Source organism: Chlamydotis macqueenii, chromosome 6 (genome assembly GCF_036417535.1).
Source record: "Chlamydotis macqueenii isolate bChlMac1 chromosome 6, bChlMac1.mat, whole genome shotgun sequence".
NCBI lineage: Eukaryota > Metazoa > Chordata > Aves > Otidiformes > Otididae > Chlamydotis > Chlamydotis macqueenii.
Genome location: NC_141561.1, coordinates 29,685,029 through 29,756,328, shown reverse-complemented (window position 1 = coordinate 29,756,328; position 71,300 = coordinate 29,685,029). Strand labels below are relative to the sequence as shown.

General features: G+C 40.9%; 2 protein-coding genes and 4 non-coding genes across 8 annotated transcripts; 5 read left to right on the top strand and 1 right to left on the bottom strand.

Moving 5' to 3' along the window:
- Nucleotides 1-30,569: 30,569 nt before the first annotated feature.
- On the bottom strand, nt 30,570-44,799 carry SUMO1 (small ubiquitin like modifier 1). 3 transcript variants are annotated; one of them, XM_086750549.1, is made up of 5 exons: nt 44,362-44,799; nt 35,810-35,884; nt 34,414-34,491; nt 32,425-32,496; nt 30,570-31,447 (listed from the first exon to the last, which is right to left on the bottom strand). In XM_086750549.1, the coding sequence occupies exons 1-5, from the start codon at nt 44,365-44,367 to the stop codon at nt 31,379-31,381; spliced, it is 300 nt and encodes a 99-aa protein (XP_086606675.1). In that variant the 5' UTR covers nt 44,368-44,799; the 3' UTR covers nt 30,570-31,378. The 3 variants fall into 3 exon arrangements, with proteins under 3 accessions (XP_086606675.1, XP_086606674.1, XP_010117101.1); XM_086750548.1 differs by lacking the exon at nt 44,362-44,799 and adding an exon at nt 41,086-41,242; XM_010118799.2 differs by lacking the exon at nt 44,362-44,799 and having other exon boundaries at nt 35,810-35,929.
- A 282-nt stretch (nt 44,800-45,081) lies between these two features.
- Nucleotides 45,082-70,281, top strand: NOP58 (NOP58 ribonucleoprotein). The gene is made up of 15 exons (XM_086750547.1): nt 45,082-45,218; nt 48,638-48,714; nt 50,465-50,517; nt 52,279-52,403; nt 53,441-53,577; nt 54,760-54,824; nt 56,122-56,256; nt 57,153-57,298; nt 58,255-58,381; nt 59,046-59,209; nt 59,945-60,079; nt 61,344-61,405; nt 63,956-64,089; nt 69,133-69,254; nt 70,018-70,281. The coding sequence occupies exons 1-15, from the start codon at nt 45,174-45,176 to the stop codon at nt 70,072-70,074; spliced, it is 1,584 nt and encodes a 527-aa protein (XP_086606673.1). The 5' UTR covers nt 45,082-45,173; the 3' UTR covers nt 70,075-70,281.
- On the top strand, nt 50,785-50,872 carry LOC147600231 (small nucleolar RNA SNORD70). The gene has a single exon (XR_015259001.1). It is a non-coding gene; the product is annotated as a small nucleolar RNA SNORD70 (small nucleolar RNA).
- LOC147600230 (small nucleolar RNA SNORD70) lies at nt 55,415-55,502 on the top strand. The gene has a single exon (XR_015259002.1). It is a non-coding gene; the product is annotated as a small nucleolar RNA SNORD70 (small nucleolar RNA).
- LOC147600229 (small nucleolar RNA SNORD11B) lies at nt 57,404-57,487 on the top strand. Its single transcript, XR_015259004.1, has one exon. It is a non-coding gene; the product is annotated as a small nucleolar RNA SNORD11B (small nucleolar RNA).
- Nucleotides 58,550-58,635, top strand: LOC147600228 (small nucleolar RNA SNORD11). The gene has a single exon (XR_015259005.1). It is a non-coding gene; the product is annotated as a small nucleolar RNA SNORD11 (small nucleolar RNA).
- Nucleotides 70,282-71,300: the final 1,019 nt, after the last annotated feature.

Sequence of the window (71,300 nt, the reverse complement as noted above, 5' to 3'; positions counted from 1 at the left end):
CTGAAGTGATTAGGAGCACTTCATTTGCCAAACAGAAAGAATTCCACAGGTATTTGTTTGAAGTGTGATACAAAATTACTTTGGCCACATTTCCACCTTTCCTTAATGTTTGCAGGAAAAAAAAAAAAGCTGTTTGAGTGCATGTGTATTACTGACCAAAGCAAATTTCAGATGCATATTCACAGGTATTTGCACCAGAAGTTTACGTATGCAGCTACCACCACACGCATCCGTTATCTGACCAAATCATAATGAAGCAACAACTCAAATTCCTGTGTTTCACACACAAATTTACTAATTCCTAAGGACATGCGAGATTTTTGTTAATTTTTATACATACGAAGAAATTGTTGCCCCTTTTGCGACTGAAAGGTGAGCCACATTCAGTGCCAGGTAAATCACTTGGTTTGAGCAGTGAGCAAGGGCTGCAAGAGCGAAACGCAGTAAATTAAGCAGACATCTTGCTAAATCAACAGGATTGAACCCTTAGTGCTATTCACTACAAATTGATCTATTGGATTATAGGTCACTAGTTCAACCACTTCTAACAAGTACAACCAAAATAGGAATGTTATTAAACATTTATCTTCAGGGGAAGATTTACAGGAGAAGATAAGGAGATTGTAGAGACTCTCCATTAGCACTGCCTATTTCAGAGTACATTCCTGTCATAAGCACCTTTCATTCATAAAAATCTCAGGAACCCGAAGCATCCTACAGATGTCTGCCTTTAGATGTGGTGACTACACCCTGGCACCCTCCAGCCGCTGGCCGACTGGTTATTTCCAATACACATTACCTGATAACCTCTTGCTGCTCTCCTACTCCATGCAGTCAGGACAAGAGGGGCAAACTTAAAAAAAAAAAAAAAAACACAAACAAACGAAAAGCTGAATTTCACAATATTCCATCAGTCTTAAGGACACCAAGACATTGAGCTTGCTGCTAGCAGCCGGCCACCCTGCATTTTTTTGAAAACCTGAACAATTATCTAGAAATTTAATTTCTGTCTCCTAAGGGTTTAACTCTTACCTCGGGCCTTCACGTCTGACCCCTCCACCTCGAGCAGGAAGGCGCAGGGCAAGGACAGGGCCCGCCTGTAAGCCCCAGGGGTGACTTAGAGAAAACCTAGACAAAGAAATTCCCCCAGATCTTTTGCAGGTCTTAATCGCACGTCTTGAACAGGCTCCCCAAACAATCTGTAACACAATGGCACCAACAAAAGCGGCAGAAAGATCTCCCTTAACAAGGATGGCTTGCCAGGTCAAGGCCAGAGAATGAACAGCAGAAGAGAAACAGGAACAGCTTACCGCGTTGGCTGTAGGGGGGAACGGATCTTCCTACCTGCAGCTGAAATTGTCACTGATTTACTAAGAAAGAGGGTAATTAGACACACAAAAGCAGCCTCTCTCCTTTCCAAATGAGGTCAGGTTGGGTTCTTAGAAATTTGTACCTTGGCCCACGTGCCATACAAAAGCAAGGAATTAATTAAGCAGGAGAGTGCAGTTTTCACCACCCTGGTCTATTCTTTCAGCCTCTGCAGACACTAATACTTGTCACTGCTACAAGCTTACACTCCTCCATATTTGTGGTTTCCCCACAAGAAATCAAAACTATTTAAATTTTCATTTAAAGGTCAAATTCCAGAAGAAAATAAGCACACAAGGAAGGATGGGTTGGGAGGCTTTTTGTTGCAGGTTCCAAGCAAGAAGGTTGCAGCCAAAGGCAGAGTGTATTTAGCTACCTTTGCCTTACCCTTATTCGGGTGATTTCCTCATGGCCTTGAAAGAAGGCTTTATCCTGAGTTTAAAAGCTCTCTTAGTCCTTCTAGTTTGAAGCTATGAAAGAAAGAAGTTTACCATAATATTCTTAAATTATTTGCATTATTGATAATCAAGAACTGGAAAGTTTGGCAATAAATAGAAACTGAGCCTCTTTTAGTTAAGACTAAAACAACAAATCTCATTATACCACAACTGATACATGAATTACAACATCAATAATTACTTTTGTTACAAAACAGTTGTGACAACCAGGTCAAGCTGAGCACCCATGACTACGTATCTAGGCTCTAGAGAGCCAAACTTAGTCCGGATTTTCTGAAGACAGGACCAAGAGCCCAAAGTAGTCTTGTCTTCCAAGAGTGGGTCTTAGGTCTTTTCTTATCCCTTTAAATTGGTCAAGACTCAAGCAAGCTAGATTGTTACTGTGTTCCAAAAGTCTTGGACTTGTTTTCAAACAGTACAGAAATACACAAACTGCACCTTAGCCAGCCTTATGATATGAGGGATAGATAGCTGAGAAAGAACAAACCAAAACAAAATACAATCCCCCAGAACCAAGTCCTGAAACTCCCCAAAAGGCAACATATTTCACTGCTGAAAAGTACATTTTTATGGAAGGTGTTGGCTCTGTTATCAACTGCTATGCCCTTACTAGCTCTTAAAAGCAAAACAAATGTTAGGAAGGGTTTTTATGACTGGATGGGGAAAGGCAGGAGATAGACTATTTAAAAAGGTATGACAAGGAGTTAGCACAGAGCCAAAACAATCTTGCAGCTGCATTACATTATCCCAGTGGGAAGGTGCCAGGCTGGCAGCAAAGTTAAGCTCTATGTTCATGAAAGCAAAGCACTGATACCACCAGCTACAACTTGCATTAAATGAGCTTCCCACACCTCAGTGCCAATCCAGCTTAGTCCTGATCTGAAACAATTTTTCTGTTCCAGCCCTGGGCCTGTTTTACGCAAAGACTGCCAGTCAGTCTGAACAAACTGTACATCCAAACTGTGTAGTCATTTACAATTAAGCTTCTTTCAAACCATCATGATAAATAGTGAGGATTGCTATATGTAAGCAACAGCTAGCACGTTAGGTACTTCTCTGCAGTGTGCAAGCTGCTACCCATCCCATTGCAATCTGATCATAACACTTAAAGTTTGTAACCCAAATGAGCTCCTATGTTATTCATACTAATTGTTTTATAGTACCACAAATGTACACAGTACTTTTAAAAATACAAACCAGAGACATTATCTTTTAAAGCTGGGAGAGTTTACATTAACCCAAGATAACAACTTTGGAAAGGGAATTTATAGAAATAACTGTGGTAAGAAAAAATATCTTGGAAAAGTTTCGTAAGGTAAAGCAGAATCAATAAGCAGTACAATGGATAAATATCAAAAGGACAGGCTATGCATAGGGTAATATATGGCAGAACGCCTGAAATTTTTTTCATGTCCTTTTCAGCATGATAGAGGCTTAGCCCACCAGCTGCATGCTTTCTTTCACCTGCAATTGTGTCACCCACATGGTGACACCCATCCATGGTCACCCACTAGACCCTTCAACATCGTCCAAAACCTACTGCTTCCAGAGACTGACAGAACTTGTAGAGGCCTTCCTTGCTGATGTGAAAGTGGAGCTATAACGCTAACAGTAGTGTGGAAGAGAAACACAACAAACCTACTTTAATTCTTTACTGTTTCATACGAATGTTGGCTATGTTTTTGGTTGACAGTTGTACAGCTCCTCCAGGTTACACAAGCTCTCAGGGAGGAATAGATGTCACAATAATACAAATTTCTTTGCCATTTGATTCAAAGCACTTTATAAACATTAACAAAACCAAACCCTGACCTATAAAAACAAATTATAGATGAGATCACAGCACTAGTGAAATGCTGCTGCCTTTGCTGTGCAAAATTGCAGTTAATGGCTCAGTGACACTGCACAGTCATCCAAAGCCAGGAAAAGGACCGCTCTTAAGCCACATTCAGGAGTTAACTCTTAATATTTGCAGTTATGAAAACTATTTCTGAAAATATTTCAGATATTCAATATCATTCATTGTATGTCATGGCTCTAAAATTCTTCTGGTCATCTTTACAGAAAATGTTACAGTATTTGGAGGCAGCTGGCCAGAAGAAAGGAGAGCCTCAGAACTTTACAGAGATGTATGTCTGATTTTTTGCATGTACCATTTATGTGAGTGCGTTGTCTAGCATGCTGTCATATACCTTTATGACAAACTGAACTTGCCAACTCAAGAAAAGGGAAGCCTTCAGTTGTAAAAAACAAAAAACCCCAAATCAACACAGACTATGGCATTTTTCAGTAACTAGTGGGCTGGATACTACATTTCCAAATAGCAGAGCAACTAGCATAAAACAGCTCTTATAATATAAGAGATTATATTTAAGAAACCAGGCAAATCTTCCATTCACTGCCCATGTCCTGACCAGACAGCGGTGTTTGCAGCCAGGCGGAAATCAGTTCCTTCACAGCCAGCTGTTTTTTATCAACTTTATCCAAATGCTCAAATAAAGATGTAGAATGATGATAAACAAACATATTAAAGTTGGGAAGATGTAATACCCCAGTACCTAATTTCCAAACTAAAGTTTTGCTAGCTTGAGGAATATTAAAAAGCCCAGATTATACTTTACCTTTTTGTTTGTTTGTTTAATATCAATAGTCTACCCTATGCTGAGAGGAACATAACTAAATACCTTATGCAAGGTCTGCATCTGCCACCAGAACAATAATATTTAGCCCTTTCTGAATTCAAAGAGCAATGCAAAACCAAATTTATGTAGTCTAAACACATGGTTAATATTCCTACGGGGAAACAGAGTCCAAATAAATGAATACACCTTCTAAATTCCTTGCATTGACCCACAGGCCCCAGTTCCGTGCTGTTCTTGGTGTTTCTGATCTTTGAACAGTCTAGTAAATAGGCTAGAGTTAACACATCAGTGTCGGTGAGTTAATCAGTTCTTTGGTTATAGTTTCACACTGTCTCCAACTGAAGTATGCATTGCATCACCCTGGCTTACACAAAGTTTTTTTTCCATAGCTCTTAAAAGAATAAAAACAGGACTTTGTTTTGATTAGATTATTCCAGAGCAGAGTTTCATGTGAGTGTATTCATTTTGTAAATATAGAAGACATGGAGTGCCATACACTTTGCTGTAGTTTTCTATAATATATTGAATCTACTGCCCTTTAAGGTGCAAATGCAAATACATTTCTTTCTTAAATATACTGACTATGGTGCTCTAGATTACACCTTCCTGACTTGAACAGTTACAGCTCTATCCTCTCTCCACAGAAAAATCCCACAAAGATGCAGAATTACATAAGCAAATGATTTAAAGAATGTTCTTAAGAATCACTAGGGAACAGTTACTTGCAGACAAAGAAGGTTCCCAGTTGTTTCGCTTATATTTTTGTCTTTACCTGGAAAACTTTAACTTTTTTAATAGACACTAGTCTCTTTTCTTTTGCTAGGTTCCATATGGACACATAGATTCCTTCTGAAAAGTATCCAGCCATAATACAGCAGTGCTGGGGGGAGAACTTGTTGGAAAAATGCCATTTGTATTTGCAGAGCTCTATAAACAAAGATATCACCAATCTGATACACTATAGGTCAACTCTTCCTTTCTTTAGTGTTCACTTTTCAGCAACTGAAATCACAAGGCATGAAGTCAATAGATATTTAAGCTATTTAAATAGCACCGAGGATAAAGGTCATGCCTCTGATGTGATTTATCTTCACAGGAACTCACCCAAATCTTGGAAACCACTACCTTGGAGATAGGAGATTCTGGGGGTTGTATAGATAAGAGGCTGGTATATTCAAACTAGAGATAGCTTTTTCCAGAGTGTATTTAAAGAGCTTAGAGCAACACCTTAGGTAAAAAACCAGAACAAAACAAAACTAAAAAACCCAAACCCCAAAAAAACCCTCACCAATGTGATACACTCAGGAAAATGCCCATCAATTTGGGGAGAGTTGCGTTCTCCTGCACTGGCCGAGAAGGTGGTGTTTTCCCAAGCCTGTCATAGTAAGGGAAATTAGCAGCCAGGTCTTTTAGTCTCTGCTGCTTCATGGCCCAGCACAGTTTTCAGTCATGCTCCTTGCTTTACTTCTAAAGAAAGAATAATTCTTCTGTGCCCTAGTAGTTTGTCTCCAGCCTAAAAAAGAGGGAGACAGCTTAGCCCTTTGCAAGCCTCAAGTGTAGTTCAGTGAGCCAGGCTAAACAGCTAACCATGTCAAAATAAGTAAGTATCCCACGCTACCGTCTTCCCCCAACCTACCACACACCTTCTCTGCTTCCTTTATGCCACACCTGGCATTCACCTAACCTCTCCTTGAATCTACCAGCTTGCTCACCCAGCTGCAAACTAGCCTAGGGGAAAAAAAGAAAAAGAAAAAAAAAAAGAAAAAAAAAATAATCTGACAAAGTAGCAAATGGAATCATTTCCTCAAAGGCCAGTCAAACGTGAGAATTTATGCCAGTGAGAAAAGGGAGAAGAGAAAGCCTATGGCTCCCCCTGAATGTCTCAGGAAACTAATTCCTAAAGAGGTAGCAAAAATAGGCAAATCCCGCACCAGCACTGCACAGCCACACGCAAACATGTCATAACTTGGTAAATAATAAAGTAGTGAAATCGGACAAACCTAGAGAGGAGGGGCAATATCTCCCTACTTCCTGTGCCCATTACTACACACGTCAAAAACAACTGTTCACGTGACTTTAAAAAGTTTTGACGAGTCCTGTGAATTCTGCTACAAAAAGTCTCATTTTTTTTGTCTCAAAATTACTTTATGAAGCATAACTCCAGCTTGTTTAACAGAGACAGCAATAGCACAATTAAATTCCACCTGAGGCCAGCTTTGCTTAGCAACCAGAGGAGAGGAAGAGAGCTAATTAAAACCATGTTCCCTAAAATCAGAAGTGGTTAGTTGCACATACCAGATAGAATATAGCAACTGTCACAGGCAACTGACCTCAAAAAAGAGGAGGGAGCAGGGGAGGTGAATGTAGTTACAACAAAACACACAGTCTGAAGGAAAAGGTGATTTAAGAGCTACTAGAATCACTGGTATTTGTGCTCAGGTGAAAAAAAAAAAAAAACAGCAGACGTGGAGCTAACGTAAGATACCCAGAGCATGTTCATGCAATCCTGGCACAGATATACCTGACGATATAATTGGGAGTTTTGCTTATTTTCTTTGAGATCAGTGTCTCAGTACTTTATTAAGTTTTTAGTCAGTCCAGATAGAAAGGATTTCAGATTAATTAACTACATGTTAAAACCTGCAAAGGGGCATTTTGCATCTCAGAGACCACTTCATATCATGCAAGAGGGAGCTGGAGGCATCTTCTGAGAACAAACATGGAAACCATTACTGTTCAATTTCAAAATTTTTCTCGTATTGCCCAAATCTCTGTAAACTGCAGCAACTATCATTTTTGCTTCTACGTCAGTCAGTAAGCTCTGGAATCACTGACATGGGAATATCAGCATTGCTATTACTCCCAGACGTTTCTTTCTTCACTTTCCAATGTTTTCTCTATGGTATCTGTCATTACCTTGTTTTCTCATTTTCCTTTTCATTAAAGATGATTATTCAAGGGAGGAAATGTAGCACAGTCTGAGAATTCATTCAGGATGAATGGAGAGAGACATACGGTCTAGTGACTTAAGCAGAGGTCCAGGAGCCAGGCTGCTTGTAAGACCCAGCCTGACAGTCTCCCACTTGATCTTTGTGCAAGTCATTTAAGGTCAAATACTTTTCCCTTCCCACAGCCAAAAGTTCAGTAGGGGGTCAATTCCTTTGGACAGAATAAAGGGTTACCCCACTAACATTGATGCTCCAACTTGTATTGTAGCTACACTGTCCTTGTGTGAAGGGCAGACACTTCCTTTAGGTTTATCCTCACCGCAGTTACAACACAGGAGATCATGAGCTTCAGTATTTCGTGATCACATCAGTGCATAGCATGGCTTTACAAACACCACAGGCAGGGACAAGCTGCGTACACTACATCAGTTGGTCAAGGCAAAATTTGGATGAGAGCCTCCTCCCAGCATGACTGAAATAAAGAACATGGTTGTTTTCTGATCTACTCTAGCTGCAAACTTGTGGGTTTGCAAACATCACACAAAACAGTTCCCAGCAATAACTAGTGCTAACTTTTTTACCACGGTCATCCCATGAAGACAATTCACTGAGGCTGATATCCAGTCACCTTTTGTCTCCTTCAGTCTCATGGCATTGGGATTAAGGAGGAATTCCCACAGAATGGGGCTCTACAACGGACAGTGTGTACAGACTTCAAGTGCAGTCCCTCATGAGCATCCCAGCCTTGCCATCAGGTTGCTAAGTCTTCTCTGTACACACATGCAAGAGACAGAGCAGCAATGCTTCTTTCAGCCTGTTTAGTTCTCCAACTGGACAGAATAATTCTCACTTGCTTAACAATAGTGTTAAGAAAATTCTAAGTGAATTAATGCTAATTCACTTTAGCATTAATGGGTCTGTGTTTCTTTTTCTTTTTACCACACAGAAGAACAGAACCAGATGAAGTAGATCCATCTCAGGAAATGACCTAGTTAAAAGTAAGTTATGTAAAATTTAGTCTAATTCCTGAGGCACCATTTGTTGGGTGCATGGACCTATAGCTATTTTCTCCCTCCTTTTTCCTCTAGGAAACAGGAGCACTGTTGCTGAATTCAGAGAGCCACAAAGTCAGGATTGTCTCTGTGGAAGCTTCAGATTAATGCAAGATAAACAGACTCAGTTGGATTTAGGTTCTCTGCTGCATTCCTGTGACATACCATAGATACCTGAAGCAGAACAGCAAGGTAACGTCAATTTGTGAAGGGTGCAAGATTCACAATCAGTTCCTATCTTTTATATGCAAGCTAGTACATTTTTAGAGCAACAAGGGTGAAGGAATTTCCTTAGTAAGGTGAACAGATCAAGTATGGATTAGACCGAATTAGCAAGACTTGTTCCCTGTTCCCTTCCCCACCCCCCCTCCCCCCAACAGATATTAGCTTGAGAGTCATTGCTGCACTTTTCTTTCTAGGTTAAGAGAAAAAAACAACCAACCACCCATCTTTCAAAGTTTCTCTAATAGTCAGGCTTCTTTGCCCATATTTTCATTACAAGAATTCTGAGCAAACTGAGAGTTGTCCAGGTACCTTACACTTTCAGTTCACAGTTTCAAAACATGGCAAACATCAGTACTGCCACAAAAAAACCCCAACCAAACAAAACCACTGAGCCATATCTACATGCCCTCCCTCCCTTATTCCTTCTCCATGTTCTCACTCTGATGCCACACCGTCTCTTCCATATATGCCAGGAAAAGCATTTGTTTGAATGGACTTGAGCTTAAAACTAACCAAGTAAAAAAAAAAAAAACAAAAAAAACCAAAACAAAAACAAAACAAAACACCACCAAAAAAACCCATAGTTAGTAAACCTCAATTCAATTCACTAAAAAGCCATACAAACCTTTTGGTCAGGCTCAAGAACCTGGTATTTTAGTGTCAACTGTAAAATATTAATGAAAGTAACTCTCAAAGCGGAGTTATACTGGAACTCCCTGATCTAAACCCCTACATACCCAAAGCTGTATTGAGAACCGAAATACATGGACTTTTGAAAACATACTATTTTCCTCCCCTCTAAAAAAGTAAGCAGAATCATATTTGGCATCTTCATGGACAAAGGTAGAATCCTACTAAACATGACTAGTTGAAAGGAGGAAGTTCGGGTACAAGTTTAAAGGGCACTGGCTATTTGGCATTCACTCACCACACTTGCAATGAGCAGAATGTGATATACTTTACTTTCAAAGCTGAATGAGCTGCCACAGAGAAAGGTACCATTACGTGTGCTAAAAATATCCAAACACAGGGGGAGCACAGAGGAGTTGGTGCACTGTAAATTCATATTCCAACATATTGCATACTAACTTTCCTGTATAGACAAGTCCTTAGACCAATAGACACCTGGGAGTCCTCAAGTCTGAGTGCCCAATAAATAAAAAGGCTATTTTTTTTTTTTATTGGTGCTCTGGTACCAAGCTCTGATGTCCCTACTTGGACAATGCTTCCATTGAAATCAATTATTAAATACCATTCCTTTTACAGCTGCAAGCTTTCCAGGTTAGAGGATAGGGATTTCATATCAAGCCAAATCACTAATCTCAGTCCAAAGGGGATTGCGTAGGCATTTCTTTTTATTTTATATAGGTACCTAGATACTGCTTGATTCAATAGACTTGCACTGATGCTAACAAATAACACCCCTCATGTCTACCAATTCCCAGCCCAGATAAACTCAAAACAAAACAAACAACTCCAAAACTCAAATTTAATCTCATTTTAAAAACTGTTCCAGATTCAGATTTGTTTGGGACGAAGTTTAAGAGCACTAAAGTTTGAAAATCATTAACACAATTTTCAGTTCTAGTTTCCCAAGCTTTAAAAGCTTCATGGACCCTCAGGGGATAAAATGGTGTATGTTTAAAAGCTCCACTGCACTGAGTTCACATAGCTCTGATCCTCATGTTATCTTGAGCTGCTCCCCCCACCCACCGCAGTGATCTCCCATACAGACTGAGTGGAGTTCACCAAACCCAGTGAAATGCCACTAGAGATGAAGTTAACTCACTGCCAAGAGTTCACAACCCAATTTATCAATACCCCAGTATTAGTGAGCAGTCCTGTTTTGGGTAACCTGGCTACTCATAACCAGGCAGTACTAGCAATTATTTGCAATTCTGTGGAGCTGCGAGGAAGCGACTACAGAGGTGAGCCCTAGACTGAAAGGGCAGCCCTGCCCAGCATTTAGTTGTTAGCTCCATCTGCAAGAAGATGCTCAGATTCTGACACAAGAGACCATTTCCCCCATTTAGGTACCCATCCAGCACATTAAGGAAACAATCAGTTAGATCCATGCTATTTTAACTTCCTTCCTGCTACACTTCCTGCATTTTTAGAATGATGGGTCAATGACAAACATTTTCCTTGTAGGCAGTTCACTTACTTATAGTGGTGTTCATGGAAAGTTTGACAGCTTTATCTTCCTTCTGAGCTACTTACAGCTGTGAGTCCATTACTTTGAAGTCCACTTGGTTTTTGCTGGAATGAAGTGCAGACATCAGTGACTGGGGATTAGTGTGTCACCTGCATTTGTTATCTTGCAGTAGACAATTTAATCAATTATACGTTTTTTGTCTAGGCACAAGAAGACGACAAAAATGCTGATCAGCATTTCACAGGGTTGTTCTTAGCTGCTAGCAGGCCATTTAACATCTGATAGACCATATAAAAAGGTCTTCCCAGGGGCTTAGAGTGTTTGGGTTGTTCTTTTTATAGTGCAGAAGGTCATTAATGAGCAAGCGAAAGCAGCGTGGAAAAAGCTAGACAAGTCTTGTTGAGTTAATAAGAAACTGTCATTCTGCTTCAGTACTTTCTCATTAAGCCTGGCAATGTTCACATCTAAGGGGACTGATGGCACAAATCTATTTTAATGCTCAATTTAGTTCCCCAAGACTTGAGTTGGAGAAAGTTTATCCCTCCTTTTTTTCCCCCATGACTTTTTCAGTTCAGCAATTTCTAAGAAAAACGCTACATAATTTTTTTTAGAGATGCAGCTCTAAAGCTGAAAATCAGATTTTTTTTTTTTTTTAAAGAGCAAGAGGTACCTTGACTTTTCTGAGCAGAAGACAAGTCATTCCAAATAAAATTTTATCTTCCTGTTCTTATGAAACAGTCTACAAAGCTAGTCAACATATTATTATATTTTGCATGTTTTCCTGGACTAGAGTCTTAAACTCAACAACAAAGCTATTGTAAGTGTCACACAGAAATTAATTCTCCATTGCTTAAATAAGAGCAAGGCACAGGTACCACATTTAACTGAGTCTTAAGTATCAAGGGTCTGTCATGCAACATTAACAATGAATCCAGAAAGCCACTTCTTGCTGAGAACTACATTATAAGAAAAGCTTTATTAACTCTTTAGCTGCTCTCCCATGCCTCACTTAATTGTGGTGCTTCTGACAACAATCTTTAACCGAGTTCACCTGCCTTTGTTCTTACCAGCCATCCTTTCACAGAGGATCAGTTACCTGTTTTTCAGAACTTTTATTGCCAGATCCAAGCACTCTCTCTTAAGCAGCTTTTACTGTTGTGCTTACTATTCCAAGCAACTGACTTAGAAGCTCAGCATCACATGGATCACAAGGAAATGCAGCTCAGGTGCTAAAACTTATGCAACCATGACCTTCGTGTCACACTGAGGTTCCCATCAGCTTTGTCACACAATTCATTTAAGTGAAGTTGTGGGGTAAAACATAACATCCTTGCTGGCCAGTTGCTAACGCTCAGCCACTGCAAGTCTCTGTACCATCACCCCAAATCATGCAGAGAAAGCAATGGTGGCACTGATGCGGCATTTGGTAACTTAAGCCTAGCTTCAGGCACGTGGAAGTCCAAGAGAAGAGGAAGGGAACAGATTAGAGTGAAGTTCAACAAAGGAAAATGATGGAAAAAAGCCAAGTGTTCCCTTTTGTACTTCACATGTACAAAACCTTCATGTGTGTATCAGGCCAGAACTGGTAATACTGAGCAATATCAGTTCTCTCCTGCTGTTTTTAACACTAAAGAAAACAGTGCAGTGCATTAGTGAGGGAGTTTCATTCTCTTATCTGTTATTCTCCAGCATTTGTTAGCTAAACCTCTTAACTCTCCCGGCTACCCATTGCTCACACCAGGGAAGTTCCTAAAGCACACCTTTTCACACAGCATGGGTTTCATCTCATAGTTGATTTCTCTTTTCTGAACTCCACACATACAGAATTTCTTGTTAGTAAGCCCATAACGACTGTACATCCCAGCTCTGAAAACTCCCTCTAGAGCTGTTTCCACATAACTCATTTTTATTTTAGTTTCTTTTCCTTTTCTTCTCCTTACAACAACCTTCCAAAAAGTCCCTAGGTCTTTCAAGGCAAAGTACTACTTCCTGCAGCACAGACACTGTAGTAAGGGGCTTAAGTTGCTGAAGGTTTGCAATCTCAAATCATTAACAAAGGTGAAAAACACTTAAAGGACTGAAAAAGAGGTGAGAAAGACAAGGTACATCCCAACACACCAAAAATATTACAGGATTCCAGTAATGTAAATAAATTGCTTTCATTATAGGCCATACTGGTTTTGTGGGATGCTTCAGAAACCCACTGATCTGGGATAACTTGAGAGAGTGCTTCCCACTGTCATTTACTGTTCCAGAAACATTGCAAGGCAACTATAGTCTTTTCCCCTTCCAACTACACTTTTGCCAGCTGAGCACTGGTAACTTTCTCAGTACTAGCACTCTGGACAATAGTGCACCTTCCTGGGAGGAGAGAAATCAAGACTTTAGTTAAATCTATAGTATAGGCCCCCCACTACCTTAAAGCAAATTTAGGGCTAGTGTTGGAATCACGCCTAGCATTACTACAATCTGCTCTACACATGTGAAGACACAGTGGACCACAGCATGAGACCACAGAAGCAGCAGCATAGGCTGGTGGAACGGACAGTACACCACACTAGTAAGCGATTGCTTACAGTAAAAAAAAAAAACAAAACCAAAAAAAAAAAACCAAAAACTTTTTTAAACCACATTTTTCTGATGAGGGAGAAGGGGGCAGTGAGGCAGCAGAAATAACATAGCCACTAAGACCAGTAAGAGGTAAACAGCCAAAGCTGCAAGGATGCATGATTTGGTGGCGTTTCTGGTTCCTTCTGTAGCTGGTCAGCTCTGTGACATCAAGTTATTTAAACTTACTACAATAAGGAATAATAAGAAATAAGCCTGCAAAAATAGCAGTGAGAATTCAAGCAAGGCTTAAGAGCTTCTGAAGGATCAAAGAGAAATGGAAAAAAAAAATAAATCAAAGAAATATAGTCTTAGGAAGTTTCCTCTTTTTTTTTGTGTTGTGGTTGTCACTGGAAAAAAAAAAAAAGATTGCTATTTAAAGACTTCTGTCCATTTTGATATTTTTATTACATAGCCTGCATCATATATTGGCTTTTCCTAGCATATACTGCTGATTCTGGATACCTGAAGTAGGTCTCCTGAAATCACTATTTCCTTTTTAAAGAAATAACTCTGTTTGGCAAAAGGTAATTTCATTGCTTTTCCACCTGCACTTCACAACTTCTAGTGACAACTGCAAGATAGGTCAGCAAATCTCTATTGTTCCTGCTGCCATCACTGCTTCCTTCTTGCTGTCTCATCAGGGCTGGCCTTAGGTTGTACAAGGCTCTACATGCCAGTACCACATACAAGCTGTTATCTGACTCCTTCCTCAATTATGATTAAGAGAATATAATCAGCCAGCATGGGGGAACTATGCAGGCGTTGCCTCCTTTCTCGAGACAGAAAGATACCAGAGTTTTTCTCCCCCAGGCAAGAAAAGAGAAGTGTGAGATGTGATTTGTGATGAAATTCAGAACCACACAAAACTTGCCTGGTTTCAGATTTCATTACCCCCACACTAGGAAGGTTTGGCAAGGTAAGAAATCCTCTGCCAATTAAGGTCACATAACATCAAGAATTCAGTAAGTTTCCAGCATGCAGCAAGGTGAGAAATTGCAGCTTCAGTCAAGTCTTCTGTTGTGATTTGTTTAAGCTCTGAAGTCCTACAAGGTTTTGCTCATGGGCTAAGAAGCTGCCAAGCAACTACACATGCCCCAACAAAAGTAAATAGACCCATTTCAGCTTTGCAAATGGTCATGGCTAACAGAACAGCTGGGAATTCTGTGTTTCTTCTTGGGCTTGCAATATCAGCCTTACAGCCAAGTTAAGACTGGTGCAGCTGCTCACATGGAAGCTCAGAAAAGGACAATAGCATCTCCCCCACACTAAGGATGCACCATTGTGCTGACAACGTTGTAAGTCTCAACAGCAGCTGATGACTTCAGGAAGAACGGTTCATGCTGTTACGTTGAATTTGATCCCCAACACATTTGATCTAAGTTACAAGATTCATAACTACATATTTATCTGGAATTCACAGCTCCCTCAGCCCTTTCCTGACCAACATCCCAGGGCACATGAGATTGCCCCCACTCTATAAGCTCTTTTGAGACAAGCTCTGCACATATCCCAGGTAAATCATTAAAGGCTATACATTGCAGGAAGCATTTTAAAAAAGCAGAAGCATGGATTAAAGCCTTTAACTGTTAGGTGACCCTTGTGCAACTTTGTCCAGGTACTTGGGGATGGGGGGAGGGCTTTAGGAGGGGAAGATCCTTCTCTACAAGAGTTCTTTTATCTGCTTAAAAATTTATGTGAGCTTTTACAGCAACACACTTCAGTGTTGTGCCCTGACAGCAAATTGTACCATCTATATGGCTTTTCACACATCCTTGAAACAATGGCTCTCTCTACTGGTGCCTTACCATCCTATACCACAGGCCAGCTCTGCAGAGAAAAGCACTGAAAACGCACAGCACAAAGGCTTACTTTTTTTTTTTTCCAGTGAAAATCCTGCTCCTTCCTCTCCAGGCCTGAGGTTCATTCTTTTAGTAGGTGTTTCCCAAGTACTGTTCTTAAATATACCTTGGAAAGACAGCCTTCTACTGCTAAATAATTGCTTACTTCTACAGTTTAATCTCTTGCACTTTCAGCTGATGCTAGCAAGAAAACTGTCCACTGGGGCTTTGTCAGGAACAAGAGAGGTCGCTATTTACAGATCCTCTTGCCTTTTTTTATTATTAATTTTCCAAACAGTTGAGACTGATCATTGTTAGCACCACGGTGTTAATCTAGCAGCTTCAGTCTGGCTCAGAGGTCACCTGCAAACTTTTATTTTAATTTAAAAAACAATCCCTTTACTACTGCTCCCTGATACAAGGTTTCAGGAGACATTTGCCTATCTTACCATTTGAAGGCTCAATACCGGCTCAAAGATTTGGAAGTACACCTGAACCTCAAACCTTCAATTCTAAAATACTACCTAAAAGCACTCAAAAAGGGGGGAAATCCCCTCCCCCTCCAAAGTTGTACCATTGTTACTTTTGTCTTTAGAAAGTCTTTAACCTTACACCTAAGTTTGGAGAGTTATTTTAGGTTTTTGCTTTTTGTCCCTCAATTCTTAATTAATTTGAGCATGTAACTACTAGTTGTTCTTATTTAATCCTTATTAAGACTTATTAAATCCTTCTTTTTACCACTCTATACCTTGAGAAATAATATATTTGATAGGACTATCAGAAATCCGTAATTCAATCCAGAATAGACTGCAACACGAAATTCCAAATGTTTCTCAGGGTGAGGGAGTTAAACATCATCACTATTTTTTTTTTCCCCAATGTCAAATTTAGAAGTAAAGCTATTATCTCATCCTATGGTTCGGCTACTTATTTACTGAGACCAATGGCACTGAACCACAGCTGCAGCACAGATGTTCAGTGAGGAAAACCATTGTGCACAAATCTGCATTTGGCCTAATCTGACCAACAGCTCATCTTCACTTTTACAGATCCAGACAAGCAAATGGACAGAAAACCTGAACGCAGTATTACACAAAAGGGAAACCTGCTTTTACCATATAACAAACTTTAGTGAAGAGATGCAAGTTTACACAGAAATGGTAGGTTTTTAAATTTTAACTTTCATTTCTGAAAACAAGACTCAGACCAGCTTTCCACTTCCTTTGTTTCTATTTTAGTCAGGCATCTTAATTACATTATTGTCTATCACATTGTCTAACATAGTGAAGCATCAGAGTGGAATTTCTCAGAAATCATACCCCAACAATAGATGCATCTAAGGCCCATATTCCTAGCACAAAAGGACAGTCATTGCCTCCTGTTTATACAGTCAGAGACTGATCCCCTGTTAGAGTCCCCAGATTAAACGGCTACAGCATCTTAAGCTCTTTTATGGCACTTTGATGAGACGTCTTAAAACAAGGACTGAGGGGAAAAGAAAAAGGCTACATGAAGTTTACTGCTCAGTTGTAAATCAATTAATTCAAGTTAAACACATAACCATACACTCCAGTCTAGATGGACTCTAGAGGAAAACTAACGAGTTATAGAGAAAATATATACAAGCTGCATGGTGACACCACAGAAAACTTAATCAGATAGTGATAGTTAAGTTCCAGAGGCTTTGTGCTACTTGGATGATACAAGACAACTACAAATTAGTCTTAAACAGACAGTTCAGCCATGTTTATGATTCTTCTCCGTGATGCTAAGTACCAGGGACTCTGGAAGTACGGGGAGAAGACACATACTTAACACAGGTTCTCTACAAGTCTCTTTCTAGGCCTGGACAAGTCTCTTGGCATCTGTTTACAGTAGGTGCCCAAGCAGAACATCTTCAGTGGGATTTATACCAAATCACCTCAAAGCAGAATCAGTTTTTAAACAAAATGAAAATAAAAATAAAATATCCAACTAGGATTAAGAAAGATTTTTTTTTTGCCTTCTCTCTCACCCTAGTAAGATGTTTTATACAGAACTTGTCTTAAGCCAAATGTAATAGTTATTACATTTCATGCTCAGAATGAACATTTGTTTTTAACTACTCTGATATTCTGGTAAGAAGAGCAATGCACCGTAATAGTGCTAACTCTTTTATATAAAAAGTCCTTACACTCAGGTCACATCTTTCAGAATCAACTGCCTGCTCTAGACCTATTTACCCTAATACAAGAAGCAAAATAAAGCTTCTCATTTTTCTTTTAACTGTGGTATTGATTTACAAATCCACCTCTTACAACCATATTCAGGAAATAATTCCAAACAGGATGTCACAGAATATTCATACAAAACTTATTAATTAAAATGTGAAATGTCATTATTTGTAGCTTGATCTTCAGAGAAACTGAGCACTTACTGCTGCTGCTAAAGTCACTGGAAGGTATGGATTCACATCATTCCTAAAATAAAAATAAGAATCAGACCATGAGTTTCTAAAATACTTCAAGATCTTTGGATGCTAAGTGTTACAGAAATGAAACTGTAATTATTAAAATATTCACTATTATTAAATATGCAAGGCACCTGCAAATGAGTCTTTGGATCTTCATTGCAGCATATGAGAGAATCGAACTCGCTTTCCTCAGTAATGAGGAGACAAGTGATCTCCAAGGAGAGTAGCAGCTACCTGCTAGGGCCATTACAATTACATGAGTTGTTCATTATATCATACTGACAAATTATTCTGAAGAGTTTCAGGGCTTACAGATGTGCATAACACGGTGAGAGGTTAAGGCAGGAGTGAAACCAAACCTCAAGATTTTTCTACACATTTGCAAGATTTTTTTTTTTAAACTGGAATCAAGTCTAAATTTTGATGGTTAATTTTATTGTTCCTCTCTCCCATTTCTCAATTTTTTAAAGACAGGATATAGAGCCTGAATCTAGGTCAAGAGTTTTGCAATCTCCCAGTCATCATCCTCCCTGCAGAAGGAGACATGGGGAGTAACTCTGAAAAGTAACCAAGTAACTCTGAAAAGCAGTATGCAAGAGAAGAGTCTTCCCAATGAACAGACAGCAGGAAAAAAAAGCAGTTGGCAGCAGCTTTGATATTGTAAGTCCTATGGCAGCAAAACTTCCTGTCCCTTCTCCTGGAATGACTTTGACTATGTATGTTATAGACTGGTTTCAATCATGGTTCACACACCAAATGCAATGCAGTAAATGCTGTCTTGCTTGTGGTACAGATTCTGTTTTGTACCATCAGTATGAAGTTACGGTGGCAAAACAATCATTCATTTGCAGATGAAATTCTATATAGCCAACTGCTAAGTGACATCTATGTACACAGAAGTAAAGACACTACTGATTAATGGTGGAACACCATTCTTCCTTGTAACCCATCCACAGGCCAGCAGCACTGAAAAAAATACCGCTAGGGTAGGAGAGGAGAAGTTCTGGCTCAAACTACGTTCTGAGATCCCATCGATTTTCCCTCACCAGTCCAACAACTGGTCTTAGGGTAAAGTGAAACAGGAGGGTCCCAGTGCATAGTTAACAGCCAATGCGGTACTAGAAGGAACTGTAGCAGCAGTTACATCAACAGCAGATAATAGACAAAACCAAAACCCAACAACTCACACAGAGTAATAGCAATTCTTTAAACAATCAATAGACATTGGTTTAGCTTTTAGCATAAATCCTAAACTGCAATTTATAAAGGAAAATTTTCCTTTATCTTTTCTTTTATGTTTTCCTCAGCTATTCACCACTGAGCACCACTGTACATAGAGCAACCTGAAGTTGTCTTCATGTCTCAGGTTTTCATGCAGAATTTTTAGACCCGGTAGCAGAGGAATACATTTCATTTGGGGTGCTCATACAACGGTGGACTGCAACAGGTGGTGAACTCTTAGTGTGCAAATCCTGGAGAGATACACATATTCTCTTATCAGCAACTCTTGTGAGGTAACTAACAAATTGGCACAACAATTTCAGCATTTGCCGTTTGCCAAGAGATGAATCAATACCCGTTATCACCATACATAATCAGCACATACACTGTGACACTTTTTTTTTTCTAGTATGTGGGAGCTGCAGACTAGTCATGAAGATCATCAGACAGAAGTTGACAAAGGTGGATCCAGCATCCAAAATGCAGAAAAAGAACAGTTATAAAGATTGGCAACGTGACAAGGCAGAATTTGTAGTAGATAAGCTTAATGAACAAAAAGCAGATCTGTTAGTATCTTGCTGAACAACATTGTATGCACCTTTCCAGTTATTTCAATGGGAGATACAGCAAGGATATATAAAGGATTACAATGTTAGAGTTGATTTCTTCAAAACAGAACGAAAGAGAGCGTCCAGCCAACTTGATTTTTGTGCTTTTTGCTTAGTAGTTGCTTGCAAAACCAAAGACCAGGGAAAATTATTGTATTTAGTGATTATTTTGTAGTTTTTGTAAGCAGTAATAATCAACCGTTATTAAAACTAATTTCATTATTATTAAGCTTCAAACAAGATATATCAAGCATCACTAACAGTCAGAAATATTTAAACGACACTTAGAGTAAGTTTAAGTGTAAGGGTTTTTTTCATTTTGTATCAAAAGCCAAGGATTACAAATTGTATTAACAAGCAGACAGGGTAGCTAGATTTTTCTCTCTAGCTCATGCCTGTAAAGCCAAAAATCCTCAAGTATGTCTACTAGAGCCTGCACTTACAGTAAACATGGCTTGAGGTTATTTAGGCATGCCTGCTTACATCAGGGTGGTACTTCAAAACACAAAGTTGGATTTTGTTGGGCCTTACACTGTAGTCAGCAGACTTTCAGAGATGGAAAAAACCTGTATAAAGTTAATCAGTAGGCCAGAGGCAGCACGAAGCTCACAACTCACCTGTCCCATATTGCAGCTTCCCTCTGCTAGATATCATGGCCTTCTACCACTTGTTCACAGAACAGACTAAGTTAAGTGTGAGCATTTAATCTAGACAGACAGTCAAGAGCCTCAGTCTTTAGGAGAGTAGTCAGAGCTGCAAGTACTGTTGATTAGGACAAGGTGATTTATTATAGGTTAACAGGTATCTGCATCAAAGTCTTAACATTTTCCCGAGTTTTTCTGAAGTTCACTACAGTCCTGATGATGCATTTGTTGTACCTTTTTGACCATAACAATGAAGACTCAAAATAAGATTCTTTGTGTATTTGATTAACTCAGGTGGAACAGGAAACAGAATAGAGGCAGAAAGACCAAAAATGGAAGTTTTCATTTTAAGAGTCACCAAGTTATATCACAGAGGATATTCTCTTTCCTAGAATGAGATTTAGACGAAAACACACCACTTTCATGCTTTTTATTATTTGTTCTGACATTTTCCCCACCACAAAAATATTACATAGATCCAAAAATAAATAAACAGAAAAACAGATTTACCTCTGGACTGAAACATTTGTACACTGAATGAACAATCACCACAGTACCCACAGCATCCAAAAGCATATCACTGAGGTCAACAATGTACTACTTTGACAGTGATTTGGACACAGTAGGTTTGGAAAGCTTCGTGTTTTTCCAGGAAAACCAAAAGAGAAGAGAGTCAAAGAGAAGAAAAGGATCTGTGCAGATCTCTCTGATGGAGAGCGAGGAGCCGGCGAGGCAGAGGGCAGTGGCCAGCCCTCTCCTCCCAGGGAGGACAAAGCCTTCTCTGACAACCAGCCCCACACAGACAGCTGTGGCCTTCCCCCTGACCAGGGCCACTTGCCTCCAGCAATTACCCCAGCCAGGGGCACCCGCGGGAGCAGCAGGGCTGTGGAGATGAGAAAAAGTGCATGTGGATGCAGGCAGGACCGCACACTGAAGCAATTCCCATGCAACAGGGATTAAAAAAAAAAAAAAAAAACAAGAACAAAGACTTACCCGTCGTGTCCTTACCTGCTACTGCTGCAGGGCTGCTCTGCTGCCAGCCTGCGCCACCACAAGATGGCGCCTCCTCCTGGTGTCCGTGCCCCAGCACCGAGGGAGAGCCGGGCCCCCTCTCCTCATAAGCGCTTTTCCAGCCCCATAACCTGTCACCACCCCGGCCAGAGGCGTTCCCTCAGGGGCTACCACCTCACCGGTCCCACAGCCTCACAGGGCAGCACCTCCCCACGCAAGGCTCGGCCCCTTGGGCTGCCCCGTGCCAGAAAGAGCTCCCCAGCAGCTCCAGCTCGTTTTTCACCACAAGCTCAGGTCACTCCCACACTCATTTACCCTCATTAGCAACAGGCTTCGTTTTGGTTTGTTTTTTATTTGCCTGAGCATCATCCACATAGGCAGGTTTGAGATGAAGCCATCACTCTTAGAGGCTTTTTGGCAGGTTAACTGGACAAGAGAAAGCAAAGGAGCAGCTCCTGCCTGCCATGTTGCAGCAGGCCACAGCAGCGAGTAGCCCATGACAGCCTGGCTAAGGGTGACAGGAGAGCGGGTGAGTCCAAACAGGCCCCCCGCTCCAACGCACCACCACCCCACCTCCTCAGATCCTCCCAAAGGGCAGGTAAGATATGCTGCTTCCTCACCTAACCCAGCCAACCTCCTCCTCCAGCCAGGCACAAAGCCATCCTTCCTGCCGTTAACTGGAACTTCCTCTCAGGAAGGCCTAGCAGACATGGAGCCCTCTGCCGAGGCAGGCTGCCCTTCACACCCTCTCTACTTCACCCTTTACAGTCCTTTGGTCAGGAGGCCTTTGTTCACACAGTGTATCTGTGGTTTTTTGCTCCCTCGCCAACCCAACGAGGCAGCAGCACACAGAAGGGCCAGTGCAGAGGCACAGGAAGGAGGGTGCTGAGGGGAGGCAGGGGCAGTGGGGAGTGAGCAACCCCCAGCCCACTCATCCGCTTCCCACTGCGGCAGGGCTGGCATAAACCACGATTCACAGACAGTAAATCTCTAAGACCAGTCTTGGATAAAACCTGGAGCACAGAACTGCTCCCCAATGCCTTCTTTTAAAGGGAACAGCACAGACCAAGGCAAAAAGGCTGGTCGGATACGCGCCAGAGCTGCATCTTAAACCCCTGCAGCTCCTGGCAGAGGACAACTGGAGAAATACGGACTGTTTGCAGCCTTCCTATCTCACCATAGTGATCCTCTAGCTGACAGATCAGGTACCAGACATTTAGGCCTTTTTAGACTTTACTTGTTTCCTCAAAGTGTCTTATTTTTGGGGGCTCGATAAAACCTCTGTGCCTGCCCCCTCATGTATTACAACTTACTTCAAAGCATTTAGAAAAAATGCAGGGGAAAATATGAAGCTGGCAGAGGTTCAGATAACATAGCTTAAGTAGTAACATACTGGGACACTAAATATTAGGAAATTAAGATGAGTCATCAGATATCACAAATGTGAGTACCTACTGGAAGAAAAAAAAAATAGTAAAACATTTACCATATAGAGAAAATCAGCACTGTTGCCCACACTCACAGGAGAAGTCCCACATAAGTAAAGTCTATTTTAATAAGTACATAAAGCATATCTCTCAAGAATTTTAAATCTCAATTAACAACAGATAAATCATCATTCACATGACATCAACTTTAAGTGCATTATTAATTATATTCCTGTTCAGATTCCTCCTGGAAAACAGCAAGAAGAGAAATCTGCACAAGAAAAGTAAGAGCAGAAAAGGCAGAAAGGCAGTGGCTAAAGTTGAGAAGAAAAGGGAGAAACAAGAACTGAAATGGAAAAAGAAAGAACAGCAGGAACAAATGGAAAAAGTGAAGGCAGATCTGGAAAAGGAGAACAGAGGAGCATGGAGGAGATGCAGTTAGCGAGGATAAGGTTCTCATTTGAGAAGGGAACATTTGAACGGAACGATGACACAGAACTACTACAGCCTGTGCTTTGCTTTTTGTCAGCCAGGCGTATGCATCCAAACACAGAAATGTTCCAGCATGAAGAAACATATATAAAACAAAGCGTCTTCTAATATAATAGAAGACTAACAACACACAAGAGTGTAAAGGAGCCAGCAAACTGATCCAGTACCCCCAGGCAAATTCCAAACTAGAGGATAACATCACAGATCTTTTCATCTGAATCATACGCATACATAAAGTTCCCTCTTTTAGTAGCATATTAGATTTTTGTAAGTTTAGTATTGTGTAAATTGTCTACTAATTTAATTCATTTTTAATACTTCCATCCATTTAGCACTACTCTGAATTCTTAGTCTGTCCTAAAATTACAATTTTCCAAGTCATTAATGGAAAATCAATATCAACAGTGAATCAAAGTAATTACACAAATTCAATTAATCAACCAACTGTACCTAGGTTACAGTGAGTTCATGAAGATGATATTCCACACTTTCCATACATCACCAAAACCACCTTGGAGCATTTTCCTTGACAAAAACCTCAGCGTGGTTATAAAGACATCTCATAGCAATGTAGGTTATTCCTTAACGATACAAGAATTTTATACTACAAAAAAATAAGGCAGTGAGAGCACTTTTGCTCTTTACCTCTGCTGACAAAGCTTTAGGGGGGAAAAAAACCCCCAAACAAATACTTGAGGCAAACCTCTGGGAAACCCACCAGTATCAGAAACAAGCTCTAGTGTAATATAATTATCACATTTTTATTCACCTTTTTAAATGTTCTGCTTACACAAACCAACACATTCTGACATCATCTCATTGCTTTGCTTCTGTTGTACTTTTTCATTAAGAATGGTATTTACTGAGGGAACAGCGACCTCCTTGGGTGATTTTTAAGAGCTGCAACCTACCTAGAAACAAATGAACACTTTGGAGGGTACGCCTTTGTCACAGGCATTTATAAAAAACAGATTTGTAGAAGTAGCATCTTTTAATCAGCTGGTTGAAAAGAAAAGATAAATCTGACTCATAAAGCGTTTTTTGAGATTAGATTTTCTCAGCCAAGGCTTTCCACTGCCTCCTTGCTTGTTGCATAGCCTGGGTTCTTGTTCTACAAAGCTGCATTCTAATTTTTTTTCTTCCAGCTCTTGTTCTCTGAACTTTCCTAGATGTCCCTGTGCTCTCTCCCATCCCTTGTCTCCACATTTTTGTTTGATGGAAACCATGTGCCTGTATCCCGTAAGTCCTCATGTCCTCCTCAAAAGCGCACATTTAAAAATTATAATTCAGGTTTGCACCCCCTTACACACAAGTGTGAAGGAAAGTAGACAGCATTTTTTTTTTCTTGGTAATACTAATTTGCAGAACCAACCAGACCTACACTAAGTATCACTAACCAGCACCTGTTCTCTCTTTTCTCTCCCCTTTGCTTTGGCAATCTGTTTAGATCTTTGGGCTAGAACCTGCTCTTCTTTCTGGCAAGAATGTTCAGCAAACCCAAGGTTGCTATAGCAATTAATAACCATGTACATTGTCATTTACAGAAACTAGAAGAGTGGAGGCACGAGGAGGAGGAGGCTGCAAAGTAGTCACAATTAGAGAAAGCAGTACAAGAATGTGTTTGGCAGCAGCTGGAGGATTATCACAGAAAGCTTCTGCAGTTCCAGAACAGACAGTTAGAAGAACAAGGAGCAAGTGGTCTGTAGGAAGGCTAATGCTTACTTCAGTTGCACATAATTCATCTGAATGGCTGATTTTTGGTAAAGATGCAGATTTAGCCTGTGTGTCTGCCATGGAATTCCTGTGACACTAACAATAGTCCTCTCTTCCACAGTCCCTGCAGCCTGAAGAAAAATTCCACAACCTAGCTGCAATGCAACTGTGCAAGATGCTAGCAATAACAATATTTGTGCTACATTTGTTAATTTCTAGATGTTTTCATTATATATCTTCTCTGAAAGCCTGAGTTCCAGTAGCTACACAGTTGGGAAAAAAAAGAGATGCTACTTCTAACAAAGAGTTGCAGAGGAAGGCTTGAAAACCTAAATGCCAAGCAGATTTAAAAAAAATCCAATTACAATTTAAGACAAACACATATGTTTGAGACAATATTAGATAGTTGTAATGTCATACAGCAATTTCTTTCTATTTGTAATTTATTAAAAAAATGTTTCCTAAATAGGAAGTATGTGAGCAACCAATAGTTGTTGTTGATCCGTTTCTAAGAGGCAGAAAAAACGCAGGCAGAAAGGAGCAGTGTGGTTAGACAAAGAACACCAGCAGCTGGTGGAGATGGCAGAAGAATGCCTGGAATATGAAACAAGAAACTGGGAAAAGACAAGATATGAGGCTGAGGAGCAAATGAACAAAGGGGAAGATGCTAGAATAGCTCTAGAGGAAGCCAAAACACAAGTACAGTTTTTAATTTGGTATGATTCTACTAATCAAAGCGTTATTTTTTCCTCAGTAATAATACTTTATACTTAGTGCCAGCCTATACAAAAATACTGTAGTCAGGAGTTCTATAAGTGTAGTTAAGATTGAAGAGCAGTATCCGTTTGTTAAGCTGCCTTCAATTCAAACTCCAAGACACAATGCGGTTTTTTCTCTATTTAACCAGTCTTCCAATGTTTCCCCAAATTCCATCAGCAATTCACATACATCTTATCTTTATTCTTTAACTGTTTTAGAGCTTATAACATCCATTTACACTACAGAAAGAAGCCCAACTAGATTTCCCCACACATCTGAAACTATTATTACCTTTAGGCAATCCATTGGAGCAGACTCCAGCATAGCGTGCTTCCAGAATTCATTCCTACCAGCACCTCAGGACACAGGAATCTGCATACCACATAATAAAACCCTGCAAATAGCCTAACAGGCCTTCTTAAGGGAAGCCTAGATCAACTTGTAAGCCACAAAGCACTACCAGGGATAAGAGGATACATGGTAACTATAGCTGAGCAGTAATAACTGTCACCTGCTTGCTCTGTTCATACTGTTGTCATAGAACCTACTGACCCACAAGAAGGTATGAGCATAAGCCAACATTTTCTTCCACAGCCCTTCCCAAACCTCGCTCAAAGTCAACTCCTAGGGGAAGTTCAGCCTCCTGTCCAGGCTCAGTGCCACAGAAAGCACTGTATACACTGTGGCAAAGTCAAAGAAACTGCGAGTGAACCAGCAATGAGCTCACTGCGGAGGTAGGGTTCAAGTCAAATGACCAGCTTTCTAACCCAAGGAGGAATTCTATCCTGTATCTGCAATCCACTTTATTAACAGTTTGCAGGCAAAGAGCAGATCTCAAACAACCTCTGAAGTTCCAACGAGCACTGCTAATAGAAGCTACCAGACCACAACACACTTAAAAAAATCACCCCTGGAGAAGAACATCTTATTTTCAGCTGCTTGAAAAGCCAGGCCTGAAAACTATTAAAAAAAAAAAAACAAAACCAAAAACAAACCACAACCAAAAAACCACCACCACCACCACCAAAAAAAAACCCACACCAAAAACTTGGTGCCAGGAATGGGTCATTGTAGTGAGTTCTTTCAGTTCCATTTAATTCAAGGTTCCAACCTCATTCAAAAGAGGAACAATGTTCCTTTTTGTGCTACTCTCTGTTTTCCAAGACTGCAACAGTAACCTGTGTATACATCCTACCAATAGCAAGTAAAACCATTCATATTTTATCAGCCAGTAGAAATGAATCTAGACAGACCTCTTGAAGTGCAGGAATACACTTAATTCATCCTTTGCTGCTTCATCTCAGATTCTTTCGTCCATTTTGCATCAAGAGAAAACAACGGAACTGTCAGTTTACAAAAGCTGACTTTTGGAAGAATTCTCCAAATAAATAAATTGCAATAAACATGCTACTGTTGAAGAAAAGGCTAGATTTCTGTAACAGCAATAAGACAACAGAGAAACCATAGCAAGGTGTTTTGACTGGGATGGAGCTAATTTTCCTCTCGAGTAGCCACTGTGTTTTGGATTTAGTATGGGATTTGGAATGTGAAGAATGTCGATAAATACACTGATGTTACGGGTTTTTGCTGGAGAGACCAAGGACACCATCCAGCTTCCCAGGTTTCATGACCGTGCAGGTGCAGGAAGCGAGGAGGGATATAGCCAGAACAGTTGATCCAAACCAGCCAAAGAGAGTATTTCACGCCATAGACGTCATACTCTGTATATAAGGAGGGGTCATCTCTCTCTCTCTCCTTTGCTTGCTGCTGGGTTTCAATTCTGTGATCACTGCTCGGGACAGGCTGTACCGGTCACTGGGACATCAGGTGGTGAGAAACTGCATCATTCATTTTGTACATTTTAGTATCCCTATATTGTGTTATTATTGTCATTTTCCTTTGATATTCTAGTAAACTGTCTTCATCTCAACCCATGAGTTTTCCTTTCTTCCAAATTCTCTCTCCCATCCCACTAATGAGGAGGAGGGAGAGTAAGCAACTCTAAGGTGACTAGGGCCAAGTCACAACAGTCTTTTTGGTGCCCACTGTGGGGCACAAAGGGGCCTGGCTAGATCAGTCAGGAGATCATCAGACTTGAATCTGAGGGTTCAAAGTTCGAGCCCCTGGACAGGCCTGAAGGGTTGAGATAAGGACAGGTTTGAACATAAGTTGAAAACAGATTGGATACAAGCATTTTCTTCCTTGTAAATCAGGCTGATCTTATTTTCTGCTTCTCTATTATGATCTAACATAAGGAAATGTAACATTTGTAGATTCAATTTGTATCACAGTTCCTGCAAAGAAGAGTAATCAATTTTTGCAGTCTCTAAATTGATGCTGAACTTCATAAAAGTAAATATGTATTAAGTACCGTTTCTAAAAGCAAAACAAAACCAGTTTACACTACTTCCAACTTGCATAACTTCTACAGTTCTCTGTATGGTGCCTCAGAAGCTGATTATTCTCATTTAGGATAATTTACCTGAACAGTAATAATTTAAAAGTGCATGCAGAAGATGCACAGGTCAACACAAGACATTTTAGTATTGTATTCTTAAAAACAATTTCTATTTGAAGTAGAAAAAGCTAAAAACTAACATACAGCTGTAGTGCTTCTAAAACAATACATGGTTAGTCAAAATTTGTGGCAGACTTCAAGTTTTAGTATTATCTGACATCCTAAATTAAGTCAAAATCCTGCCAACATTTACACATTTCACTTAAAGAAAACCTCATTCTATCAAGCTGGTAGTCATGTAGATATATTTACACTTACGACAAAATACAAATCCTTTAAACATACCAGATTTAAGAAAAGCTGTCAGGACTGATAATTTTGAAAACCACTTATCAATATGGATTTTGTACACCACCATAGTGAATATTAAATAATATATTAATTTCATAATTAGAAATAAAGTAAGTATTAGCTTCTACTGCATAACTCAGTGACGATTACTTCATTCTTCCACCACAACTTTTTTGTTTTTAAACACTTAACAAAACCAGCCATGAACAGCTGAACTCAGTTGTTCTAATATACAAGTACACATGTAAACAAAGGGAAAAAGATTATTTTCGCTGTTTTTCTCCAACATATGAAGGCTAATCTGACTTCCTGTAATGTGCTTCAAAGATATAAGTGGTCTAGAAATTCTATTCCAGAGGATCTTTTCAGAAAGAAATTGTCTGAAGAGTATTAGTTCTTCCAGAGAAATTAAGAAAAAAATCAAGTCTGTCTACTCCTTGTCTTGAAAATTCAGGTTTTATTTCAATGTACAACTTCCAAGAGTGAACTTCCTCTAAAAGGGTACTAGTGCACCTGTGTAGCATATGTATCTTCTCATATTACATGAAGCTCTCAATACTCAGAGTAGTTTTCCTGTTATTACTCTTCCGTCAAGTTGTAACACTACAAACATTGCTTTAGTCTAGCAGCTCCGTTGAAACACTAGCTCTTTGAGGTTTCACAACAAGTCTGAGAAACAGGTCAAATCAGAGTGTCACAGGTACCATACCCACTCTATAAAGGGATGTATTTTAGGACAAGGTTACAGAATAGAAATAAATCCTCACCTTGAGCTTCATCCTACTGAAGCTGCATTCTGCAGGAAACCCTCCTCCATCGTCTCAAGAGAACTAAATGCAGTACTTCAGCTAGAAAGCTGATATAAATGAGCATATAAAACAGATTTGGAAGATGAGAGTGAATAGGAAAGAAGCAAAGAAAGTTTGTGCAGCAACTAGAGTATTAGCATCAAACCCAGGTCATCTGGATTCTGTTCTCAGCTCCACTTTCAGCTTCCAGAGGACCAGAGTAAATTATTGTCCCCTACACCTCAGTTCCTAATTTGCAGAAGAGAGAATGGGAATTTGTCTACTAACAAGAGTATTAGATAAATTTATATTAGAAGATGATCTGATAATAATCACAAGGCTGTTTTAGTTCTGGTATTCTGAAGCAGATATATTTAGTATTCTAAAAAAGGCAATTGGAAGTAAGTGCAAAGAAGCCATGTTGTTCTACATCACAGTAGCAATCACTCTTGCCCCTAATAATTGAATTATATAGAATACTTCAATAAAACCTCATATTCTGACATTTTGTAAGCAAAAAATTTAATTTTAATCTTTAAAAAATTGCTTTGTGCAATACAAAAGTATTACTAAATCAGAAACAGGACACAAACCACAAGCATGAAAGAAAATGCATTTCTAGCTTTACAGCAAGTGCCATAAAAACTAATCATTCAAAATCTGCAATTTCTTCCAAGTATGCCAGCAATAAAATGTGTCTTTAAATGAAGCTGGCATTCATAGTGAACTTCATTTACCAAACTAAATCAGAAAACAAGTTCTATTTACCTGCAGAAAGGCTGAAGCAGGGACAGCGCAGAAACCTTCTCCCCACACTACCTTGCCCATAACCTCCCATCTGAGCTTTCACATCCAGTAACACATTCTCAAACTGACCATTTAGAACCTCCAACTAGCTAGAATGTGAAGTGGATGCTCACAATGATGCCTGATGAACTGTCATAACACCTCCATGTCATCCAGAAAGATTATTTAATGGTACCATGATCATATGAAATGTAGACATTAGAAAACATTTCTATTTCCTTCCAAGTTGCATTTCCAGTTTACCTTCTCTGCAGGAAGTAAAGCTGTATGGAACTGAATGCAAGTAGTCTCTAACAAGAAAAGAAACAGCTAGGAGTCTCAAAGAGTCACCTGCAAACCAAGCAGATCAAGTATTTTACTAGGGTAAGCAGAAAAGTTGCGGGTTTTTTTGTTTGGGTTTTTTTTTTTTTTTTTTTAAATGAGGTATATTTACTGAGGACTTTTTTTTTCTGGCTTCAACATATAGTTACTGGAAAAGGATGCCTTAATTATAACTTTTTATAGTTCTGCTCATTTCCAAACATTTGAAAAGAAAATGCAAGTTGTTTATAAAATTGTTTTTCTTGTTTATTTTAAATGAAGCTGGTACAGACAATGTCCATTCAAAACCCACGTCCCAGGCCAAAAGGTACAAACAAGAGTGTCAAAGTAACACCAGTTGTCTGCTGTGAACATTCTTGCGTGAATATCTGCATGTACTAATTGCTATATGAAGTTAAAATGCTTCTGGGCTCTTCTGGCAAGATATAAGAATCATTAGGGTTTTCAATTTTATGTCTTCAGCAAAGCCATCTCTGGAGCAAGGTACAGATGACAACAGTTCTAGCTTTTCCATTTCCAACTTGGTAATCTTCTTTGTTGGGTCATCAGCACAATTTAAGCAAAATAGCTCTGAGTTATGGATACACAATTTCTCCACAGTTTAGTTCTCTGAAAAACTTCATCTCGCACTGAAAGTTATAGTCCAGGAGTGAAACAGTCACACATCAAAACTTCAGGGCAGATATGGAAGTCATTAAGAACACTTGCCCACCTGGCAGATCTTACAGCCTTCGTGCCTGAAATGCACGAACCTAGTGAACATACAAATGCATGTGTGTACGTGTATTTCTAAAGGAGAGGGCAGAAGGGAAAAGGGGAGCAAGGCTGCAGCTGGATCACAAAAGTTCAGCACAATGAAAACAGAAACAATAGTGTATAATGAGCACGAGAATTCAAAATACCAGACGCTTGAAAATAAACTCCCAGAGACAGGGTGCCAGTTTCAATTCAGTGTTGAACACCACATTACAAAAGAACTATTATTTAAAAATAAAAAAGGATTAAGGGGGAAGAAAACAAACAGAAGGATCTAAACTGTTGAGTGACCCCCCGTCTGTTCCTGATAAACTTCAATCACATCTTCCTCCTCCATCCCCAGCTGTGAGAACAGAGAAAAACAGCATATAATTATAATTATAAATCTGGTGTACTGAATTCAGAGCAGGTCCTAGACAAGTTATATAATGGTTTGTTCCTCTGTCCCATCCTAATTCATTAAAGGGGTGAAAAAAAAAATTGTAGTCATCATCTCACTAGCCAACACTTGTGATTTTTAGTCCTTTTCCTTCAGTCTTACAATATCAGTCAAAGCAAAAGTGTTATCAGTGAAGTCTAAATCAGCTTGTGGAGTGGTACACATCAGCCTGGATGTTGTTAGCTTTACCTTTCTCTAAATCCATTCTTGGGCAACAGATGCACAGGAACACAACCAACACCATAGTGAATGCACTAGTTGAACAGTCACATGAATTTTATATAGCACACTACTAGCTCATAATACAGCTAAGGCCTACAGCTTGCAACTCAAAGCCTGCTTACAACTGTTCTCTCAAAGAGGGTAACTTGTTCAATTTCACAGTACACAAGTTTGATTTTTCAGAAGGTCATTACTTAACAGTGTTCCTTCCTGTTTTGTCATAACAACTGGTGAAGTCACTGGACTGCAGAAGTAACCTGTTTTCTGGTTTTTTTCACACTTTCATCTAATAAGTGTGAACTAAATATGTATTTATTCCAAAGTCACACTGAAGTTCTAGCTCAAGAATTGGGAGGTTCCTTAGTTGCTTTTTTTTTTTTACCCCCCTTTCTCTGGTAAGCAGTGACTACACCCTCCCTTCTGACACAACATTACACATGAAGGTCCAATCAGTCTCTTCCTAAACTGCATATGGGCCTTATTAAAGATTCTAGTTAGACAAATATACTCAGACTATATTTGACTAAATATAGTCCAAAAAGTTGGCTATATTTGAAGAAACACCTTCATTCTGGTTGTCTAGCAGAACAGAGAAACCAAACATTTTGGTACTCAGTTTCTCCAGTGAGCTATGTAACACTTTCCAGAAACTCACTCACCTCCTTGGGGGTATGATTATCAGTAATTCTCTGACCCTCGAAGAGGAACCTGAGTGAATTCATTGGAACACCCTAAAAAAGAAACAGATGTACAAGAAAAAAAAAACATATTGAAACTTGTATGGATTTACAAAAAACACCCACATTTTAAATAAAAACAACACATGTGAAAGTCAGAAAATAAAGTGTTAGTTTCTGTTACACAGGGAGCTCAGCTATTCTGTTGCAACCATGGAGACTACAAAAAAGTGACTCAAGGAGTATGATAGTGCTGAAATGTGTTTTTATTCCAAAGTCTTACTGGACTTCTAGCTCAACAACTTGGAAGTTTCCTTAGCTTTATTTTTTCTTGTCTTTTTCATTTATAAAGTACTGACTACATCCTCCATTCTGAGATAACATTGCACAGGAAGGTCCTGTCTTCTTCTGAACTGCGTATCAGCCTTATTAAAGATCCTAAGACAACAGGAGGAACATGACATTTATCCTTCATGAACTCCTACCCTTGCTTTCATGATCTTGTATCACCATAGGAAGGAATAGCAATCTTTACCATTTTCAGTTCTGCAAAAGCTCTACACTGGGGACAAGAAAGACCAGAGGGGAAGAAAAAGGAACACCATTCAAATGGGGAGAAAGGAACATCCCAATGGCAAAGTTGTAGTATGTCCATTGCACAGTGTGCCTCTGTTACGGCAGAATATCATACTTCAGCTCAACAGATAAGGCAAACACCTCATCTTATTCTCTTTCAAGTTATGAGCAAAACAAACAAGTGAAATATGACCTGTTCTGTGCATCAATTAGATCTCAGAAATACTGCTTCCAAATAACTAGGCAGAAAAATTCACAGGAAAGAACAGGTCTTCACACTGTTCCAACAACCCTTCTGGTCAACTTGAAAGAAATGTTCACAGTCCCTTCACCAGAAAAAGGCTACTTGACACTAAAAAATCGTATTAACTGCTGATGAAGGATATCACTCTCTGTAGAATTCAGCCCAGGAGTTTGATATAGCTGTGTTCATTCAAACAATTATTTCTTTCTAAAAAAAAATAAATTCCACATACATGCATTTTCATCAGTCAACAAGACTGCGGCATGAATTATTTCCAAGATCTTATTTTAAAAGTTCAAGTTTTTCAAACTAATCACAGTTTTAATAATTTGGATTTGGCTACAAATGTATTTGGTGTTCGATCTTTTCTGTCCTCTAACTCTAGAAGGATAGCAAAAAGAACATATTCTACTAAAGAACCCTTCAATTGACAAGTTCAACTTGTCTCAAGGTACTAAGAAAAAACCCAAAGTATTATTTCTTATGATTATACCTCCTGAAGTGAACTCCAACACAGTCACTCAAGGAAAGGCCACACAAGGCATCTATCCCCAAAGCTGGGGTAAACTAGGCCAGGGCTTCTGGAAATAGCAGCAGTGGATCCACAGTATCTCCCACAGAAACTGGAAGTGAAGATGTATTTTTGTTCTTTAACTGTAGCTACTATTTACCTACATCCACAATTAATGTTGCAGATTTCTTTAACTTAGGGCATAATAGCTAGTGTTAATTGATTACCATATTAATGGCTGTAACAATGCCTAAGGCTGCTCTCATCCTAAGCTACAGTATTCTACAGCTTTAAGGGAATTCCACTTGGAGATGGGGGATTTTACAGTAACTATAAATGCATTCTAGGGCATTTTAAAAGGTGATTTCTATGTCTACTGAGTAGTCATTATATATTTTAAAACAGTAATTTTAACCTACTACAAAATTTCAAACTGTCTTAAATAGAAATACCTTTACTTGTCAAAAGAAATTAGGAGATCCTTTATACTGTACCATCAGATACCTGTCCTGCTGGTAACTAGATAGAAGCTTGACTGTCTCAATAAATATCTTTATTTGAAAGAATAGTGAGAAAAGTAAAGCTAAAGTGTTTTGGTTTTTAATTTTCTTTTTAAAGAGAGAGTCATTGTTTCACAAACCTGTCTTTGACAGTATGATTCTTTGAGTTTCTTGAGGTGTGTTGTCATTTTCACCTTGAAGTGAATTTCACTGCTGTCCTAAGAACAGAAAAGAAAAGAAGTTACTCTCTTTGTAGTAACTGCTTACTTTATCTATGCTAATTTTAATGCTTTAATTAAGAAAAACTTCCATAAACCTAACATCAAATGCAGTTTAACCATCACACATACCTTAGTGCGTCATAATGTGAAGCTCCAGGATGATTTATCAGCTGCTAAAATCATCATGCACTTCCATAGGAAGCTTTATTTTAAAACAGATGGCATAGTATAGTCTTAGGCTCACTATGGAGTTTTTTTGATTAAAAAGTACTAAAAACCATACATGGTTCAGTCTGTGCTTCCATCTTTACCCAGCTGACATATTTATTAAATACAAACATACAGGGGACTTCTGCTCTAAGATTCCAAGAGAGACAAGTTAAAGCTTGCACTTCAAAATATATACAAAACTTAATTCAATTAGAGTAATTATCTATAAGTTAGGATACAGGCAGGCTTTGCAACACAACACTAACCTGAAGAGAAATCTTAGGTGTCATTACTCTATAGTCCTTCCTACCAGTCATAAGATACAAGTAACTACAACTGTCAAAATAACGACAGATAAACCAGACTGAAAAAGGTTCTGTGCAAAAACCATGTGGGTCACACAGCTTTTTAATGTGTTCTCATAATTGTCAACTAAATCAGCAGGAGGTAAGCTAGTTTGTGTTAGCCCTACTTTAAGTCACCTGTCTCCAGTCAACAGCATAGCAATTGCGCTAGTACTCCAACAAACAATACTGAGTTATGTCATCCGAGCTAGGGGTTCTTCACACAGAACTTCTGTTCAGGGAGGATCTCGACATTCACGTTCTAACACAACTTGAATTCAGACTTATAATTCACCATTCACATCTACCAGCATGCCAGCCAACAGAATCCTCTTCCTAGGCCTGTCCAAGAAAGTTGACCCTATGCATAATGTACTATACGAACTCTAAAGATCTGAATTTATCGGTTTTGCCACATATTTCATTCATATCCTTGGATAAATTAATCCCTCAATACATCAGGTTCCCTAGGTGTAAGACGAGGATCACACTGACCAAATCCTGAGTCATAAGGATAAGTTACTCAAGCTGAAAAAAACCCCAACCAAACGACCAAAAAAACAAACCCAAAAACAAAAACAAAAAACCACCCACACAGGAGTATACTAACACACATTACCAGCAACTGTTAAGTAGTTTATTTATGGCAGAGGAGGATCCACAGTGAAGAACTGAAAGTATCAACTTTCATTTCTTCATTTCTACAATGCAAAAGCTCACACCTCCACCAAATGTCAACAAGTAATTACGTAAGAACTCACCTGCCCAATGACTTTGAGTTTTATGTATTCCCCTTCTTTCTTATCTCCTAAGTCCTCAGCTGAAGGTTTTGCTTCCTGCAACAAAAACATTTTAAAAAATCTGATCAGTTCAACACTTATTTTCACTGGACAGTATCACAGCTGTCATCCTCCTCATTACATGAAATCAGACTACCCAAGTCTGAAAATAATAGCAATATAACAATAATATAGCAATATAGTATTGCCTGTCTGCCTGTGAAAAGTTTAATTAATGTGGAAGAGAAACACTGTGAAGAACATAAGAGATGAGAGAATAATCATTTGGAAATAGATGACAGATGCAAAAATGAGAAGCATTGTTTTATACCACTAACTCCTAGTCAACAAACAGACTGCAAAAAAAGAAATACAGGAAGTGTACTAAGAGTCTCAGTTATTTGACAGAAAAAAAAGAATGTCATGACAAGAGTAAACAGAAAGCACTTGTGGCATCCTATCACCGTAAAGAAAGTGAACCATGCAAACATTTTTCAGTCTATTGCATCAACAGTAATCACTACTTTCAAAAGAATGGTCAGCCACCTTCTTTACTATGACAGCAAAACAACATCAAGTAACAGCTTCCTTCTAGCATGTTTGCTTTAAGACCACAATTCTTAAAAGTTCTTAAAAATTGCAGTTCTCAAGACTATAGTGTTTTGATATCTTTCCAGGATAAGAATTAACTGTACAGACAAGTTTGATTCAACAACTTGAGCACTAAAGCTCAAAAGGGTTTAAGTATTATGCTCTGTAAGACACGAATTAAGGACATCAAAGTTTTCATGTTAACTGCTGATAGATAAGACAAGTGAGAGATCAGGTACCATTAACCCCATCCCTTGCTTGTCACTACATATTCTGGATCAGGCCTTTAGTTACGTTCCACTGCAGCACAAGGGGATTTCACAGACACTGCCTCAAGTCCAGACAGTGCTCGATGAAGAAATCTTCCCAAGTAGTCAGAAACAAGGATACTCTGCTGATCATGTTTCAAATCTTCCTTTCATATTTTAGTGCTTAACACAGCAGACAAAATAAGCAAAATATGTACAGGTGCCTACTACATATGTTTTCCTAGACCTAAAGTGACTTTTTGCTGAGTATACAGAAATATCCTTTGTACGGTTGGACGTGAACTTTAGGATCAAGTGCCAAAAACATATATTAAACTTCTGCATTAAGTCCATCCAGGTAGGCCTTTACTATCTCCCGATTAAAATGGCAAACAAGCCTTCTTCAAGCATTTTTTAACCTAAACAGGTTAAACATGTGCAGCTTATTTCAATGTTAAAGTTCAGGGAAGGGCAGGAGGGTTTAAAAAAAAAATCTGCAAACACCTTCCCTATTTGTACCAGCCTCAGTCTGGAGAAAAGAGACAGGAGGTGCTCTTTGTATCAGTTTGACTCATTGTCTCGAGCCAGATCCATTCAGTTTCTGTGACAACAACAACAACAAAAAAGTATGAGCTAGAGACTCCACTCGAGTTGAATACCTTTTTAAAAATCATTTTTTTATTTAATACCCACCTGGGCACAACCTAGACTGCTGGTACTGATTCACCACCCTTCAAGCTCAAACCCAAAAACTGACCCTAAGCCTTCAAGAAACTGGACAATTACCCTCAGGTCTCCAAGCAAGTAACTTTTGAAGTGTGAAAGGAGTCTTCACTAGTAACACAGTCACAGCAACTGTGCTCCACACCAAAGTTTTCCCTTTCTAACCCATCTGAACTCTAACCTCATGGGACTATTTGCAGGCATAAAAATACCCTGGTGTCCACTCCTGATTAAAAAGAGAAAGAAAAACAAGGCCCTGCAACATGTTCTGATAACTTGCACAAACAGTATTTTTACTGTCCGTACGCATGATCACTAACCTCTAGGAATCAAAGATTCAAATATCTACAGATCTGAAGTCTGGAACTTCAAAACTATCTCCTGTTTTGCTGTCACCAAATGAATCTGTAAGAACATCCTGTCCCTTTACACGATGTTTCAGGTTAGTTACTGTCTGCATTTACTTTGCATGGCAGCACATTATCCCAGCAGTAGAGGCATTTGTAGCAATTTAGACAGTTCTGTCCATTGTAACAGATCTACCCACTTAGCTTTCCAAAACAAATCACCCTGTACAAGGTATGACAAATCATCATTGCTACTATGACAGTGCCTCTGGCCAACATGAGTAGAAAGCAATGACTCATAAGATGTTTGATTCCTACCCTCAAGGAATAGTACTAAAAATTAATAAGGGAAGCAGCAAACAGTAGAAAAAGCAGAGGGAACTGGAGTCCTGAAATATCCTATCGTAAAAAAAATGCTCATTTAAAGACCCAGAAACCTCTCATCCACAAAAAAAAAGAGCAGAACTGTAATTTCAGGAAAAGAGAAATAAAGATCAAATCAAGGTTGACAAAGCCAATAATTGAAGCTAAAGGAAAAAAAAAAAAAAAAAAAAAGAGAGAGAGCAAAATATTTGAAACCAGAATACAAGACCCAGCAAGTCTGAAACAGCTCCCTGCAGTCTGTCAGTGAACTATACTGCCATTCAATGACAAATGGTAAAGCCAACACAAAAACACTTAAGAACAAAGAAAGCAAGGAAATTGCAAAGTTACTGAACTAGAAGCATTCACTAACAAAATCCTGGATCAGCAATCTGCAAGCAAGCTTCCAGACTTTCACCCTAAACACCAGTTCTTTTCACAGTGCAAGTATGTAATGAAACAGTATGTACACACACACACAAAAAAAGACTACCATACAAACATAACAGGAATATCACAACACTCCAAGTTCTAACTTTTCATTAGATACATAAAGTTTTACAGGCTTCATTCTGCAGTTTTCCTAAATAGCACAAAATGAGGATCCCAATACTGTCTCACATTTATTTATCAACACCAAATTCATGACCATAAAAAGCACCCAAGGTTTCTTGGATGAAACACACTGGCATTGCTATTGCAACTAACGAAACCACAAATAAAACATTGTAAGGCAAGGCAGTATATTGCAAGTTCTCCTCCAATTTTCTGAAGTGCTCAAATTTCAATGTCCAAGTCTAACTCCTCCCCCATACTCAACACATTTCAGATAATCTTGAAAAAAAAAATTAACAAAACGAAAATTAATAGAGGAACAGGACTACAACATACTTCCTAAAACAGCAAATAAACTCTTACATTTGTTACCAGAAAATGCAGATAAACTATAGCATTCTTTACTACTAGTACATGAACAGATAAAAATGCCAGCATCTAGATTCAATTAAAGCAAAAACAGCCTGAGATCCTTGAAGGGAGGGGAATAACAATTATTTTTATTTCTGCTTAGATCTCACCAAACAGCCATGTGTTTTTTGAAGTCTGCCCTTCTTGCAAGTGCTTTAACTTATCATAAAAAGTTAATTTCCTACTGGAAATACAGTAACTAAAAAAAGTATGCTTCTTTATTTATACTAAAAAGACAAGCCCTAATTACCATAACTGGTGATAAAATACGTTCTCTTAACTTAATTCCAGGGCCAAAAAGAAAGAACCTGTAAGCAATCCACAATTTTGGGAAATCCCATTATTCCTGTATGATAAACAGAGGAGTGAGATTTATAGTGCTGTATTACTGTATGTTATATGGTTACTTAAGCATCTATTCAGCTCTTGTTGCAGTCCCCCCAGAAGTGAGTGACACAACATAACAATGTTTAGTTTATTTATTATATTATTAAAAAAAATTAAAAATCAAGGTTCTTATTCAGAGACCTTTAAGACACATATTCAAAAAAGGTTATCATATACAATGAATTTTACACACTCCAAGCAGCCCCAAAGAACAAATATGTATGTGTTTTAGCAGAACTTGCCTGGAGAAGGAATTACCTAATGAAAACTGCTATGTGTTAAAACATGCCTTGGTTCACAAATGCAGAGAGCAGGTCACGTGAAGATCAGTCTACAAAATCTAGTTCAGAATTTGCCTTTTCTTTATGCAGCCACTGGAAATGTGTCCTCGTGGGTGCCAGCAATAGGTGTGCTCCCAGTTGCACTCTCCCAGGCAGAGATAGGCAGCAGCACCATCCTCACCAGCAGAGCTGCACTGTGGTTGAAAATCAGGAGCAGGGTGGAAGACCACCAGCACATACAGCAATGGTTTCTATTCACGGGTCATAATGTATCAATGTAGACATAGTGTATGCTATGCTTAGCCTTGCCTCTGTCTACTTTTAATTTCCTGGCTGGCACTAGTACTATTCTTGACTTCACAGCACTGCAGGAAACATTTGTAGATACTGACATTGATTTTTCCGAAGTTGAATCGTCATGACAAAGTTAGAAAACACTGCCATACGAAGGCGATATAAAAAATGAAGCAAAGCAAAACACATTAAAACCGGAATGCTGTTTTAACTTTCCACTAGCAGGTCACATAGCCTGAAGCAATAGTTGTAAGCAAAGGGCTGTACAGATGCCACACCAAGCAAGCCAGGAACTTGCAGTACAAGTAACTATTTAAGTCCCCAGTCGAGAAATCAGAATTGACAGGAACATAACGATGTGCAAGGAATGAAGGCAGGACAGAGGCTTGGTGAAGGACGGGGTGTTTAATATAGGCAAGCAACGCTCAACTAGGAAAGTCTGTTTTATCCCCCCTCCCTCTTTTGCATTCCTAGGACAAACAGAAGACCTGGCAGGTCTAGCCTAACCCCTACAAAGCCTGCTCCGGGGGAAGAGCATCCTACCACACACCCGAGAAATGGAAACCGAAAGGAAACAATTGTTGTGCAACACGGTTCGCCCCTCGCTGCACTCCCGGGTTTCCAGGGCCGGGGCTGGCCCGGTGGCGATCCCGGCCCGGGGCGCCGCGGAGCCACCCCTGCTCCGGCCGGACGCTGGCCCCCGGCCATCCCCCGCCTGCAGCTCGCCCCCGTGCTCCTGGCGAAATACCCTGAAGGAAGGGGAAAGGGGGATTAAAAGACAAAGCGGGGGGCAGAGCTCGGCCGGGGTCGGAGATGGGCATCCCCACACACGCTCCCCGAGGGGGAACATCCCCACAGCGCCTCCCGGGCGGCCGCGGCTCCGCTCGCCCCGGGCCGCCCCTCACAGAGCGCGGGGCCGGGCCTGGCCGAGGGGGTGGGGGGGGCCGCAGGCAGCTCCTCCCGCCCCCCCGGGGCCTGCCGCCGCCGCCCGCCGCGCCGTCCCCCCAAGTCCGGCGGCAGCTCCCTCCCGGGGCGGGCGGGGCCAGCGGCGCCCGTACCTGGTCAGACATGGCTCGGCCCCGTTGCGTGCGGCAGGCTTGGCTGGGCCGCTGCAGGCGCTCCGCTCCTTTCTCTGCCCGCAGCGCAAACACAGGCCGCGGCGCGGGCGGGATTTCCTGTGCGCCTGAGCTCACTTCCCGCCCGGCCCGGCGCAGCGCGGCCCGGCGGCTCCTCCCCGCCCGCACCGGCACCCGCGGCAGGCACCGCCTTCGGGCCCCGGGGGGCCCCGCGCCGTAAACCCGGACGTACCGCTTCCCCGGGCTCGCCCACACCGGCCCGACCCCGGGCAGAGGCAGGGAAAGGCGGCCAGGCCGCGGCAGGGACGGCGGCTCTCGCCAGGCCCGGCATCTGCGAGCTCAGGCCCGGCTACAGAAAGGCACCTAATGGCCTGCCCCAGATACGAAAAATAGGTGTTTTCGTAAACTCTACTAGTTACAGGCAGTTTAACGACTGAAAATACGGGTCTGCACAGCCGTTTTGTCCTGCCCTAGAGGAGCTACGCCAAGCCATGTAACTCTTCCAACAAAAGCAGACTTAACAGCAAAAGTCACTCTCGTTACACCTACCTGTAATGACTTGCTAAGGTTTTTACTAAAAGCTATATTTAACAACAAAGCTCACTTTTCCACTTATGCAGTTTGCATTTCTTAAATCATTGTAACTATGCAAAGTAATAGGACCCGCATGTATTAAGTGAATTTGCACTGAGGCAGTTGCTCTTGCACAAACTTTTAGCAATACACCGTACTAGCAGAGAACGGATGTTCTGCTTTACATCCCCGCAGCGCAGCTATTTAGAGGTTTGCACAAGAAGCAACACCTACACCTTAAAAATAATACATTTAGACTCCAAGCCGTTTGGACTGCAGCACGCAACACTAACATCCCTCTAGGACAACTAAGGCAACTCCTGCGTGGCACTACTGCTAGAGTAAGTGCCTGCTTGGCGTTTAGCAGCCAGTAATAAAATAACAATGTTACTGTAAACTAAATGGAACAACAGAAGTCAGCCCACTGAAACAAGGAGATTCTTATCTGGATGCTAGTAGATAGGTTTTTAACTTTACCAGCTACCTTTGGGGAAGGGCGAGAAGCCTCTTTGGGCAGAGCACATCCATCGACACAGAGTCTCCAGCGCCCTGCATGCCACCTTCCTTTGTAACACCACCAAAGCAGCCGCACTCTGTGTCCGCACTGCTGCATTTCACTGGCTGAACGGCGTGTTACAACATCGCTGCACCAAGAGATGCACTTTCACTAGGTAGTGAAACTACACAGTATCTAGACTCATGTGAATAAATTTTAATCACAACCGTTAAAACAACTGAGAAGTAACAAGGAAGAAAAAAACCAAACAAACAACTAAAGAGAACCAAAACAGATGCTATGCAGAGCTATAGAATTAAGATGATCTTTCTCAGGCAAGGCCTAGTAGTAGGAAAGCCAGATACGTTCATACTGTGCCACAGTTACAGTAAGAGCTCGTTATGAGCTTAATAACACTACACAATGCATCAAAATAACCATTCAAGGGCTTCACAGAAACACAAGATACTAACAAAACAGAAAATGACAAATACATACTCTGTCCTAAACATCACTGCTATTACAAATGAAAGCGGTTCTAAGAGCAGAGAGAGCAGCCTTGTAACAATAAAGCTAGTGTCTCAGACTCTGGCACAAAATCTGAGTGTAATTCTTCGTTTTCCCAATTTTTCTACACCATCCTTTAATAAAAGCTAACGCTCACGTGAGTCAGAATACAGTTACCTATCCCTGTACATTGCAATAAAGGCATAACGTTGAAGCACACATTTGCAGATGCACTGAGTGACAGTAACACCACCTCTCTTTACTCTCTTCTTACTCGGATGTTTGGCCTCTTCAAGACACAAGCTTGCACAGCATCCGCAAAGCTATTCTCCATTCAGCCCACAAGAACTACAGAAGTACATCAGCAAAACTCACACTTTTATTCTCTGACAGCCCAAATTCAACACAAGAAAAAAAAAAAGAAAATGCTGTTTTAAAAAGACTAAATATACCTAAACAAACTTCTTCCCACAAAGCCCAAAGTCATCCTTGCTGCTGCAGCCACTATCGAGGCTACCTGCCCTAATAACCTCACTTAATTCTCAGATGCTTTTCAACTTCCCTGATTCCCCCATCTGCAACTAATCTCAATCACCTGAAGTCCATAAAGTTCACCTCTGTTCCTTCAAATTGCTGCTAACTAGCTTCTCCAAAGCTGTCTATATGTTTTAGGAGTGAAGAACTGTTACTGGTTTTCTCAAAAGTACTGGCCCACATAGTCTGTGCAAAGCCTTTTCAGTCCATCAAAACCAAATTTCTCATAAAACTGAACTTTAACCTAAGAACAATGTGTCATCTCATAGTGACAACATTATTTGTTTGAAAGTGGTTAGTGCTGGCAAACAGGATGAATAGTGTTCTAAGGATGAACAGTGTTTAAATCGGACAACTAAGTAACATTTACTCTTAAATTTGCTCTTCACAACAGTAGTATTCCCCTTGAGCCAGCAGCACCAGAATCAGTCCTTTAAAACTAGGAGGAATCTGGAAATTCTCTTTCTACTTGAATATATTACCAGTTGTGGGACTTCAAAAAATTGTTTACCTAAAGCACCAAAGTCTCTCCTTTAAAAAAAAATTCTTAAGAATGATGTGAATTCACAGATCTCTCTATTGGCTTTCCAGCATATTCCTTACAGGAGAAGCAGGAGAGGAAATGAAGGCGTGCTGACTCATACCGATGGTTGCATAAAATGGAGCAACAAATGTTTGATATTAATCAAGCCCAAGAGTTGCTTGGAGCCTCTGTTCCTGAGGGCAGGAAAAACTCTTCCTCTATTTTCAGTTCAGGTAACCTCCAATGTGAAATCAGTGGGAATTTATCAGAGCAAGGACTGGCGCTTTTTGCCTGTACTCCACTAGCACGCAGCTTTTCAATTATTCAGCAGACCCAGGCACAGAAGTAGGTCAGGCGCGGCAGCCTGCACAAAGACTCTCTTTGCTAAGACAGAAACCAGTATGTGGCACAAATGGGTGGCTTTAGCCGCCTTTGGCCTCTGCCTTCCCCCAAACAGAAACGCCCACATCCTGAGGACACTGCAGCAGTGTGGGGAAATAAGCAGCTCTTAAAATGTATGTTTTAAATGCACATATGTTGGTGCTTCTCTGTCCAAAAAGCAAACCATTTAAATATATGCAACTACACTTAGTTGCAACAGATTATTTACAAAAAGAAGCTGTACCTGCATGAAGATCTGCAGACAAGGCCTTGGGAACAAGCCCAAGGAACCAGAGTGGAGCGGGCAGAAGGGGATCCACCTCGGTGTGTGGAGAGGGCCGGGAGGACCGGCCAAACCCTGCACTGCAGGCAGGCACGGTGCAGTGCCCCAGCACAGCCTGGGGTCACCAGAGGGGCCACCAGCTCAAACCTGCATCCGGATTCACTCGGGAAACAGAAACTGCCAACACGGGCACCACAGAGCCCTCGAGCACAGACCCGACCCGGTCACCGCCAACCACCGCACCTGCAGGGCCCAAGAGGTGCCGGGCGCTGCTCCCGGGGAAGCAGCAGTTGGTGAACGGCTGCTGCGGGCGCAGGGCCCAGCGGCCGGGCGGGCACAGGACACGGGCAGGCTGGCACAGAGCGCACCGGGCAGCCGCCCGACCGCTTACACGGCGGCTTTTTACGCCAAGAGGCTTGAAGCTTCACGAACACGACGCCGCAGGAAGGGAGGTGGGGGGGGCGAGGCCAAGCCGCGGGCAGGGCCGCCTGGGGGCGAGGCCCGACGGTAACGGCAGTTACCGGCCGTCACACAGGCTCCGCCCCCGCCCGCCGCGCGCGGCCGCGCGGAACCGCCGCCCGCCACGTGGCTCGCGAGAGCGCGCAAAGGAAAGCGCGCCCCCCCCCAAGTTTCCTCTTCCGCTGCTCTCATTTCCGCTGTCGCCATTTCCCCTTCCGGCGCGCGGGCGTGCGCTTGAGTGGGGGGTCTCGTTTGCTGGCGCACGTGGCCGCGCCCCTCCCGGGCCCGCCGCCGGCCTTGCTGCCGCAGCCGCCATGTTGGTGCTGTTCGAGACCGCCGCTGGCTACGCCATCTTCAAGGTGAGGCGCGGAGGGACCGGCCGGGTGCGGAGCCTCTCGCCCGCCGCGGCCTGTCCCCGCCCGGCTGGGGTCTCGGCTGCCGTCCAGCGGTTGAAGTGGAAGTGAGGCGGCGGGGGGAGCGCTCCGGGCGTGCGTTGAGCTTACGGGGGAACCACGGACGGCGAGCGAGTCCCCCCGCGCCGCGCGGCTCTCTGCGGTGCCTTTGGGGAGGAGCCGGGGAGGGGGGAGCGGAGAGGCCGCGTTGTGAGGAAGGCTTCGGGCCGGAGGCGCGGGGAAGGGGCTGCAGCTGGAGTCTGAGGGTGCTCGGAGGGACGGAAAGGAGGGAGCTTCCTCGGTGGTCGTGCCAGGCATCACCCGTGGCGCTCGATTGTTCCCACTCGTAGCGGTGGATTCGGCAGGAGGGCGTGCACCTGTGGCCGTGCCCCCGTTTGGAGTCTCTGGAGGCAGCCGGGCTGGGGCATCCTGCTCGCTTTCTCTTCCCAGCTGAGCCCTCGTGGCTGATGCTCCAGGAAAACCTTGTGGGTGCAGGGAAGGGGCGCGTGGGAGACAGGCAGCCCGTTCCCAAACGGGTGGGCAGGGTGCCTGGGCCTGAGCGTATTTCCGAAAGCGGGGCTCGTCCGCTGGCCGAGCACACGGGCAGGGCGAGCGTGCCCGCAGGTGGAGCGTCTGCTCTGACTTCCCTCGCTCGGCTGGGGACGGGCCGCTTCACGGGTCTCTGCCAGCCTCCCCGTGAGGTGACTCGAAGGCTGCAGCTTCACGGTGGTTTGAACAAGTCTAAACTAGAGCTGCTGCAGTGCCGTGCTCCCCTCCAGCCTGTTCTTTTGCTCGAGCGTTCATGCCTGTCCAGTTCCACCGGCTTGTTCGTAGAGTTTAATCGTAACACGTGTATTTTTGCCCCCCACTTTAGTGTGGGGGTTTGTTGGTTTTTTTTTTTTTTTTTTTTTTTTTTTTCCTGGGTTTAGCTTGTGTGAACGGAAGTGCAAAGAGAGTAAGGTGCTGGTTTCTTTTGCCCTGCCCTGCTGCAGATGTACGCCCTTGGTGCTCTACAGAGCAATGTGTTTACTTTTTCCTGCCCTGAAGCCTTTCCTCCTCATTGGGGTGTAGCTCTGTGATTCAGGCAAGGAGAATTTCAAGATGTAAGCTCCAAGGAGAAGACAAAAATACTTCTAAAAGCAGATGACTTCTATTCTGTGGCCCTTCCTCCCCAACACTTATACTCGGGGAGCTAACACAGCAGTCTTCCTGAAGGTTTTGCTCACTGGCTGTATCCTGCACCTTCCAAGTTACTAAAAAGAAAAAAAAAAAGTTACCACTCGAGTTGGATCAAACCTCTTGTGCAGTGAGCCAGGGCCTTTTAACCTTTTACAGGAGCTAGGAGGGGCTGAAAATAACCCGTATTTTAATTTCTGGTAGCAGAGTAGGCATAAAGCAAAGGTAGGAGGCGGAGCATAAAGGGGAAAGGAAGAGGTGACTGCAGAAGTGCTGCAGTGCTCCGCTGCGGGTGTCACCGGCTGGAGCGTGGGCTCTGGCTGTGATGTGTGTGCAAAGCGGCTAGAGGGCAGCAGGCACTAAGGAGCGGTGCCCGAAAGAGGGGCTGCTAAACACCTACTCCGTGGGAAAGACAGCGGACTGCGAATGGTGTCTGGGCTGGATTGGGAGAGAGGTGAAAGCTGTCTGCTGGGACTGAGCAGAAGTAGTATTTTATTAAAATACATGTTTTGAGACAAGCTTTGGTTTCCTGTGCTGATTCTGTTTGCAGCTGCTAAGGGCAGGTACCACAAGCCTCAGCCACAGTGCACATCTGCAGGGCCAGGCTCTCAGTCACATAGCTTTCCTTTCCTAGACACTGTAGCTATTCGGCTGCAAACTTGTGTCGTTGTTACACTTGTATGTTCACTCTGTAACAAAATACTTTCTGCAGAATTTAGTTTTTTTTTCTGTTTATAGCTATCTCTAAAGATTGTCACTGCTAAGTTTGAGGCGGGGAGTGGGTGGAGGGATTGTTTGGGCCTTTTTTGTGTGTTTTAGTTACTCAAAGCCTGGACAGAATGTCTGCTTCTAAATTTTGGAGACCAGTCGTGGTCACCCACTCCTCTCTTCACAGCAGTGCCCATAGATGTCTGTTGCCAGCATAACTGTGCTCTGCCTTTATGCCCTGGTGATCAAGAACAGTTGTACTCTGCAAACTGGGTAGCGCTTGGGTATTCCCTTGTAGGTGTTGCTCCCATCAGCAGGGCAAATGGGGCGTAGCCATATTCTAGATCTTGGAAGACTTTTTTCAATGCGTCTATCTTGTAGGACACAAAAATATCCCCAGGCTTGTAATTTCTGTATACTAACAACCTTGATTTAGCAGCTTCTATATATTTTCTCTGTGCACCCATGTCTGTTTGCAGAGGCTAAAAATTCTGTAGGCCTTGGGGTACGAAAGATGAATTGGAGGAAAGGATCAGCAGGCTGAGGAAAGGAAGAGCTGCCCTGCCATTTTTCTGTGCCTCAGAGTCCTCTGGGAAATGAGTTACAATGTTTATTTGGTCAGCTACTAATTGAGTTTAAAAAAGACAGCCTCCTTTGACCAGCATTTAAAAAGCTGTGAGAGAGTAAAATCTCATAATCCCAAGAATGATTTCTGCACTGCAGTGAGTCAGGTTGCAGTTGTGTTTGATTTATGTTGTGGGGACAAAACCACAAGATTTTTGAGATGTAAAGAACATAATGTTCCCTGAGCACTTTTCTAGGAATTGGCAGTACACTCTGCGTTTTGTGAAGTGTGTGTAGCCTCTGGAGGTGTAACTGTTGACCTCCTGCTGTTTAAAAACTGAGGGGGATTCCTTTGTACAGAGATGGGATTAAACTGTTGCTGCCTCTTAGATAATTATTGGCTCAGTTGATTAGCAAGCTGTTGTGAAAAGCCTTCTTTGTAGAGACATCCTCTTTCTTCCTTGGGCTAGCTCAGATTAATGAAAATAACTTGTGAGATCACGCCTTCCTGTTAGGTGTCCCAGACATGTTTGTACTTTCCCAAAGTAGTGTCAGATTTGGTTTTGGGTCACTGGGTTTGTGAATGAGTCCTGTAGAAGAGGTGGAGCGAGCCCAGTTTTGATAAACAAGGAGAGCATTTTGCTTTAACATGCAGGTTCAGAAGAACCCAGCCGTTATTGAGCAACTTCTGTAATTCAGTTGAAAGTAAGAACACTGTAAATATAGTTCTATATTAGTAGGATAAAACTGCTGAGAGAGAATGACAAAACTGGAGATCACCAAAATTGAGTTTGTTGTCTCGATCAGTATTAACTTCCAGTACTTGTCTACATTGTAAATCTGTTTCAGGTCTTCTCCACTGAATGCGGGCTTGAAGGTTGTTCGGAAGTGCTTTAAATATAATAATGTGGTTTTGTTTTGTTTTCTTTCTTCTACAGGTTCTGAATGAGAAAAAGCTCCAAGAAGTTGACAGTTTGTGGAAAGAATTTGAAACTCCTGAAAAAGCAAACAAAATGTAAGCAGCTTTATGTGGGGATAGCAGCCTGGCTTTTGGAAGGACATGACTGCCTGTAGGCTTATGCACATCTGAGGTTCAGAAAGAAGTCTTGATTTTTATTTTTCAGTGTTGTAAAACCTAAAAGCTGTGAACAATGATAATGTCAAGACAGATACTCAAAATAAACTTAAATTGGAATATCTAAGTGAAAGAAATAACTTTTTTCCTTGCAGTGTAATTAAGCTGCAGAAGTCATTACCATGTGTCACTGAAACAAAAAATTAAACAATATTTTAAGGAGATCTGGATGCTTTGACAAGAACATCCAAACTTGTAATGCAGGAACTGGCTGAAATAACAGTTGTTTTTTTTTTTCCTCAGGAAATTCTTTAAAAAAAAAAAATCCAACTGAAACTAATAGCATGTGAATCACTGTAATTGAGAGTTACTGTTGTTGCCCATGCCATCAGTGAGCGTTAGCACCATTGCATAGCTGCACAGGGATTGCAGTGTCCACTGGCCGAGCTGGCCTTTCTAGCAAATTGTCCTAAAGCTGGGGACAAGAGTGGATTACTTCAAGTCTGTCTTGGGTGTTTTTATGACTATATCTAACCAGCTTTGGTTATAATGGATAGCTCTGAACAAGCTCTGCCTTGTGATTTGGATTTATCCTGCTCTGTAACAGTATTTAGAGGAGCAGATGGAATATCCCACATCTGCCTGTACATCTGCCTGTTTGTAACATTGTTAATCTTGTCTTGGAAACATCATCTTGGCCACTTGTTAGACAGGATGTGGCTCTTAATGGATATCTACTCTGATCAAAGTAATTCCTCTTTCCTGCCTTTGTAAAAAGGCATCAGTATAAGCCTGAAGCTTCTGTTGGGCTGTACGAATGCTTAACTTAAGCATTCAGCTTTATCTGTGACCTTGCTTGCTTTGCAGATAGTAGACTCACAAAGAGCAGTGGTTAATCAGAACTGGATTAGTCAAATGCCTGTCCCTGACAAGGAATTTACTGGATTCAGATAACTTCTTAACTGTAACTCTACATATCAACACCACAGACTATGTGAGGGGGAGAGAGAAGTTGGGCCTAAGGATCTGACGCAGTGTGGTAAAACACTATGCGTATGATTTTTGGCTCTGGTCAGCTGGCATGGAAGAATTTTCTGTTGTTTGTTTTAAACTCAGCTGAGAACTTGTATTCTGACATCTGATTACAAGGGGGAACTTAAGGATTCATGAACAATGAATCAGTTCAGTTTTCAAGTCTTTGAAGATGTGTTTGGTTTAAAAGCATCTTAAATCTGGGCTGTGCAGGCTATGCATTCCACAGAGGCAGAAGGTTCCCTTTTGAAGATGAGTGGGAAGATGCTATCATTAGTCAGTCAGCAGTGACACCTAGTTAATCAGGATGCAGTGTTGAAATTTACATGAATGATGTCTGTCTTTAAATATGAACTACAAAACAAAAGGGGGGCTTCAGTTTTCTGATTATGTTGGTCCTAGAAGTACTAAATCAAAATTACTACTTTTTTTTTTTTAATAGTTTGTGGGTCCCAGCTGAAAAGTCACATCAGGCTCAAACTTAATCAGCAGGTTTAGTGCTCTTCCTTCTTTTTGAGGATCTGGATATTGATCTCTGCTCTCTTGCAGTCTTAGGGAGAAGAGAGGAACTGTAATAGCAAAGGCAGAAAAAAAGTAAAATGTTTCTAGCCTCTGGTTTACGTACATTTCTTTACACACTTGTATTTTTCTTCTGTAGAGTAAAGCTGAAACACTTTGAAAAATTTCAGGACACAACAGAAGCACTTGCTGGTAAGTGGGTTAACACCATTCTTACAAAAAAATACCCCACTGTTATGCACTGCTTTGCTCATTACTTAGCTCTGTCCCTGCTCTCTTTCTTTGCTTAGTTTTTAAATTGCAAATTTTTCAAAATCAACTGCTTTTATTGTGTTATGGCATCATCCTCCCAGTCTATATTGCAGCAGAGATGTAATGAAGTCTAGTTTTTTCCTACCGCGCTTATTTCCCAGGCTGCTTGCTAATGAGCGCTATGTAGAAGGTTTTGTCTGGTATACATAGCCTGTTGTCAATGATGGATTTTGCTGAAGCTGAATATAACTGATTTGAGTCAACATTTCGTCACTACCACTGAGACAACAGACAGATATCAGAATTACAACTGCCCTTGTTTATGGACACACATTATGCCTCTGGTTTTTTAGCCTAAAAAATGCCTCTGTTACACTTTAAAGAAATACAAGAGTTTAAACAAAATGGAAAGCCAATAATTTTTACTAATTCAGCACTTAAATGCTTGATGATGTGGACTAGTTTGAATAGAAATTATAAAAATTCTAGCTTATTATTCAGAAGTGGTATGGCTATTACTGTGGCATGTGCTGTATGAGATCATTAGGTGGATGTCCCCTGTCACACTTACGGCTAAGGAACAGTATATTCCTCTCCCTCGCATATTTTTAGGTTCTGTTGTTTTTGCATAGGTTTGAATTCAGATCATGTAGAGTTAGTCTGATTTAAAAAAAAAAAAACCAAACAAAAAAAAAACCCAAACAAACAAAAAAAACCCAACCAACCAACCAAAAATGCTCACAGAACAAAACAACAAAAGAATAAAAAAACCCTTCTACTACTTTGCTTCAGGTTTACTTGTCTGTGAAATGCAGGAGATTATTCAAACTACCCTATGTCTCATTTATTTTGAAGGGAAAACGGAGTATGTGGGGAGCTATTTGCCAGCTTGAAAGGTGGAAACTTATCTCTGTTGTAGAAAGGTTGAGAGGGAGCTCAGCACAGCACCTAGATTTTACCCTTACATTTCATTAAGGTTTTGGAAATAAAAAAAAAAAAGTCACTGGCTTCTGCTGTATTTACTGTGATGAACAGAAGTTCAGTGGAGCACAGAACTGGCCTCCATAGAGTTGTATAAGTGCCTGCTTAAAATATATTGTGTGGGATTGTAAAGCTTTTACAGATCTATTAATACTTGAGAATGAAGAACATCCTTTAAAAATTCTTCAGGCTGCATGCTGTGTTAAAAGGGTCTGTGTCTGACTACCCAGTCAGTGTGTTTGGCATCATTCGTTGTTGGACTTCAGATAATACATTATTATCAGCAGAGGATGCAAATAAGCCATTACTCAATTTAGGGTATTATAGTTGCTGACTAAGGGACCTGGAAAATGCTTGATTAGTTAAATTATGCACAAAATGTTCCCATATAACCTTGCTTTTGGAAATGTTAAACATATATCTAAAGCATATGGCATACTGTTTGTAGAGTTCCTTAAACAAAATTGACAGAAATAGAACTGAAACCATGTGGAGAAAGGAGAGGCAAGCAGGAGAAGGGGTTTTGATTTAGGTCTCCAAAGGAGCAAGTATATAATTTTCTTCTATTTTGATTTTAGCCACTGCATGGTGAAGTAGTATTGCAGCTTGGACTAGAGCTGCTGTGGACAGTTAAAATAAAAATAGAAAGTGAGCAGGACTATTTTTACAGGCTTTAGGAGAGGAAAGAAACTGCATCTTTGTTTTTTTCATTTTATACAGCATCCACAGCACTTGTAGAAGGCAAGCTCAGCAAGAACTTGAAGAAAATTCTCAAGAAGATAGTGGCAAAAGATGCCCACGAACAGTTGGCTGTAGCAGATGCCAAACTTGGAGGTGTCATAAAGGTGATAACTGATTTTTGCCATTCTTCCTTTTGTCTCACGCTACTGAAATCTTATAGTCAGGTTCCAGAGATTTTACAATTGGCAGCAATGGAATATGGTGCCAATGCTGTGTTTGCAGTGTGGAAGCTACCCACTCCTTATGACCAAATGTGTACTGCTTGTATACTGTGAAGATGTCATCTTGAGTACACAAGTGAATCATATGGTCAAAGTGCACTGAGGTGTTGTGGTTTGCTTGATTTCTTTCTTAAACATTGGCTAGAAACCCAGCAGATTAAAAAATGAATTTCCCTAATGATCCCATCCAAAAAGAAAAAAAAAGAGGGGAAGAGAAACTAAACAAAAAACCAGCCAGGCAGACATGCTTATTCCTCACTAACAGATGGGATGATGACTTATTACCTTGTCGGGAGTACACATTTTTTTGCCTTCCTCAGTGTACAAGCAGCTGTGCTCATCCTTCAGTCCTTGGCCTACCAGAGGAAGGAAGAAGTACAGTATAGGTGGACTGCTTTCTCCAATGTCTCCTAGGTGTCAAACACCAGGTTACCATCTCCTGTCTGATTGCTGCCTGTTCCAGTGAGTTTTGTTCTGATCACCTCCTCATTCTGTCTTAGGAGGCTGGTGTAGGCTGCAAAATAAGGAGAATTTACTGTTAATGTGAGTAATACTAAGGACTCAACTAATTATTCAGTTTTGTTCTCTGAAAAAGACTCAAAGCCCCCAGCCCTCTACTTCTGAATTTTCTCTGTGGCCAAACTGTTTCTAGTAAACTGCGAAATCTTGAATCTTCAGTTCTGGTGTCTACATAGCAGACAGATGGAGGGTTAATTATAAATCTCCTCTTCAACCTGGAATTGTTACTCTATGGGCAACTGGGGTTGTCACTACTTGAGCATCAAAGATGCCTTAACTGTTGCATGATTACAGGATTGCAGAGGGAAATCCAGGTATAGTGAGATAAGGTTACTGGAAAAGGGACTTTAGAGGAATGTCATCGTAGTGCCTGACTTGAACCATCGATTTCCATCCTGCAGGACAAGCTGAATTTGAGTTGTATACACAGCCCAATGGTTACAGAGCTGATGAGAGGAATTCGCTCACAGATTGAAGGGCTTATTACAGGCCTCCCTTCTCGAGAGATGGCGGCTATGTGTCTGGGTCTGGCACACAGGTGAGTTTGTAGAACAGCTGTTTCGTCCTGATCTGCCCTACTCCTGTGTCCTTGGCTGTGCTGTGTTGTTTGAAGTGTTTCTGAGTATGTGACATGGTCTCATACTCTGGAAGTCAAGACGTATTTGTATCTGAAATCTTGTTTTATAAAGGAAGGGCTTTCCAGTTCACACCCATCCTTTACGGAAAGGTTTCATCTTCACCTGAAGTTGAAGGCTTTCCTTTGCATGTTACATACTTTAGGACTTGGTTTGAAATGTCTCTGTAGCGGTCAAATGGGTTACTTAAAACTTCATTGCCACTGAGAGACAAGGTGAAGACCATGATTGGCTGATTTGTGCCAGAATAAATACACCTGTAATACATAATGTAAATGTTAAAGGCAGAGTTATCTTTCCCCACTCGCTGTCACTGCCTTTCATGGTGCAGTAGTTAAATACAAAGTTGTTGAATCAGCATGGGGTCAAGCATTCATTCAATGAGCAACTTTTAATCCATATTCTGACATGAGCTTGTCCTGTAGCCGTCGGCAAGTTAGAGAACTGCTTTGCTGTAGCTAATTTCTTAAAAATAGATGCATGTTTTTGCTGTTACAATGTATAGAAAATAGGCATTAATATTGAAAAAAGACTTTGAAGATGCAAGTCCTCATTAATATCAAGTGTCTTTTCTCAGCATACTGAGAAATTTTAAACATACATTAAAGCTAGGTGGCAATGAGTTTTCTCAGACAGTGAGAATCTGTTCCAGGAAGTTTCTTCTGTTGTTTCACATTAGTGTTGCTGATATTGCTGATGGGTAGGTACTGTTTTCTGGATTACCTCCAGCCTGTGCAGAACTGGAAGTGCTGTTGACAAATACTTTTTGTGGGGGACCATGCAGGGAGGAACCAACAGCCAGTTTCCTGCCACAGCACTCATGTTCAGCCTACTGCTTGTGGTACAGATAGCCTTAACTTTCCCTTTCACAACAGCTCTGACACATGTACATACACGTACCCTGTGACCAGTGCGAAGCTTGTCAGTGTGACACCTGGCCACAGCTGAGAGCAGTCAGTGCCATAAAACTGAACTGGTATGAATGAATGTATGGACAGCTATATTCGTGTAAAATAGGAGCAGGTGGGAGATGCTCTGCAGCGGGATGTCAGGATGCTGATGAAACTGTATTTCTGTCTCCTCAGCCTTTCCCGATACAAGTTGAAATTCAGCCCAGACAAAGTAGATACCATGATTATCCAGGCAATTTGTAAGTATATTTGGAGTTTAAATTATTAATGGCTTCAGCTTAGGATAGCTTCTTTACACTGGTTACAGAAAAGCATTGCTATCAGTTTTCTCCTAGCATGTTTCAGTAAATTGGGCATTAGTGTTCAGCTAGGCATAAGGTGTGTTTTCTCAACAGGGTTTTCCATAAGCAGGAACATTTTTAGGGTGATATAGTAAACTGGCACCTGCTTTTTCTTAGCATAGAGATCAACTGAAAATGCAGGCAGTGTTAGTTGAGTCCTCTGAGGATTTCATTTCCCAGCGTATCTCCCTTCCAAGTAGTGTTGGGAGAATGAGCCCACAGGACAGGAATTTCTGACCCTTTATTTCGGTGGTTTCTTTCAACATTGCTTAAAGGGCAATGCAGAAATGGACTCTTATATTATGTGTGTAAAACCCACTGTGGTGTGTAATGCTGCATTCCAACTCCTTGCTTTCTTAATGGAAAACAGACTGAAATTGTAAATGTAGCTAGAAAGCCCATTCTTCATTTTTCCTTGAAGTCATCTGCATCGTAATCAGCTTGCTTGCTGCAAAGTGGCGAGGAATCCTGTTTGGAATATTAATTCCCAGACTGTTGTCAATGATGAAACATAGCTAACCTGAAATTAATGATTTGATTCAGTTGCTTCGTCACTACCACTGAGACAACAGATTGGGAATGTTGGTATTGCGTTAGAGGGAAATATTTTAGCCTCAGGGCTCTGTAGCAATATATGCTGTGGGTTTTATACTTCTATGTTGTAAATCCAGTTATTCGTCCTATCTGGTAAATAGTGAGCCTGTTGGATTTGTGTTGGGTGTATTTCTGTTACAAAGGCAGCTAAAGGGCTTAATTATTTTAAATCAAGTAATTGAATACAAGGTCAGTTTCTTACCATTAAAACATTTTTCCTTAAAGTTTTATTAGATGAATAGGTTTTACATTAATCTTGTGTGTAACACTTTTGCTGGCTGAGAGGAAGAATACTGGCTGCTGCTCCCCTTCCAGGGGAATGTGCTTTACAGCTGTTAAAGGAGTCTGTCCAAGACAGTCCTAGTGATAAAGCTTTCAGGCCACACTCATGGGAATTCTAGTATTCCTATAATGTTGTTCCTGGGATTATGCAGTTCTCTAAAGAGTAGACTTCTAGTGTACTGCAGCTTATGTTTCATTCCAGTCTTTATGGGATAAAATACTTCAGTTTATTGCCCTTTACACTATTTAAATTTGCTGATTGGAGGGTTTTCCATTTTTAGATTACCTTTTTAGAAAAGTCCATTTTTCTCTCTCTTAGCTCTTCTTGATGACTTGGACAAAGAACTGAATAACTACATCATGCGCTGTAGGGAATGGTATGGTTGGCACTTCCCTGAACTGGGCAAAATCATCACAGATAACCTAATGTATTGTAAATGTGTGCGGAAAGTTGGTGAGTAATAAGGAGGCATGAGCCTGGAGAATGTTGCATGTTAATATGCAGTGCATTAATGGCACTGATTTGTAGACCAGCTAGCCCTGACCTTGTATAAAATCCTGCTTTCAGCAGCAGTGTGGTTAGGGCCAGTAGAAAAGTAGTGCATGTTTGTGTCTCTATGTTGATGCAATTTACCATTTTGAAGCTTAAGAGCAAGCTAATACCGTATCACCAGTCAGTTTTCATGGAGCACCAGCATATCTTCTTAGAATCACAATTAGTCGGACTAGTTTGGAACTCAGCTGCCAAAAACTGATGTAAAGAGAATTACTGCCTGTTTGTGGGTGTTCTTGGAGACTCAACTGCTACAATTATTCATAAGAGCAGAAAGAAAAGAATGACCACTGTAATATTCTGGACATTTGCTTCACCTCTTAGGCATGTGCTTCCTCTTGATGATTATATATATATATAAATATATATTTTTTTTAAATAATGAAGTTTGCAGTCCAGACTTGTGGTTTTAAGGGAACTTATATCCCAATTGTAGGAAGAATTACATAGGTTTGGTTAGTGGTAAATGACGGCTCACTTCCTGGAATTCTTCCTTTGTAATCTTGTGCCTGACAATTTTGCAACAAGCATCTACTGAAAAGGTGAAGTCTGCAGTGTTACAGAATAAGACTCTGCTTCCCCCCCCTAGTTTCAAATGTAATATTTCCAGCCATTCTCAGCTAGTATAACCATGAAGTCAGAACATTGACATGTATTTTAGGAGTTTGGAATAGGATGACAGCAAACTTGACTCAGTGTTGTTATTTTGGCCTTTTATCTTCCCCTTTTTCTGTGCTTTTTTTTTTACTAGTTCATCTTGCTCCCAGCACAAACATGCTTTCATCTGTTCCCCACAGGAGACAGAAGCAATTTTGCCTCCTCTGATGTTTCTGACATCCTACCCGAGGAAATCGAAGAGGATGTGAAGGCTGCCGCCGAGATTTCCATGGGGACAGAAGTATCAGAAGAAGATATAAACAACATAATCCATCTCTGTGATCAGGTATGTACACGTGAATGAATAGCAGTGGGAACTCCACTTTAGTTAGCCTTATCAGAGCCTCTTCTATCAAGGAGACGTTTTCCCAGGGTTTTGCTAACACACTTGTGATGGCAATGATGATTCCTATATTATTGCTCTCCTGATGTACAGATATGAGGGTGCACAGTCACTACCTCATCTGAGCCATCTCATACTGTTGATGTCTGCATGAAGTCTTCCAAAAGTGGCAGGTTTACTTTTGACTGGAATTCCGGAATCATTGTTCTTTTAAGTCCTTAAGATAATGCTACTGTATAGCCTATCTTTAATCTGTCACTTTTGAAGCTTGGTGTTAAGCCCTGGATTAAAAGTGGAGTACTGAGGCCCCAGAAGAGTTAGGAGCCCTATCCTGCTTTCATCTAGGTTGTGTGTGAACGCCCTCTGACTTTAGTGGTGCCAGTTGGATCCCTTTGTGACTTTACCAGGGAGTGGCAGGGTTAAGAGTAGTGAGTTCCTGTTCTTGGTCTAGACTGGGCTGCTTTTTTATGTGCGTTCTAATTGTGTGTATTTCTGTGGAACAAGTAAAGAGCGTTTATGCCATTTCAAGAGAATGGTGGCAAAGATTTATGTGAAAACTGAATGTTCCAGGGTTTTGTCCTAAAGAAAATGTCCTTACTAGTATTTTTGTTCTGCTTCACTGTCTTTGGCATGTTGTCAGCTCCTTTATCAGGAGCTTTGCTGAGAAAGTAAGTTGCATAAGGGAATGAGCAATACAGATCCAATATACTTTGTGGATGGATCTCTGCTCTGGGGATATGCCCTATATAAAGCTTTCTATAACTCTGGCTCATGGTTGTCTGTGCATTTTGCATTTTGTTAGTCATTGGAACTCTCAGCACTTCCTCATTCCAATGTATTTAGATTGTAATATTTGTTGGTCGGCTAATACTGATTCCTGTAACCAAACTCTGTGCCAGGTGATTGAAATCTCTGAGTATCGGACACAGCTGTACGACTACCTGAAGAACAGAATGATGGCCATTGCTCCTAATCTCACTGTCATGGTGGGTGAACTGGTTGGAGCAAGGCTGATTGCTCATGCAGGTGGGTTACACTGATCAGTGTAAATAAAGCTTAGATGACCTCATCAGAGGTTTTCTCTGAGGAGCTGGTCAGCTAAAAGCATTATCCAAGGCCCTGATGAATATCTCATGGTAAAGTCGGGGGAAGGTGGCTCTTGAGGAATCAGAGAATACCAGCATGAGCTTGGTAGTAGTCTGTGATGACAACATTTTCAGTTGGCCTGAATTATTTTTGGAATATGAGGGCAACTTAAGTCACTACCTCTTCTGAGACACTCACTGAGCCTCCTGCTGATAGTCCAGTCACTTCTGATGTAAAATGCTGGCAAGCTGGCATTATGCTTTTATAGTCAGACTGGCTCAAGGTAGTAGCCTCATTTCAGTTATATATGGTGTAGTTGTGTGACGACACATTCTTGCTGCCAGACTTTGTCAGGAGTAGGCATTACTCCAGTGGAATATATTTTATTGAGTCAACCTTCTTTCCTGTTGCTGAAATGAAACCAAGACACAGTTGAAGCATGAAAGACTGAAATGTTCATCTCCTTCAGGAGATGAACATGAAGCAGCTCTTGTAGAAATAGACGGCTCTGAGCTTCCTACTTTTGAATAGCGTAGGAATCTAGCCTCCTGCTTCTCTATCTGCTCCTCTGACAAATAACTATTGCTGTGTCACCTCCTTCTAGGTTCCCTCTTGAATCTAGCAAAACATCCAGCTTCAACAGTTCAGTTACTGGGTGCTGAGAAGGCACTTTTCAGAGCTCTGAAGACTAAACGGGACACGCCTAAATTTGGCCTTATCTACCATGCCTCCCTAGTGGGACAAACCAATACCAAAAACAAAGGGAAGGTGAGTTGCAGAGTAGTTTACCAGCTTGGCTTTTTTTCCAGAGTATGAATATCTGTCAATGAGATGGCTTGAGCTTCACAGTGAGGCTTTTTCCATGGCTTGCTTTACTGTATTGTTTCAGGGTTATGTGGAAAATGCCACTGTCCCACGAATATTTGCATGTCATTCATTCCTGTTCAAAAAAGTGAAGGGGGTTATCTGTTCAACACATCTGAGTAATAACAGATGCATTCCTGCTGAGTCGTGATGTAATACTGGCTTTCTCAAGGAGTATGTTACTGCATTCTTCTATGTGATAATAAACTAAGCTGTTACAGTCTTTAGTCTTCCTTGAAAATCGAACTCTTCTTGTTGTGCTAAAGCTAGTAACTTTTGTGGCTTGCTTTTAAAGAGCTTAGGCTTTTAGAATGCGGGTGGATGAATGTGTTTGAATTGTGGAGAAAGCTATCTAGCTGGAAATTACACATCAAACTAACCTGATCTCAAGGTTAGGGTTATGAATTATGTATAACTAACTTGCTGCCTCAGATGTTTCCCTCTATTTATCAAGAAAATAAGGTGTTACATTAAGAGTATTTCAATGTTAAAAAATAATGTACTAATTTTTTTTTTTTGACTAAAGACTGCTAGTAAATGGTTACTTTGTTTTTTGTTTGTGGGTATGCTTTCCAGATCAGAGTGAATCATTGCCTTATGTTAAGTCTTAGTGTTTAATATTCTTTTTGGCTTTTCCAGATTTCTCGAATGCTGGCAGCAAAGACTGCCTTGACTATTCGTTATGATGCCCTTGGGGAGGATACCAGTGCTGAAATGGGAGCTGAGAACAGACTAAAAGTAGAGACAAGACTGAGGCTTTTGGAAGAGAGAGGGGTAAGTCTAGCAGAGGGCTGCGTGAAGCTGATGTTCCTGTTTATAGCATGACTTTCTGATGCACTGCTTTCTGAGTCTTTTCCCTTCTCTGTTGTGTGATCTAGAGTCGCTCTTATTCTGTAGTTTCTCCCAACCTTGACTGGAGCAGTAGGGTTTGTAAGCTGGCTGCATCCATTTGTTTGTATGTCAGTTTTTCTTGTTTACATGCTTGTCTTCATTTACATTATACTGAAAAAAATCTTGATTCTGAACAAGATTAATAAGATCCTACCTTTACATTCTACTACATCTCTGTATTAATTGCAAAGATATGCTTATTACTTCATAGCTTCTTTCTCTTCGCCTTACAAGGAAGCGCGTCTGGGTTTTCTCCATGATCATATTTTCCACCATGGTTCCCCAAAATCTGAATACCAGTGATGCTTAGTCTTAGCAGCTTGCTCTGTAGCTAACACAAGAAGTTATTCTGCAAATTGGTGCAGTGCCTTCCCGTCACCTAATGCACATTCTGCCTCTATACCCGCTGTTCCATCTGTTACATCGGCATCGCGTGCCGGGAGAATGTAGGGTTTGCTTTCCACTCTTATGTAGCGTGCCTGCTGTATGTGATCTTGTAAATAATGACTAGGTTCAGTTTTCCAAGCCAGATCTCATACTAATGCTGTAGTACTGGCATCACTAGAACAAAAAAAAAGAAAAATCCAGAAATACCTGCGCGTTCTTCCTTGAGCTTTTCATGGGAGGTGATACTTCCCATCGAAACAAAGGCAAAGAGAAATATTAATACCAAACCACAAACTAATCACCTGACAAGTACAAATTTAATTCAAATTCAGTTTGGGGTGTGTATTGTGGTTTTAAGGCTGCCTTTATGCCAGGCATAGGGTGATACCTGCCCTGACATGCAATTATCCTTGCAAAAAAAAAAAAAAAGCGTGCACAAATTTGAGCTGGTCTTGGGGAATTTAGGGGTATGATATTGTATGTCATGTGGCTGTGGTATGTTTGATCCAGTACTAGATGCCCTTTAATTGAATTGGGATCCTGAAGAGCAATAGTAGCAAGGCACATCCCTTTCTCACCCCACTTACCTCCTTGTCACTGTTCTGCTCCCAGGTGTAAGACTCATACAGGTACACAAGAGCCTGACCAATAATATATGTCTATCTTTCAATTTTTAATTCCTTTCAAGAGCTGTAGAACTTGTGAATTTTTTTTCATTCCGAATAATTGGGTTTTTTTCACTTTTAAATTTTTCTTGTAGATAAGAAGAATAAGTGGCACCGGAAAAGCCTTGGCCAGGACAGACAAGTATCAAAACAAGAGGTGAATAGTTTTTTCCTTTCAGCTTGGCTGAGTGTAAATAACTCTCCATGGTTTTATTTCTGAGAAGCTTTTTGGTTGTGAGCTGACTTATGATCCAGAAAACATTTTCTGTGTTCTTAAACACTGACAAGTCCCATTGCTAATGGGAATGTCCATTTTCCTGCATGTTACAGTTGTGGTAAAACCAGTGATCTGGAGAAACAGTCCTGACTTTCTAGCAGTAAATTACTGACATAATGGGATAACAGATATATTTCAATCCTATCAGCATCAGCCCAAAAAGCTGAATAGTTTGGGGAGTTAATATGTAGCAGCCTTATTTAATGAAAGTCTGAATAAATTAAATTTGAGAAAATCAGAGTTTGAATGAGTTTATTTGACATGGAAGCTGTCCTAGAGACCTACTTAATCTTTTTCTTCGAAAAGAAAAAAAGCGTCACTTGGTTTGAGCAAAGCTTCATCTCCTTGTTTAGTTTCCTTAGGTAATAAGTAATACATATCTTAAGCAATAGATAGGTCTGTCCTCTGGACACTCTTAGCGTAGTTTCTGCTACCCAAAGTGACACTGTAAATTGCAACTGGGACAGCTGAACATCTAAGGATTGGAGCAGGTTATTATTAGTCTGAGCTGTGACACATGGGTTTTTCACTTAATTTGGTTGCAGGCTTCTTGCTTAGCTTGGCCTGCTTATTTTGCTGAGCCCTCAGTGTAGAGAGGGCAAGTGCTCAGCAAAACCAGGGCTGAGTGCTAGTTCTGTGAGGAAAAAATAGTACTGTTGCACCCATCTGCAGTCCCCAAACACCTTTTTCGAGCCTAGCTGTAACTCTGATTTCCATATGCTAGGCATTTCAACGTGTAGCGATGACTGTGATTTCTGGAGCAGATTTTGAAAAGACAGCGTCAGTAAATGAAGCGTCAGGGCGTGTGAGGAGGCAGGAGCTTAGGGAGCAGGGTGTTGAGGAGACGTGTGCAGGTTTTTGACCTCTTGAAATGAGGAGTCATGAATTCCTGCCAGGACATGTTTCTACTGTTAGACATGCTCTGCAAATGTGTCTAGGCTTGGGGGAGAGACTGAAGATAATTCCTGGCTGTTTGGCTTAATCTGGCTGCCTAAAAGGGAAACTGACTCAGTCCCTGTCAAACTGTCCTTGTTGTACACAAATGGCAGTACTGCTGCCTTATGGAGATTGCTTGAAGGGCTAAACTAGTGTTTTAAAGAGATTAGTAAGAATTTTAGTCTTGTATGGAACCATGGATCTTGTATGAATTAGCTACATCAAAGTAATGTTTCAGAAGTTAATTGTGAGGTAGTTTTTTAGATGTGAGGTTCAAGTGAAACATTTCAGTATGCTTTCCAAAAAAGATGTGAGGTTGTGCATTACCCACCTTTGTCATGTTTATTTGCTGGTTGGTTTTCATTATTTTTTATTTATTAGTAGCATTTTGACAATGACAAGAAGCCAGTGAGCTCTTGCTTGGGCTTAACTGAAGCAGAGTCCACTGTTTGCAAAAGGCTGCATAATCAATTTCTGTAAAGCAATATGCAGTGTTCATACCGTTAAGAATAATTTCTAGTGCTTAGAGGATGAATTGATGGTACTGTCTGCTAGCATTACCACATGCTTCCCAGACTAGTCACTAGTCTCAGTTGCTTTTGTAACCAGTGGAAGGTAGCTACTTCAGATTCCTATTTTAGAGAAGTTTGGATAATCAGGATGTGGCTGGAGGGGGAATAGTTTAGACTTACTGTTTTAAAACTCCTTTCTTCTTCAGTAGGAATTCTGTTCTGAATAAGTAAGCAAAAAAATTGCATCATTGCTGTTAGACAATTCAGCTGCCCCTGAAAAGGTCCAACCTAAAGAGCACTGGGTTTCAGGGTGGCTGGTTCTCTGCAGCCTGTAGAGGAGTTTGGGACTGAACAAAGGAGAATGCGATATTCAGGAAGAGGCAGTTTCTTTGTCTTTCAGACAAAGATTAGGTATTCACATGTCCCATAAAGTTGGTGATAGAAGTGGTACAGAAATGAGCCACAGCATTACCCTGCCTTGTGAGTTGTGCCCTCTGAATGTAATGGTGGAGAGGCAGTACAGAAAGAAAGAAAAGTAAAGCTACTTCTAATCCTGTATATATATTACCCTTAGGATGCACTTACATGTACTTGCCAAAGTGTGGGGAGCTCTGTGCTTGTGACCATACACAGCTATGACAGAAAGGCTTTCAGTGGCAGAGAGATGAGTCTAATGGGAAATGTTAAGTGCTCTGTAGAGCCTTGAACAGATATAAACTAGAACCACACTGTTACTTAACTGATATCTTCTGATCAGACAGTTGTACTTTGTGGGGTATCTATTGTAGTTATGATTACTGATGAACCATTCATGTATTTGAGAAGAGGCCTCACTACCTGTAGATGCTTCGTTAGCTGAGTAAGATTGATCTGCGAATATTCTCAGGGGGTTGTGTCGGAAAGTTTATGTTCAACTGCAGAATCTTACCTGGGAGCTAGCTCTTCTTTTGTTACTTAAACTGAGTTGTATTCTTCATTGCAGTGAAGTAAAAATATTTGACCCATCTGGTGACTCTACGCTTCCTGCTGTTTCAAAGAAACGCAAAATTCAGGAGGTGGAAGAACAAGACACAGAGATTGCTGTGAAAGCAAAGAAGTTCAAAGCAGAGATGAAAGGTTAGTTGCTGCATCTGTGCTGCTGGCATGTTACTGTGTGCATTGTGCAGTGAGGCTTAAAGTTTGCAGCCAGCAAGAATACCTGGTTATTCTCCTTGGGTATGACAGTGTATTTAAAAAAAAAAAATTAAAAATTCTTTTATGGACTGACACCAGAATGCAGTGAATTTACTTTAAATATCTGCTTTTAAACAGTTGTAAGCATATAAGAACATTAAAAACAAAACTCTACTTATGTTTTTGCAAAATTTCTTGCTCAGCAGGTTCCTATTTAGTGGGCCTCAGTATCTTGAAGACAAAAAAAGGTCTTCTCTGTAAAACCAGAACTTGCCCATTTTTCTTTAAAGAATACTTTTTTATTCTGTATATAAATGTTTTCTGGCATGTTTCAACATATAAACATTGAATGTCAGAAATTGATGTGACATGACACTTGGAAATTTCAGTCTGAATTTCTGTAATAAATGAACAATTGTTATTCTCTGGAGAGCTAAAACTCAACTATAGCCACCATTGTTTTTTCCTTCTCTGATAATTATTGTGTGAAGGAAGATTTTTGGACTGCAACTTCAGAATAATCTAGTTATATATTATGGTTCATTTTAAGAAACAATCTCTCCTCTTCTCTCCAATGCGGACTTCAGCACCTCTAAATGGCTGGCCTAGTACTCGCTATGATAGTGGAGTACCCAGTGTGTAACTTGGGAAGGGGGAAAAAAAGGAAAAGGAAGATGGCTTTAAGTCACTTCTGTGAGACCTTGAGCCAGATCTGGGCACGAGCTATCCCATATTTTGTCAACTACCTGTGCCTGCAGCAGGTGAGGGCTGTCAGAGCCTTCCCTTTCTGCCCTTCTCTGTGTTGCTGTGTTCTAGAGTATCAGACTGCAGCTATGCTGGTTCTGTACCTCTTTGTGCTCAGCTGGTGCTGAGGTGCGATCTTTCCACACGCCAGTTGGTTGGAATGTAGGAATGTAAACTTAGCTGGGAATTAAAGTTACACTGGAGGAAGAATCCTTATTGCTCTAAAGCTGAGATCTGTGCCCCAGCTTTTTCCCTTGTGCTTATCATGGAACAAGGACACATGAGTACTTTGGAGGCTGGAACTATGCCCATTTGCTTTTTGGAGAATGTGAGTCTTCTTGCAGCCTACTGCTTTTGATAAACTTTTGAGCTAACTTCGCTTACTGTAGTCTCAGAATTGTTCCCTTGGGCTTCCCTTGCATTATCAAAGTAAGTATTGACATCTCACAAGCAGGTGAAATATTACATTCATTTCCAGCCTGATCTCTTCCTGTATGAGGAGGATGTTTCTGTTTATAACTATATTATTCAATGGTTCATGCTTTTATAAACAAAAACCTACATGTTTTTTGTTTGCTTCCTTTGTTTTATTGAGCATGGATACCTCCTAGTTCAGGGGTTGGGTGCAGCTTAGCAGGTATCCTTGAGCAGTAGATGGTGTTCAGAATAATTGTGAACTACTGAAATAGGTGCTGGCTGTTTCAGTTTGGGTTTGTGTTTTTGTTTGTTTGTTTTTAAACTTCCCAAAACCTGAAGTACAGGATTCAGACGTGTTGTTTTTCTTCCTGAAAAGATAGGGCATCCTTCATAGCTCCTGCTTTTTCCCAGTTCTTCATATCAGCTGGGTCATTTTATTTGGGTACTTGGGCATTAGAGCTAACTGTACCAGTTGCTTCAGACTATGGAAGAAGTGTTTTCAGAGAGCTTATTTATCTCATATCACCTATATGCAGAACTAATCCTTTCAGCCTGTCCTCTTGTGCCCTTTAAAATAGCACTGCCCTTACGTTTGTAAGTTCTTCTATTTGACTACCCAGCTAAGTACATGGATTTCACTGACACAGGCTAGAAAGAGCCTGACCTTGCTCTTTTCCAGTGTAGTTGGTATGACTGCATAGTGTGCTGGAGGGGTGGTGATAGTATCCAAGAAGTTTGAGTAATTGAGAAAGTGCAGAGGAGCTCTCGGCGTTAAGATTGATGTTAGGTGTCCACTTGAATATGCATGAGCCTTTAATTTCTGCTGTTCTTGGCTCTATTCTTTTTGATACAGTGCTCTATTAAGCTTTTCCGTGGTCAGAGATTACACATTGAAACATAGTGTTGTGAAAGAAGTCTCTGCCCCCTCCTTCCTCATGCTGTTTTTGCAGCTGCATGATAAATGGGGGTGCTGGAAAAGTAGTCCAGGAAAAAATTGAATTCTTCAGCCAGATCAGTTTTGATCCAGTTTGTGTTACAAGAGGAAGATAAGGGACAGGAATAAGCTGGGAAGCTGCCACTGAAAAGTGATTAGTCAAACTATTGCTTTAATATTTGTTGTAAAGGAGGGACAGTATTTTGAATTGTGCTAGCTTGAAATGTAAATGTTACCGAAAGGTGAGATGTGTGGTGCTTTCTCTCTCCGTGTTTGGGGTGCAGGTATGGCAGTACTTGGGACAGGAACACGGGCAGGGGGCTTTGGGATGAGGCATCACTTCAAACCGCCTTCACCTTTTACACCTAAAAAGAAATGAAGCGGAAGGATAGTTGCTGAAACAATTTATAATCCACTCAAGGAGTTGTCTGTTAAAACCTGATTATTGGTGGGAGAAGGGAAATAGGGCAGGTATTTTTGAGAGTACAGTCTTTGAAACTGAGTGTGGCTAGACAGAATGCATACCACCAACAGGGCTAGCCGCTGCCCCCAGTGAAGAGCTCAGCTTGCATTTGAGCGTGTGGATGTAGTAGCAGCTAGTCGCTTGGAAAGGTCTCCTGAAAAGAGAAATATCATCTTAAGTTAATAGCGAACTCTGCAAGACATAAAGCCTTAAATGACAGCGACATCATAACGTAGCGTCTCTACCGATAGGCAATGTGACTTGATTCTGTACATGCAGAGCATCACTGGAGGAGGGAGGGTACATCAGGCTGGTGTGTAAAAGCTTAGAGAAAAGCAGTGGAAAATGGGTGAGTGAAACTACTGCTGATGATCTCCAGCATGGCACAGGGCCATCAATCAAATTGCTCTTCTGGGTGCTGTTTTCTGTGCCTCAGTGCCTGGTAGTAAGAGCTGTTGGCTTTCTTGTCAGCTGCTGTGTATCACAAAGAAACCCTTCTGGGCTTGAGTGACTTAGTAGTGTTGCACCCAGAGGGAAAAGACCAGCATCCCTGGAGCCTTTATCTTTATTCTGCCTAGGTACAAATATGTGAAGTCTTGTGATGAGCTTTGCTAGAAAGCAGCAACTAAAATCTTCAGGAAGGCGTCTGCTGCTAGCTGTGAGAAGTGACAGTGCCTATGAGCGCACAGTGCATCATCATCTGCAGTTGTAAATTGTGACACGTTCCACTGCCTGCTGTGTCAGACTTGATGACATGTAGGGTAATATCAAGAAGCTATTTTTCCAAGGTTACCACCCAACATTTTGGTTGAAAATGCATAGCTTACCAATCTAGCTGAGTGAAAATGTGTTGCATAGCAAAATGTAATGCATATGCTCCTGTTGTACTGTACAGCTTTAATGTAGTTTATGCTTATTTTTCAGCTAATTTTTATTTCCCTATGTCATACACAGGGAGGTGAAGATACTTAGTTTTACACGTTTTGAATGCTTCGTGCTTGCACACTTTTCACTGTGAATGATGTGTATGGCAGAATCCACTTACAATATATTTACCAGTTCCTTTATCTGAAATCCTCTACTGCTTTGCTTCTGGCATTTTAACTGCATGTGTTAGCTGTCTGTATTTTCCTGTAGACATGTCTAGAAATTTTTTTTACCCTGAAGCCAATTTTTTTGTCTGAGGCTTATGTTAGAGGCAAAGATTGAAGTGTATTTTTGACTCATACAGTTCTGCTGCTGCCTCGAGGAACTAAACTTGTGACAAAGTTCAGTCAAGGTGTTAGGACGTTGTGTGTGTTCAGCTTTAAAAATTACACTGGTTTTCTTTCTATTATTTTTGCAAGTGGTAAGTGAATGTGTTTCAAAATGAAATTGATTCATGTTTGGGGGAGCGTACAGTGAGAAAATTACTTCCAGTCACACCTCCAGTAGCAGCTATACACACCACAAACACCGCTAGTTTCAGTATCTCAGTTTTGTAGCTACTGAAGGACAGCGGTTACTACGTCATGAGCTTACTCATGAGTACTGTGTACTGAGAAACTTGGTATGCAGCACTGACTCAGTTGTGCAAATAAATTTAACTTGGGTGTGTTCCAGTAACAGCCTGGCTACTACATAGGCTGTTAGCTTGGTAATGATTTTTGCTTGGTTTCTTTACCTAAAGATTCCTAAGACTGTGGTACGTATTCTAGAAAATGAGTGGTGATTAGATAGGCCAACTGTTGACAAATAGCTCTGAAAAATAAATGTAAGAGGGCATTAGTAAATCCTTCCTTGGGTTAACATTCCTCTCAGCTTATATAAATAATTCAATTCCTGTCTTCCAAGACAGGAAAGAATTTCTGCTTTTGCATTAAATGCTTTATGTTAGCTCAGCATTAAGAGATCTGTGTGTTTTGCCAGTCCAAATGGTTAAGAAAACTGGTCTGCTTCTTAGCAGATTTCTATCATCAAGATAGAGAATTCAGTTGTGAACACATTTCTAATGTGGGTTTTAGAGTCTTCCACTGCTCTTGTGATGCTGGTGAAAGTATTTGCCAAACTATGGACAGCCTGTTTTCAGAAAGAGTACTTGAAGATAATTTGGCGGAGAAATGAAAACATGCAAGCTTGTTCTAAACTTTGGGAGCAGCATATAGGAGTGGTGTTTGTACTGGGAGATGTGAATAGTGCTGTTTGAACAGTGTCACTTGTGTCTTAGGTAGTTGTATGTTTTGATTATACCAGGGACTAGTCATGCAGGTAAGGGCAAAGTGGAAAGAAAAAGGGTGTGGAGAGATGTGAAGAAGGGGCAGTGTGATATTCAGTATTTTGCATTCTTGCTGTCATCATTGCATCCTCTCATAGAAAGCTTTTCCTTTTGCCTTTTACGCTCTTAATAACTGACAACCTGCCTTTCATTTTTCTTCCTTCTGTGGTACAGAAGAGACCACTGTAGAAAATGATGAACCTGTCAAAAAGAAGAAAAAGAAAAAGGATAAGGAAAAGCAAGCTGAAGAAGAGGAGGTACAGAATGAGGAACCTCCCACCAGCCCCACAGTTGAGGTGAGACAGGATTGCACAGCTACCTAATCCTTTATGGGAATGGATTCTTTCCAAAACATGGTGGGGGGGTGGGGATATTCTTACCTGTATAACCCATGGTATGCAAGGACAGTTTTATTCCAGGAACTTTATTTTGTTATATCCATCACTGTAATGTCCAAGAAGATTTCCATTACAAAATAAGGTCTGTGAAATTTGTGACTCTAATGCCTCCACGTACCAGGAGTGTTTCCCCTCCTTTCTTCTGCCCACCCCCAGCTTTAGTCTTTTCTCTTTCTACATATTTTCTAGGGGGGAGGGTGTATCTTCCTGCTGATCCACAGGCATCTGTCTAGTGTTTAGGACTCGTAGGGAGCAGAGGCTGTACCTGCTGAGCTGATGAAGCATCATTTGATGTCTCCAAGCAACTAGGAGTGAACGAGACCAAATCAAACTAGTTGCTTAGTTTTGAAATCCTGTTCTTAACATGGGATTTCATTTTCTCCTCTCTGTTTAGGGCAGCTATGCTGCCTGAAGCAGTCTGACTGCAGTGCTGAGCGGCCAGCGGTGTGGCAGACAGCACAGCTTCCCAGGCACTGGCCCCACCGTGCTGTAAACATCAAATGCATTTAGCAGTAGAGGAACGGGACATCTCTTGGGTTGTGCTTTGCTGAGTTATGGCAGTTGCTGTGATGCTTTGAGTGTGAGCTCGGTTGCCTAGCTACATGTGTTGCTTTGCTTTTACATTATGGTTTGGTTCATAGCAACATTTGTTTGTTTCCAGAATACAGAGAAAAAGAAGAAGAAAAAGAAGAAAATAAAAGAACAGGATGAAGACTGAGGACCGGGGGGAACGTTGGCTCTTGGACAGCTGCTTCAGAGTAGCATTTCTTGACTTAATTTCTTTAGCCTCTTGCTGAAAACTGTAACTTCCTTGTGTTGCATGCGGGCAAGGAGATGGATTTGATAGCTGTCTTCTGCCCTGGAGCAGGATACCCCAGTGCCTCTGCCATTTAGGAGGATTGCTGGTTTGCAGTTTCTTTTGTTGAAAAGCAAATATACAGTTCTCCACTGATAAGGAATTAAAACATTTTTATGGAGACTCTGTGCCTCTGTCCTTTAATTTGTTTGCCGGTTTTCTAACCATTGTCAGGACTACTAAGATTTATTGTTTAAATGAATGGTCAGCAAATAAACTTAGTGTTCTGCTGCAGTTTATTCTCTAAAGAATTCAAAGATTGTAATATTCTAAAGTTCTCCATAAAATTGATAAAATATTTCTGCATAATATCAAAGATATTTGAACAGCTGAGGTGCATTATTGAGTCTGTGCTGGCGTTCTCCTGAGAAAGCCTTTTTTTAATGAACTTTCAAACACTTTGGTTCTGCTGCACTGACTGACAGGATTCAGAAACGTTTGGAACTAACATGAGTTAGCTTCCAAATTGCTTCTGTAGTGATTGTGCCAACTTTCTTCACTTGATTATAAAACAAACAAACAAAACAAAACAGGGCAAAACTACTTCTTCAGCTATCTGATAATGAAGCTGAAAAGACACGTGTTTTTATTAGCAGCAGAAATCAGCCATTTGCAAATTCTGCCATTCTCTGCACTGAAGTAGCATCATATGATCAAGACACTAAAGGTCTTGAAGCTTTGTAGTGGAAAAGGAAACAATTTTTATTTGACTATGTTTATCACTCAGTTTATTAATTAATATGAAAAAGTATTTTTTTTCTATGTATAGCAGTAGACTATTACCTAAACAAAACAGCAATGTCTTTAGCTGTATAACGTTTGGTAACTGCAGCCAGCGTAGCTGGTGTTTTTCTGTGGAATACAGCTTATTGACCAGCTCTTGGTATTTAACTGCCTGTGGCTTACTTATCTGTTAGTGGATATACCAAATCCCTAACAAAATCAGTAACATATTTATTAATACATTTCTACCAGTATCAAGAATGTGAACTGCATTTTTTTTTTCTCCCTCAGGAAGGTTGCAGTCAGTTTAACTGCTCTAATTGAGAGGCTGGTCAAGGAGTATCCTGAAACAGTGTATTGGGACT

Coding starts and splice junctions, on each gene's coding strand:
- SUMO1 (XM_010118799.2), bottom strand. CDS start 35,899: ATGTTTTTGTTGCAGGAAGCAAAACCTTCAGCTGAGGACTTAGGAGAT. Junction 34,492..35,809: donor AACTCAAAGTCATTGGGCAG/GTGAGTTCTTAC, acceptor TTCTGTTCTTAG/GACAGCAGTGAAATTCACTT. Junction 31,448..32,424: donor ATAATCATACCCCCAAGGAG/GTGAGTGAGTTT, acceptor CTGTTCTCACAG/CTGGGGATGGAGGAGGAAGA.
- NOP58 (XM_086750547.1), top strand. CDS start 45,174: ATGTTGGTGCTGTTCGAGACCGCCGCTGGCTACGCCATCTTCAAG. Junction 48,715..50,464: donor CCTGAAAAAGCAAACAAAAT/GTAAGCAGCTTT, acceptor TTTCTTCTGTAG/AGTAAAGCTGAAACACTTTG. Junction 61,406..63,955: donor GACAAGTATCAAAACAAGAG/GTGAATAGTTTT, acceptor TCTTCATTGCAG/TGAAGTAAAAATATTTGACC.